Source organism: Lygodium microphyllum, chromosome 26 (genome assembly GCF_053477565.2).
Source record: "Lygodium microphyllum isolate KBCC chromosome 26, Lygodium_microphyllum_v1.1.10, whole genome shotgun sequence".
In the NCBI taxonomy this organism is placed as follows: Eukaryota; Viridiplantae; Streptophyta; class Polypodiopsida; order Schizaeales; family Lygodiaceae; genus Lygodium; species Lygodium microphyllum.
In genome coordinates this window covers 84,866,348-84,938,436 of record NC_141160.1, presented here as the reverse complement: position 1 = coordinate 84,938,436, position 72,089 = coordinate 84,866,348, and the positions used below count along the sequence as shown (strand labels likewise).

At 40.5% G+C, this 72,089-nt stretch overlaps 2 protein-coding genes across 5 annotated transcripts; both read right to left on the bottom strand.

The window, feature by feature from the left end:
- Window positions 1–41,565: 41,565 nt before the first annotated feature.
- LOC148013490 (uncharacterized) lies at window positions 41,566–44,402 on the bottom strand. Its single transcript, XM_087668202.1, has 2 exons — window positions 43,103–44,402; window positions 41,566–43,004 (listed from the first exon to the last, which is right to left on the bottom strand). Exons 1-2 carry the CDS (start codon window positions 43,514–43,516, stop codon window positions 41,928–41,930), a joined length of 1,491 nt encoding a protein of 496 aa, XP_087524328.1. The 5' UTR covers window positions 43,517–44,402; the 3' UTR covers window positions 41,566–41,927.
- Window positions 44,403–52,187: 7,785 nt separating this feature from the next.
- Window positions 52,188–68,235, bottom strand: LOC148013489 (receptor homology region, transmembrane domain- and RING domain-containing protein 2-like). Of its 4 annotated transcripts, XM_087667529.1 has the most exons (6): window positions 68,091–68,235; window positions 67,274–67,976; window positions 61,631–61,852; window positions 59,931–60,027; window positions 59,632–59,819; window positions 52,188–53,094 (listed from the first exon to the last, which is right to left on the bottom strand). In XM_087667529.1, the coding sequence occupies exons 2-6, from the start codon at window positions 67,422–67,424 to the stop codon at window positions 52,640–52,642; spliced, it is 1,113 nt and encodes a 370-aa protein (XP_087523655.1). In that variant the 5' UTR covers window positions 67,425–67,976; window positions 68,091–68,235; the 3' UTR covers window positions 52,188–52,639. The 4 variants fall into 4 exon arrangements, with proteins under 4 accessions (XP_087523655.1, XP_087523651.1, XP_087523652.1 ...); XM_087667525.1 differs by having other exon boundaries at window positions 59,632–60,027; XM_087667526.1 differs by having other exon boundaries at window positions 59,632–60,027; window positions 68,049–68,189.
- Window positions 68,236–72,089: the final 3,854 nt, after the last annotated feature.

The window sequence follows — 72,089 nt, the reverse complement described above, 5'->3', positions numbered from 1 at the left end:
ACTACCAAAGCTCCTGGCCATCATGCAGAGTGGCTCTGATGGTGGGATCCTACTCTTCAGCAATTGCAATGGTGTGACTTTGTGGAACTCATCAGTCGTTCTCAAATGACAAGGAGGATTATAAGCAGGCTGTCATCTGAGAATGACAGATTAATTAATGCTCATCCTCGGGGCAAGGGATATACTTTGTTAGTGACATGTAGGGATTGCCAACGTGTGTATCTAATTTCAAGATAATCGAGATGGCACCAAGTCGATCGACATGGTCTTCTAGGTGTCCATCTTGACTCTTATAGCTTTTGATCTATTGCCTAATAATATTAGACTATTGCCCCAGTCTTCTATTGCTTGTGCGTGTTTCATATCCAGGATCGGCCTAGCAGGATGTTGTAGTCCACTTTCTTCATAACTATGAAGTTCAGTAAGAACTGGACTCGTGCTATCTTCACGGGCCAATCTTTTAGTACTTCAAATGGTCTAACCTTCATTCCATTAGCTAGTGTGACATTAAACCTAGCGATTTCCACAAGTGAATTACCCCAAGCCTGCAGGGCTATATGGCTGAGCACACTGACTCAGGATCGTGTATCTACAATTCCCTTCCTTGTGGCATCTCCTAATGCATTGACAGGTAAGACCGTGTGCATCTCTGTGCCTTTCCAAAAAGCATTTACATGTAAAGACTTAGGTAGTAAGTTCAAGGCTAAGCTTGGTATGTGTGTTACTTCGTCATGGTCAAGCAAGAAGTCGATTACTTCAAGCTTATCATGTCTTTCTACCCACTACTTCAACCCATGCCATAGTGTTGGGTTCTGCCTAAGCAGCTCTCCTAGAGGTAGACTCATAGGGACTGATATCAATGTTATGAGCAGGTTGCCAACCGCTTGCTTTCTATTCGGCTTTATGCCCTTTTACCAATGATCTCGGCCATTCTGTCTACCTATGGTGCCTACACTTTGTCTATGCGGTGTGTAACATGCCCGCCTATCATTTGTCCAAGCACGTTTTAGTGGTTCATCGAGAAATGAATCTAAGCGTCACCACCCGGCACTCCCATGGAATGTTTCGGGGTTTGTCGTTTAAGGTTTTCCGAGTCCGCCTCGCCATGGAACGTTCGTGTCCCGAACCCACTAGGATCAACCTAAAATCTGGGTTCCTAGGGCCAAGGTCTCCTAACAACATTCTAGCATTGGGTTTTGGACATCCTACTTTATGCAGAGATACCCAATCCGAAGCAAATCGATACCACACTTGGTTTAAAGAGAATGGGAAATGACAAGGATGCATGCTCAACCTCTCTGTTCGTAGGGCATAGTTCCATTTTGGTCCCCTAAAACGCCATGAATTGGGTTCTAACTTAACAACACCTAAAGTCAAACGGCGATAAATCCTTGTGAGAATCCTTCCAATTCTCTGGGACTACCTTGCCATAGGAGGGACCCGTTGGGGATTCTGTCCACCCGCTTCCCTTGATAGCTTTAGTTTTCTAATTGAGTCCTACCACATTTATGTGCGACATTTAAAATCAGATTCATTAATTAAGCCTTTTAGAAAACATGGTTCGTTCACGTAATTTACAGCACAGACACAAAAACAAAACAAGCAGTCCTTTTGGCAAACAAGTTTCTTAACTTATCTTCAAGTTAATCTTTGTTTCCTGCCCATACCGAAGAATTATGTATCCCTTCTATCCAACAGAAGTACCTGGTCCAAATCACATGGCACTAAAATTTCCATCCTTTATCTAGAATAAGATCTTCCAACGCCTCCACACGTTAGGCTCACGGCAGTCTACAACTCCGTTCTGGACTCAAAAAGGGGTGTCCAGAGCTCCACTAACCCCAAGTGACCTAGGAGTGATACACACTTTCCATGGTTAGCCTTTTCACCACTCAACCTTCGGCTTGAGAATCCAGCAGTGCCCTCTTGGGGTAATCTCCACAGTGTGATATTGGAGATGATCCACCTGTGCCAAATATCCTTCCTTAATTAATACTATTAAGAATCAAGCATAATCAAGGCAATCAGCCCTAATATCATATTCTAGAATAACATTCCTTTATTCCCATGGCAGCTTGTCATTACATACCCCTGCCATGCATTTGCCAACAACACAAGCCTTGGAATATTTATCCAAATCACAATGCAATAATCAATTTATTGAAAGAAAAACATTTAGGGTGTTGTTCAATCAATCAATAAAACTAAACCAAACAATACAAGAATAAACGCGATAATAATTCAATCGCATATTCTCTCTCCCCCTTGGGATCAAAGAGTGATTCTATGTAAAATTTTCTTAATACTTGTATGCACAATTCTTAATGTCATTCTTTTTATGATTATGCTATTCATAACCCTTGATCGATTGCTCTATCAAAGCCATATGCAACTAAGTGCAATTAACTTCCCTTGATACATGCATTTTGCAAATTTCATCTTTCAAATATGTGAGAAGAGGCCTATCCCTTCCCATGACCTATTCTCGTCCATCATAGTATGGAGCCTAATGTATATCATGCGAGAATAACAACAAGCATCTATCAATTTGAAAATACATTACTTATGACTGGTACCACAATTGGATTGACAGTGATGCATTTGCCCGAAGCTTCGTTGCTAGTTGTAGGATTGCCATCTGCACGCAACATTCTTCACTTGGAGGCCATCATCCGCAAGAAAACTCCAGAGATTAAGAAGGCAGAATAGATTTGAGATGGGAGAGGGTAAGAGAAGATGGCTAAGTCAAGGATCGAGAAGGAGGGAATTGTGCAACCTCTCGGGGTATATCTCTCTCTCTCTCTCTCTCTCTCTCTCTCTCTCTCTCTCTCTCTCTCTCTCTCTCTCTGTGGAGAGATATCCTTCTCTCTACCTCTCTCTCGCAGCCTCTCGAGGTCTCCTTATGCTCCCTTGTGTCTCCCCATGCCTCATATTTATAATGAATTAGAGAGAATGGGATAAGGCTGAGAACAAGAGTGGGGGGGTTCTTGGAAGACTCAGTGATCTGATGCTTAGATCATAAATATGATGGTTGCATTGGCTCCAAAAGGGGGGTAAAACCCCAAGACACTTGATTAGAAAGCTCTCAGTTCACTCCTTCTTCTTTTCTCTGTTCGAACTGTTATTTACTGCTTGTAGACTGCGATCGCCGCGCGCGCGATTTTGCTAGTTACTTTTATTTTTTTTTCTTTTTATTAAATCTCCAAAACTAATTAAAACATCACTTGTCTTTTCTTTTAAATGACTTTCAGTTCTATCTTTTTAGGATAATATCTAAAATATCTAGACTATACTAGTTTTGCCTAAAATCTAATATTTTTGGACCATCCATACTATACACATTAATACTAGTGATTAATATAGCTTATAAGTCTCATTCACGTTGTAACTTTCATGAAGGGTGGCTACGGTCCTTGTCAATCCGAGAAAAATATCGAATTTATGACTCTCGATTTTATATTTATTTATTTATTTATATATATATTTATTTATTTATTTATTTAAATAAAAATTATTAGCTATTAATGTTAGTTAGTTTTTACCTTAGTTAGTCTTTAGTTAGTAATCTTACTAACTTATTAGCTGACTAACTAACTTTCAAACTAACCAACTAACTTTTATTGCATGGAAATATTACACGGTGCACATGGGGTGCGCATGCATCTCTTGATCTTAACCATATAGGCGAGATTGGTGTGCTTATACTACAGAGCTCATCAAACTCATCTTCTATGATAGGTTCAATATCTTTGAGGTACTCTTGGGCTTCTCTCACCTACTCCTTGACCTTATCCACTATTTCCAATTGGTGCCTCGGATCAGGATACTCCCCAATCTTGGTACACCCCTTTTCTACCATCTTAGGAGCATATATTTTCCCTTCTGTGTCAATGACTTGCTTCCCCTCGGGTAATGTGGTGGCACTACCTGTCTTAAGTATTACCTCCATCTCAGCCCTCTTTCTCCCTCACCTATGGATTTTCTTCCCTATTGAGATTGTGTTAAGGTTGCTAGGTCTAGGTAATGAGATATTGGCCTGCTTCATTTGTGTTTGGGTCACGACATTCAACAAAATCAGGGTAGCCACACTATCAAGTGTCTCGAATCTAAATAGCCCCAATGGTATGGATAGCACGATTGATGAACTAATGGAGGTTTCCACCTAGGGCACTCAGTGTGTACAAGTGTTTGATCTCGCAATCTAGACATCTCAGGTCGGTTTTTCTCGATTGGCTTGCTCTCTCCCTTTTAAGGTAGTGAGATGAGATATGCCCTAGGTGACGGCAAGTCCAGCACATGCGATGGATTCTTGGTTCTATCCTCCTAGACCTCTACCTCTTCCCCTGCCTAATGCCATCACCACCACCAATCTAAAATCCATCAAGATGGGGTTATCCTCTTCATCATACAAGATGTAAGATTTGTGTATGCTTCTTTCTCCTTTGGCTCCTCTACATTATGTATCAGAGTGTCACTTAGTGGATGGGTCATGATGGGTCCAAGTGGTCTAGTTATCCATGTAGGATTGATATCCATCCTAGGGACTGTTAGCTTTGTGTCATTGGGTGCTGGGAGAGCCAATGTAGCTCCCCTTCAAATTCTAAGAGCCTATTCCCTAGGTAATAAGGCTAATTGTATGGTTGTAGGTATGAAAATCGTCTTGGCAAGATGCAATGCATTGCATCGTGGCCAAATCTTCCACAATTAGCACATGGTCTTGACCTCGAATCCAAGCACTCACCTGGGAGGTGATTTCCTCTGCAACGCACGCATTGCATGTGAGGTCGTGTGGGCCTTCTCATCATTTCTTGAAGCTTAGCCAACTTTAGCTTCATATCTACCAACTCCTAGCTCTGGTTGTTTGGGACACCCTTTCTCTTGTCTTGTGTGCTCTAGCTACATCTCTCGCTAATGGTCATAGCTCTCACACTGAGGAGCTAGTAGCTATGCCATCTCAAGTCATGGTTTTGGACATTCTCTCCTTTAGTAGGTCATCCACATGTATGGCTTCTTCAAATACGCTAGCTAGCACATCCCTTTGCAGGTTTGAGTTACTCACTAAGGCCTCATCAAGCTCTTTGCTTCAAATTCCATTTATAAATGCATTGGAGATTGCTTTTTTGTTAGGTCATTTTGCCACTGGGATTCTCTTAAAAAAATTCTACATGTGGGTGACATAGTCTCAAATATCCTCCTTATCCTTTTGGGTGACATTCATCAACCTAACGATGAGGTTGTCATTGTATCCTGCTTCAGAGAACCTCTTGATGAATAGACACTTGAGGTTATTAATATTATTATGTTTTGCATTTTCTAGGCTAGTAAACCATATCTGTCCTTTGTCTCTAAGGCAAAGCTTGAAAACTTATGCTTGTTGAGCAAGGTCCATGAGGTCGTTCACCTCGCATAATTGCTCAAAATACTCCACAAAGCTATATAGGTCATTGTCAGGTTGATACTTATCGAGTTGCTCAGTAACCTTTGGTATTTTGGTCTGGCTCTTAGAGTTTGGCATGATTCCTAGTCTTGCTAGCAATGTAGCCACTAGACTACTCCACTCTACTATACAGTTGTGTTGTATAAGAGTGGCTTTGTGAGAAGCTCTCCACCCAAAGTGAGATTAGTCTCTCTAGCGCTCTCTCCCACCTCAACATTTGGTCATGTGCCCTAGTTTTACTGGTGAGAGCCAACAGACATTGGACCTCGTGCATTTCTATGTCTTGTCTCAGTTTTTGAGCTCGCTACTCTTGGTTGTAGGTGGCTATGATTTGCAGTGCTTTCCTTGCCAACTTTCTCTCTTCCCTCAAGATCAACTCTATGATGTCCTCTGCCGGCTGGTCTACCATGATGCACCATCTTGGTTCGTAGGTCGTACTGGTTTATGTTTGTTGAATGTCGACTGGGAATTCTCCCAAGTCGATCTCGTCATCCTACAGGATTGATGTTGGCTCTTGACATATCAACAGTTTTTTAAGCAACTAGTGTCAATTAGATTGATCAGATTTGGTACAGATGCATCCCTAATTTTGTTAATTTTCTCTCCATTCTCTGTCGCTTGACAATTTGCAGTTGTTTGCTTCAAGTTCTGGTTCTCAAGTTTTTGTATATCCAACTTCTCAGGGTTTGCTCCTATTAGTGGGTTCATTGCTTACGTAGACCCTCTTAGTGTATTCCTTGTTATACAAATCAATTTGTAATGTTACTTGAACTAGACACACAAGTGGTGGAGTGGACTTGTGCCAAATCAGGCTTTCTATCTTTCCTTGTACACTTCAAGTAGTTATGTGATGAAGTGTGTGAGTTCAATCATAATCAACATAGATCACACTCCCTTCAATTCATTTCAACTAGTACTAGCTCTCGAGTAGCGGCAGCCACTCTCGTAGTGGTTCACTCTAGGTCCCTACTACATGATTGATGCATGATCTGAAGGATAGCAGGTTCAGGTTGTCAATCTAGACCTCTATTGGGGTATGGTCAGTGACCGTAGTTGCGCTCCTAGACTGCCAAGTCTCAACCCTCAATTCAATCAACTATATTGCCCTATCCACTCTCCTATGGATCTAGTGGGGTGTCCTACAGCTAGAATTTTGCTCCTACAGGGTATGGAGTGGTCAAAATCTACCAGAAACTAATGTTATGTTCTCTTGTCCAATTTGCAGGTTTTGGTCCTATTCCCAGAATTGGACATCTAATTTTGCGATATTTATTTTTGGACCATATGAGTCATGCATCTGATTCTAAACTATTCAGGTTCAATTTTTCTAAATTGGACATTCAAATCTGTCCAATTTTTGACTGGCCAAGTATTGCCCAATCAAATGATCCGATTCTGAGCTATTTGATTATGAGAATTGGATGACTTTTGGCAGTGGCACAATCTAATTTTCAGAATTGATAGTCCAAGGACTGTGATGGTGAAAGCGGGCATAGACTTGATGAAAATCCAGTGCAACACTCCATGATGCTTCCTCTTGGTCTCTAGCTAAAAGATGAGAAGGATCGAAGCTTGCTTGGAAGTGAGCTATGGCACAGAGCAAGAGCAAGAAGAGAGAGAGACACAAATGGGAACTCCAACAGTCACAATGTGTGATCGGGCCTTCCTTTATTTAAACTATCACTAAAAGAATAAAGAACAAAGTGACAGTGACGGACGCCCACCACTAGCAGTGTGCAGTGGTGGATACTGTCAATGTAGTAATACACGGGCAGCTAGGAAGAGGTGCCTTTATCCCAAAAACCTCCCAGTTAAAGGTGAATCTTCCCCCAACGAGGAGTGAAAAGAAAAAGAAAAGACAGTACACTGTACACAACAGGATGAGGAAAAATGTCATCTCTTCCAATGCCCATCAATCTCTTGATGAAGGCAAAGCGCTCAGTAGTGAGGCTTTTCGTGAGCAGATCTGCAAGATTTTCATCAGTGGAGATCTTGACAAGGTCAACAGACTTGTCCTCCATGACCCCACATATGAAGTGATACCTCACCTCAATGTGTTTCATCTTCGCATGGAAGACCGAATTTTTGGCTAGCTGAATAACACTCATAGAATCCGAATGCAGCATAGGTATAGTATCAGTCCCAAGGTCATGAACCAAACGGCCCAACCATATGGCCTCCTTGTAAAACTCAATGGCCACAACATACTCGGTCTCAGTGGTAGAGAGAGCCGTACACTTTTGAACCTTGGACATCCAAGAAACAGCACCTCCAACATAGGTAAAGACATAGCCGAAAGTGGACTTCCTACTATCTGCATGTCCTCCATAATCAAAGTCTGTGTAGCCCACAACTCCTATATCCTAGCTGTCATAGCAAATACACATATTTGTTGTGCCCTTCAGGTATCTCATGATACCCTTTATGGCATCCCAATGCTTTTTTCTAGGTGTAGCCATATAGCGTGCCACAACACCAACTGCAAAGGCAACATCTAGGTGAGTGGCTATCATGGCATATACCAAACTGCCCATGGCTGATGCATAAGGGATCTTGGCCATCTTGGCTCTCTGCTCATCTGTCTATAGTAGATAATCAGCCTGTGAAACCTTCACATAAGAAGATAATGGATAGCCAATAGGCTTTACATCATGCATGCTGAAATGCTCAAGGACTTTATGAATGTATTCCCTCTATGAGAGGTAGAGTAGTCCCTGATGCATGTCGCGCTTAATGCACATATACCAAGAATGTGAGAGTACTGTCCAAAATCCTTCATCTCAAAAGCTCTTCTTCAGCTAAGATTTAAGAGCATCTAGCTCATCATGAGCTTTCCTTGCTATCAATAGATCATCCACATAAAGTACCAAAATAAGCAATGAGCCATCACGGCTTTCTTCATGTAAAGACACGGATCCATACCACTCCTTCTGTAGCCCTGTGACTGCATAAAGGTATCAAACTTATGATACCACTCCCTAGGTGCCTGCTTCAAGCCATAAATACTTTTCTTCAACTTGCACATTAGGTGCTCCTTGCCAGGTTCTGTAAAGCCCTTAGGCTGCTCCATGTATATCTCATCATGCAAATCCCCATGCAAGAATGTAGTCATGATATCCATATGGTACAAGTCCAAGTCAAGCTGCACAACTAAGGCCTAAGCCAAGCGTGGGGTGGTCATCTTGACCACAGGAGAAAAGACTTCATCAAAGTGAACTCCATGCTCCTGTTTAAAACCCTTAGCAACAAGTTTTTCCTTATAAGCCGGCTTGGGGTTTCCAAGGGTACTTTTTAGCTTATACACCCATTTGCATAGCAAATCCTTCTTGCCTTGAGGTAGTGCAACCAAATCCCAAGTCATTTTCTTGTGTATGTAGTCTATCTCAGACTGCATAGCCCTCTCCCAGGAGTGACTGTCACCCATGCACATAGTCTTATCATAGGTGAGAGGCTCTCCTGCATCTGTAACCAAGAAATAATGCATCGAGGACTCAAATCTATTAGGTGGATGTCTATCTCTAGTAGACTTGTCTCACAGCAAGCTCTGCGGCCAGTCCAACATCCTGGCCATGTTTACCAACTACTGTTGCAAGCTATCCAATTGGCTTTGCAGGAGCATGTGGCTCCTCCTGGAATATAACCCTATGTATCTCTACCACCTTCTCAGGCTGCCTATGCATCTTGTGTTCGTGGAAGACTACATCATGGTTATGGATGACTTTTCACACTTGCGGATCCCAGAGGCGGTAATCCATCTCACCTGCATCCCCATAGCCAAGGAAAATGCATTTGACACTCTTAGGATCCAACTTAGTACGCTTGTCTTTGGGAACATGGAAAAATGCCCCACATCCAAAGATACGTAGATGCGCATAAGCCAGAGGTTTCCCAGTCCATACCTCCTCTACAACTTAGAAATCCAAACCACTAGAAGGTAATCTATTATGGCATGCACAGCTATATTGACTGCCTCAGCCCAAAAGCTCTATGGTAAGCCTGCATGGCTAACATACTGCGTACACGCTCCTAGATGGTTCTATTCATCCGCTCAGTCAAATCATTCTTGGGTGGGGTATAGGGGGCGGTGAACTGTGCTTAATACCCCTCTCATCACATAATTTATCAAAAGCATGTGACAAATATTTTCCCTCGTTGTCAGTCCTAAGGCATTTCAGCCTATGCCCAGTCTAGTTTTCAACAAATGCAAGCCATCTCTGAACTATAGCCAAGATATTTGACTTAAGCTTAATGGGGTAAGCCCAGACTTTACGCGAAAAATCATCAATGAACATCACAAAATACTTTGCACCACCCACAAACTGACAGGGCATGGGCCCACAAACATCCAAATGTACCAATTCCAGGGGCTCACTCATGCGTGTCGTACCAGACTTCTTATACGTATTCCTAGTCTGTCTGCCATATAAAGACAATGCTCACATGAATCAAAATATGCATAGTCAAGGGGTGGGGACGGTAAGTACTACAAAAACCAGAAAGCATTTTCATTCTCTTCAAGGATATATGGCCCAAACGGGCATGCCAAAGAGATACATGTGGGATGGATCCCATTAACAAAACATGGACAACAAAGGACCCATGAACTACAATAGGATAGAGGCTGCCAGCTTTGGCGCATTTAGCAAGCACAAGTCTACCACGGGTGATCTTCCTGGTAGAATCCCCAAATGAAACATGAAACCAAGCATTATCAAGTTGCCCCCATAGACATAAGACTGCGTGTAAGCGCAGGTACATGACATACATCCTGTAACAAAAAAATACTACTAGTAGAAAACTGCAGTCGTACATCCCCAATGCCAACAATAGCAAGTGACTTGTCATCACCCAAGCGAACTGAACTAGAGACAGTGCGGTAGGACTAGAACCACTCACAGCATGGTGTAACATGAAATGAAGCACCAAAATCCAAAAGCCAGCACTGCGCATACATAAAGTGAACATCAATTAACAGCATAGTATCACAAGAACTATCTACAAGTATATGCTCCCCATTAGAGCCATTAGTCTGCATGACATTTATCTCCTCGATTTTCACACTGGATTTTGCAGGCATAATACTGCAATCAATGGAATTTTCATGTACTTTGTCTTTGCCCTTTTCTTTACGCTTCTCATTGTGCAATTCATGACACTGTGGGTGTATATGACTTTTCTTGATGTATTGATGACATGTCACATTAGCATTTCTCCCACAAGACTTACTGCGCAACTTACCATGCGACTTAGACCTAGACTTCTGCGAGTCTCTGCCATGGCCATTCCCACGGTCATTCTTACCATTACCATCTATGCCTCTAACATTCAAAGCATGCGACACACGAGAGGCATCCAAGTTCTTACAATTAATCTCTTCCTGCAAAAGAGCACTCTCTACATCAGACAAGTTCAAAATAGTAGCAGGAGCACATAAAACAGTGTGGAATATCCCATGACTCACTTAGAGTCCCAAGCAAAAACAATGGAGCAACCTCATCATTAAAGGTAATACCTTGCGAAGTCAAGTTCTTGAGAATAGCATGGAACTTGCTCAAATGAGCAAACATTGTCATATTCTCCTTCATGCACAAGTCCATAAGCTACTTTAGCCAATATATCTGACTTTAGGATTTCAAAGATTAAAGGGAGTTCAAGAATGATGTAAGAGAGCTTCCAACTGATCAAAACTCACTGGAGAAGGTAGGAATGGTCATTTCTAATGAGTTGGAGCTGAGGAGTGCTATGATTTTTGCCCAGATATGGTAGCGTGAACTGCGCTGTGAATTTTGGCCTGCCTCTTGTAGGCCAAGGCAAGGTGAAAATGACCAAATGACTGGTTAGAATGAAGCTCAAGGTCCCTGGGAAGCTCTAGTAGAAGCCATCTAATTAATGGAGGTGGAAGAGAAAAAATCTAGGGTGGTTTTCCTCCATGGAAGTTTGACAAGAGCTTGAGAATGAAGAGAGAGAAGACTCTTCTTAAAAAGTAACCAAGACTATACCCTCTTCTACTCTATTTACCACTGTTTTTTAGGAAAATACCTTTAAATTTGGCCAAAAATGGACCATGAGCTGCTAAAGTTGTCTTCCAACCTCCAAAATTGGTCCATGCCACCATTAATGCTTATGACCTTCAATCCTTATGGTCCAGAGATCCTTGATAACTCCACTACTGCTCGATGTCATAACAGTACATGTGTACCTGTGGCTCTTGATCTATGTGACTTAAAAAATGATAATTGAATGGGAGTCTTTCCTTTCGAATGCCTCCAACACTCGATCCGGGGTGTCTTGCAACTTGGCAAGATCCCTTATATTCTGGGTTAGGGCATACCCTATTAATCCAACTTGGTCAAACCCTAAAGTTCATTGGATACTTCAGTTCCGATTTTTAACCTTCCTTACTTGGAAGGATATTAAAGTATACATCCTTTTGCAAGATAGCTTGTGTAAGGATCCGCCATCCTTGTTGCGAAAATTTAGCCTTTCTTTTTGTGAATCAATCGCAAGACCATATGACTTTGTACTTGCCGCGCAAGTCCTGCATCGTACTATGCGATAATGGAGTTACGAAACAATCCGTTTAAGCTGACGTTTGTCAGACCTAGGGTTTCCTAGCTTGTATTGTTTTCTTTAAGAAACTCAGGGACAAACCCTAGTTCTTTTACGTTTACGATTTATTGACCCTACAATCAGGAAATGTGGGCAAGTATTTAAGGTATAAACGTTTCTTGGATTTTTAATTCATTCCCAATGAATATTTTGCAACATAGGTACTTTCAAGTTTATATTAATTTTGTTAACTTTTAGAAGGTAATATCAAGATCACCTCCGCAAGATTTGTTATCTATGTGTCAATTGATTTTTCAATCCTAAGCTTTATTGATTTGAGGTTAGGTAAATTCAATTAATCTCCCTTTTTCCTTGCGAACAAAACTCATGCCAAATAAGCAATACTTCCCTTGCTAAGTTATGCAGTTAGCAATGATAACTTCCTAGAGTTTAAGCATCGTAAGAAACCTTTCATGATTCGCACCTTCCATGATGATTCGTTGTAAAAATAATAGGGGTTAATAGTGCAAGATGCAGTTTTATACCTTCTAGGCTTAACCGAAGTACACTATTTTAGTGAGTAAATAATCTTACTCATAATTCATTTCAATGCATAATTGCTATTTGAAGGAAAACTATGTTTATACTTTATTTATTTTGCATGTTCAATTGAACTAAATTTCTTCATCGTAAATAACTAGGAAAAAATATATATTATCCCTAACAATTCATCTTGCACGATTGAATTAAAACTGATACAACATTAAGAAGGAAAAACCTGGGTTTGGGGTGAGATATCCACATGGATACTGGGAGATGACCCTCCCGTAGCTACTCCTTGGACTTTCTTAGGCAACATCGCAGTTGTAGTCCTTCGAACGTGGAAGCAGCTTTATACTCCTTTTCGGAATTCCACCGTCGCTCCCTTGTACGTCAATACTCTTCTTCTCCTTTTCGAGTAGGGGAAAAATCAAGTCCCAAGGGTATTTTGGAAAGGCAAGGAACAGTTAAGGGTCTAGCCACGAGGAGGGATAATAAGACCTTTAAGGTCTTAGTTTCTTTTAGGGAAAAGGTTTACAAAGCCTAAAGAAAAGGCCCTATAGGATATTTACACGGGAAAAAGGGTGTGTGGGTGTGGTTCTAGAAGGCATAAGAAGAGACCTTGGGAAAACTTTGGACACGGGAGTGAAAAAGGCTTTGGGGGTTTTAAAACCCAGGGGGAAAAAGACGAAGGGCAACACAATGGGCGAAGGGAACATAAGGGGGATGAAGAGGGCTTAGGGGGATTTAGAAACCCGGGGGGAAAATATTAAAAGGGAATCCAAGGGGGTGAAAGGGGACTTAGGGGGATTTAGGAACCCCGCGGGGGGGGGGGGGGGGGGGGGGGGATATTAAAATGGAATCCAAGGGGGTGAAAGGGGGCTTAATTAGCCCCCCTTAAGAAGGAAGCTTCTCTGCTTCACGTGGCAGGGGGGGTTCGACACCCGGATGCGACGGTCAACAGCGCTGCGATGACTGTGGGCGGCGGCTCCCCCAGCGAAGTTTCTCTTCGTCTACCTCTTTCTCCTCACCTCGGCTCCTCCTCGTCCAGTTTGCAGCGTCGTCCCTCCTTTTCTTCCTCCCTGCCCCTTGGTTGGAGGGGGTTTTTATAGGGAGAGGGAAGGAATTCCTCCCTCCCCTCATGTCGCCCTACATGGACATTGCGGATACGCAAGCTCCAACGAGGAGCTTGCTGTCCTTACTAAATTCTCACTCCCCTCTAGCACGACCTGCCGCCGAGAAAGAAGAAGAATATTTGATATATTACATTCTCTCCCCCTTAGAGAAATCGAGATGTCCTCATCTCGAGATAAACTGGGGGTATTGATGGTTGAGAGTGCCTTCATCTACCCAAGTGGCATCCTCTTCAGGATAATCTTTCCACTGGACGAGGCATTCTCTCAAGGTTCTGGATCTTAATTGTCTCTTTCTAACATCTAAGATCCTATCAGGCCTTAGCTCAAGGACTCCTTGACTAGGCATTACAACTTGTTGGTCATCAAGTACATGATTAGGATTAGGTACATACTTTTTCAATAAGCTGATATGGAATACATTATGAACTTTTAGGTTCTCAGGGAGTTGCAGTTTATAAGCATTAGGTCCTAGCCATTTGAGGATTTTGTATGGCCCACAATACCTTGGACTTAGCTTCTTGCAATCTCCTAAGGATAGAGAACTCTTTTTAGGGCGTACTCAAATGAAGACCATGTCTCCTTCTTCGAAGACCCTTTCCTAACGCTTCAAATACGCGTATGCCTTCTATCTATCCTTGGCCGCTTGTATGTCCTGTCTTATTGACTTTATTTAATCATCCATGTCTTCCAACATCTGTCTTGAAGCTTCAACCCTTCAGGTTGGATCGAAAAAGTTTAGGAGACTTCGACAGTCATGACTATACAATGCTTGGAAAGGGGTCATCTGGATGCTTTGCTGGTAAGAAGCATTGTATGCAAATTCTACTAAAGGCAAGTATTGAATCCACCTCTTCGGTTCCCGACAGCAGTATGCCCTAGGCATATCCTCAATGACTTGATTTACTCGCTCTATTTGGCCATCCGTTTGGGGATGGTAAGCGGTACTAAAATAGAGTTGAGTCCCAATAGCTTCAAAGATAGCTCTCCAGAAGTGTGATGTGAAGAGAGAATCTCGGTCACTAATGATTCTTCTGGGTAAACCATGTAGCTTGAATATCTCCTTGATAAACAATCTTGCAATGTCGGAGGCTTTATAGTTTGTCTTTACTAGAATAAGGTGTGCAACCTTGGTAAGCATGTCAACCACAACCATGATGGAGTTGTATCCTCCCTGGACTTGGGGTAAGCCTACAACAAAATCCATACTGATGAATTTCCATTTCATTTGGGGGATGTCAAGTGGTTGCAGTTTCCCTGGCATCATGACATGTTCGGCTTTGATACGTTGGCAAAACAAACACTCAGTGACATATTTGAGAATGAGAACATTACCTTTGAGCCTCTCCCAATGGTAGCTCTTCCTAACTGCATTAAGAGTCTTAGCATAGCCAGGATGTCCTGCGAAAGGGGAATCATGAGCTTTCCACATTATCTTCTGCTTAAGTGACTAGCTTGCTGGTATACACAGCCTTGTTCTGTAGTAGACAAGTCCATTATCAATGGAAAATTCCTAATACTTAGCTTGTAACTTTTGATTCTGATCATTGATAGAGATCTCCTTTAGCATTGATTGGTAGGCCAAATCATGGCATGCTTTCTCTCTGGCTAACTCAAGTATAGGGTTGTTTGGCATAGATACTTTTGTAGCTAGAGATCTGGCCGTTGATGGATTCTGCAAGATTAGGGAATTTAAGAATGCCTTGCGACTAAGTGTATCGGCAACTACATTCTCTTTCCCTGGTCGGTACTTGATTTCAAAGTCATATTCCTCCAACACTTCAATCCACCGACGTTGCCTCATGTTAAGCTCGTTCTGGGTAAAGATCCATTTGAGACTCTTATGGTCGGTTACTAGAGTAAACTTGTTACCCAACAGGTAGTGTCTCCAAAGCATGGATGACAGCTAGTAATTCTAGATCATGTGTAGCATAGTTCTTTTCATGACTCTTCAATTTCCTTGAAGAGTATGCTACTGGATGACCTTCCTACATAAGTACACACCCCAAGGCAAGAATGCTAGTATCAGTTACTACCTCGAAATCCTTATTGAGGTTTGGAAGTTTTAGAATAGGTGCTGATACCAAACTTTGCTTCAATATGTCGAAGCTATTTTGTTCGGGAGTTAACCATGCAATGGAAGTTTGCTTCTTCAGTAAGTCCGTCAGAGGTGCTGCAATCAAAGCATAGTTTTTTATGAAGACCCTATACCATCCTGTCAATCCAAGAAAGCTACATATCTCTTTGACAGATACTAGTATTGGCCACTCAAGCACATCTCTGACCTTGGCTGGGTCCGTTGATATTCCTTCTGATACTATGAATCCCAGATATTCAATCTGACGCTTAAAGAATGTATACTTCTTCATTTTAGCATACAACTTATGCGACCTCATTGTCTCAAGGACAATCTGAAGTTGAGATTCATGATCTTCTTCCTGTTTAGAATAGACTAAAGTGTCATCAAAGAAGACAAGCACGAAATCATCAAGATATGGCCTAAAGATATCCTGCATTAACCTATTGAAGGAGGCAGGTGCATTCGTAAGCCCGAATGACATAACCAGGAACTCAAAGTGCCCATATCTTGTATTGAAGGCCGTTTTTGAGATATCTTCTTCCTTGATCCTTATCTGATAGTAACCTGACTTGAGATTAATCTTGGAGAAGATCTTCGCACCCTGAAGACGATCAAGAAGCTCATCTATTCTAGGAATAGGATACTTGTTCTTGACTGTTGATTGATTCAACCCTCAGTAATCAATACATAGTCGAAGTGTCCCATCTTTCTTTTTCTAGAATAGTACTGGAGCTCCCCACGGTGAATTGCTAGGCCGGATGTAGCCCTGATCTAACAGTTGCTTGAGTTGTTTCTTCAGCTCAATTGCTTCTGGTATGGACATTCTATAAGGTCTCTTTGCAATTGGTGCAGCTCCAAGTACTAACCTAATATCATGATCCACTTCTCTTTGAGGCGGAAGTTCAGTCAACCCTTCAGGGAATACGTCCGCGTATTCCTTTAGCCAAGAAGGTCCTTCATGAGACTCTTGCTTTTGATCTAATTTGTTGAGTTTGATCAAGTAAATAGGTAATCCTTTTCTGACTCCTTTTATGATCTGAGATACTTTGGCCAATTGGATTCTCGGCACTCCAGCCTCGCCTTGAGTTGTGACTAATTCCCTTTTAGAGTTTCGAAAGGAAACTTGACCCTTCCCACAGTGAATGTGGGCGTCGTTAGGCTTAAGCCAATCCATTCCGAGTAGACACTCATGGATACCTAAATTCATGACTCTGAATTTAATTGAAGTCTTTTTTCCTCCCAGAAAGAATTCCACCTTAGTAGTTTGCCTGGTACAAGTAACCTCACGACCATTTGCCAATTCCACAAGCAGGGTAGGTGCTTCTACTGTGGCTATTCCTAATCTTTTTGCACATGTTGGTGAGATAAAGGAATGTGTACTGCCACAATCAATCAAGATCTTGAAACCTTTACTTGATAGTCCGATGGTGTCTGAATCACCGAGAACTGGCGATTTGGCTCTTTTTTGTGTAAAGCGGCATGGATTGTCGCTCTTTCAAATTCTGCTTCCGTGGTCGGATCTTCTTCTTCCCCTTCTTTGCACATTTGCCTATTGGCAATGCAGGCGGTTCTTCCTCTTTCTTAGGTAGCGGCTCCTTGACCACGGCCTGTTCCTTGGAAAGGCGCTTGGCAATGTCCTCCGCCGAGCTTGGGACATTACCTCTTGAAGTGACCAGGTTCGTTGCAGTGGAAACAATAGAGGTTTCGGGCATTACTTTGAGTAGGAACAAAGTTGTTGACGTTATTCGTCCTTGCTTTCTTTCTTTGTCCCTGATTATGACCTTGAACTCTCTTCATTTGAGGTCTGAATGCTCCTCTGTTCGGATCATTATAAGACCAAGTTTTGTTACCCCTTGGTCTAGCTTGCACCTCCTAAATTATAGACGCCGCTTGAATGAGTGCATCCTGAAGATTTGATGGACGCATAGATTCGAGACGGGTATTTACTGGTGGATTTAAGCTCGCACAAAATTTGGACACCTGCTGTGTCATGTCCATCTGTGGCGCATACTTTAAAAGTGAGACGAATTTAGAGTAGTATGTGTCAAGAGTGAGTCCTAGCTGTTTTAGCTCATAGAACTCGTTCATTTCCTGTATGCGATATGCAGGTGGTAAGTATCTTCCCTACACAGCTTTCTTCAGCTTCTCCCAGGATCCCTCTACGATCCCTTGATCCCTGCACCATTGCTTCCACCAAAGTCTGGCTTCGCCGGTGAGCTTTAACTTGGCGAGCATAGCCTGATTGGCGGGTGCAATACCGGCTGCTTCGAAGTAATCCTCCATGGATTCAATCCTAATTTCAGCATCAGCTTGGACGAATCTGCCTCTCCCGTCAAACTTGGGCGGCTTAATCTGCTTAAGAAGGAACTTCTTCTCCTGGATTACAGCAGTACTTGATGTAGGAGGCGAATTAGAAACCTGTACCTAGGGTTGTGCCTGAATAAATGTTTTCTTAACGTTATTATATGATAATCGACGTTAGCTTATATCACAATTTTAATTCAGCTCTATCTCGTAAACAATGTAGCTACTTAACTTTTTGTCAACTCTTATGCACAGCCAGACATTGATAAAAAGAAGTTTTTATTTGTATTTATATGGGCATAGACATTTCGAATACAACGTTTCATGCGATGATAAGCCAATTGTTACATTTAGTTTGGGGAGAATAACATTGTATTGCATTTATCTACAGGAACTGTGTAATAGTAGGGTTTTGGGTCATGGATCTTCAGGAATCGATAAGTCATTGGAAGTTCAGGATATCCTTTCCGTTGGAATCCATACTTCTCATGGCGGCCCAACACTTTAATCCTATCGGCGGGGATTACACGGGTTACTTCCTCATATACATATGAGTTCATCTCAACCCTCCGACCTGAAATATATAAAGTCGAATTTACATGAGCTTCCACAAAAACGAGTAGTTTCACGACTTTCAGGTCTTCCAACCACTTGATTCTCTTTAGGTTGGTATGTAGATAAGCAAACCGATGGGCGGCTATATAGTAGATTCCTGAAGCACCCGTCCATCTTCATTCCATGTACAAAGGTTATGGATTATAGATCTGCTCCAGGATGTTCATCATCCCAATTCTTTGTCTATAAAGCGGAGAATGCATTGCAGTCATAAACATGACCCGAAATACCAAAAACTTGTTCCACGCTTCGTAATTCTGCAAGACAGCATTGAAGGTAAGGAAATGTTTGGACAGCAACAATTTCTTTACTTCATTTCATTGAGATTTCAAAAAAACAATTCTATTGTTGGTCAGCTTTGATACCAACTGTAACATGTCCACTAATATCATCCAAGACACGTCTTAGCAATCCATCGGAAAGGATGTCTAGAAAGCTCCGCCCGGCACTCCCATGGAATGTTACGGGATTTGCAATCTAGGGCTTTCCGCGTCTGCCACGTACCGGAAGTATTCTGGCCGTTCCCACTTAGGATCCATCGAAATTAGGGTTTTCCTGATTGGTCATTTCCTAATAGCAACTAGTGTTGGACCCAAGCGAACTACTTTACGCAGAAACGCCAGGTCCGAAGTGAATTCACACTGCACTTGGTTCAAGGAGAATGGAAAATGAGAGGGATGCAAAGCTCAACCACTCTGCCATAAGGCATAGGCCCATTCCGTTCCCCTAAGACAGCGTAAATCGGTTACGACACAACTCTAGGTCAACGCTTTCGTTGTTCGAGTCCTTTGACAATCATCCCGCTGTTCTTCGAGATTTGAGAAAAGTTCCCGGCCAACCGGGACCACCCAACCGTAGGACGGACCCATGGCCCATCCTTCGCACTTTCCTCGGTTTGTTTTAGTTATGTAATTATCTAACACATTAATTGGACATGTAACAATCAGCTTCTTTAATTAATCCATTAAGCACTAGTTTCTTCACGTAATCTTATCATGTGACATAGAAAAACAATATCAGACAAGTTCTTTATTAACATATTATCATATTTATCTTTGAAATACAAGGAGTTCCACCCGTAGGCTTGTCCATAATCCGCCCGAAGGCTATCCAGCAATCCATAGGGATCACTATTCCAAGTTTCCGCCCGTAGACTAGTATGCGGGCCTCGAGATCCAATCCCGAGTCACGTTAGCCTCTTGTGCAGAACCCAGAAGCGAGGGATTTACATTAGACCACTTATCACTTTTTTGCCCATAACTTGAGCTAGGAATCTCCAATTGACCTACTTTTAGTTCAAGTCAAAGCCAAGAATTCCTTCTTTGAATTGATCATAAGCATGCGCTCCCAGGTTTTATGCATAAAATTTTGTAATTAGAAAAGTATTGTTGTACTGTGTAGTCGAGCACCCTATTTACACCTGTAGGAGGCTTGTTTTGACCTTTAAGTATCTTACAGAGTCTAAATAGAGCTCCCAAACTGATCAAGGAGCTTAGTAAGACCTATAGGCACTCTCCAAGACTTGCATCTCAATTCTTGGGAGTATGTATACTTCTGTAAATGCAAGCAAATTGCTTACAACACGCTGTGGGGTCAAGAAAGGGGTTGTAAGGGATAAACTTGTCAATGCATGACTAAAGGGTCATCCCACATGGCATAATACATTGCCCAATCATCCAAATTCACTATTTTTAAGCTTATTCTAGAATTGAGCATGTCATAAGCATCTCTTAGCATAATCCCCCATGCATAAGCATCTCTCATACATTCCAAGCATTGCATTCATTGTCATTGACTGCATGTGCATTCTCATGTTTGCAAATAGATCCTCAATAGTATTTTCCATACATTTGCAGCCAAGAATACATCCATACATGTGAATACATCCATCCCGTACATGTGTACATCAGTAAGTACATCCATATATCAACAAATACATCTCGTACATCAGTGCCAAGTCAATATCTTAGTTCTTCAAGAGGGTACATGCACCTACAAGCAAAATTCGGGCTCCAGATCACCGAAAGGTGGGCGAAATTCCCCTCAGGCCAAATGCACCCTTTTAGAGTCTTTGATGGCAAGGGGGTCACCCCTCTTTTGTCTTGCCACCTTTCCTAGCATCAAGCTTTTCCTCACTCGGAACATACATGGCAAACATTTATTAATTAAACACCCAGTGTGAGATGCATTTGGAAGTAGGAAGTGAACCTTTTCATGAAATGCATGGAATGGAAAATTGGGATCAAGGGTAGGGGCTTATCAAGCAGTGATGACTAAATATTGACTTACCCTTATACAATGGATTTTTTAATGATTTAAGTGGCTCAATCAAGAAACAAAAACTCAATTGGTTAAGGTAAGCAAAATCAATAATCCTCAATGAGTTTCAACATGAATTTACCCATTCCAATGTAATGAGAGTGAAGCTTAATGACTGCGAAGAATTGGACAGCACACAAGCATAAAATCTATCTCCTAATGCCTACTTGAGCTCTTGCATTCTCTCAAGAAATTGGTTGATTATGGCTTAGCAAGAGGATTAATTTGAGAGAATAAGAGTTCAAGAACCAAGTACCTTATGATGCTTGATGAAGATGGCAATCAAACAATGATTTAGCCCTTCTTGAGTGCTCCAAGATGCTCCATTATACTCCAATAAACTCCATGGTTGCAATGCTCAGCTACCAAGAGAGGAATCTTTGAGCTTGAAAAAGAAAAGTTCCTTAATTGGAATGGAAGGATTGAGCTCTCAATAGCTCACAACTTGCATAGATGGGCATAGACGGGAGATCTTCCATAAATGTACCCCATAATGCCTTCCAAGCATCAAAGGCTCTTCCAAACTTGTAAGCAAGCTTCAATGGTTGTGTAGACTCCAATCTTGAAGCCTCAGGACCAAAACTTGAAGGTAACTTGAAGAATCTTGAGGTTCTTGCACTATGGATATGGCTACCCCAAATGCAATGCTTCCATTCTTGCTTCCTTCTTCAAATCCATCCTTCTTGATGCTCCAATCTTCAAATGTACATGTAGCTACAAGCTCCTAGGACCAAAAGAAGAAAAATCCCTCAAGTTTTGAAGAGCTTAGAGAGAAATTTCATGGTTGTCTTGACCTGCATAGAGGTTCTTAATTTTATCCCAAAGCTGCCAAGCACTTTGTGCTTCCTCAACCACATTATAATGCACATGTTCAATGAGAGACAAGATAAGGGTGGACTCTCATAACTCATCAAGCTCATCCCATTCATCATCAATCATAGTTTTAGACTGCTTGTCATGCATCCTTAGTGGCTTTATCTGCGATTTTTGCACCAATACTTACTAAACTTGGCTATTTCAATAGGCATAATTCGTACCATCAAGCTTAGTGATGTTAAAGATAGCACTATCAGTGGAAGAAGAACCCATAATGTAGTCCAAAACAATGCAGACAATTCAAAATTGCTTCTTGTTTTCTGTTGTAAACAACCAAAATGACCACGAGTTGATAACTAATTATGCTACCCACCAAGTACCATCAAAAGTACATAAAATTGGGATGATTTAGCATGAAAATTCCACATCATTCCATACATAATTGCTTGCTGTAATAAATTACTGCTAGATACAATGAGAGCAAACTATAGGCAAATCAATGCACCAAGGCAACCACTGATTGTCAAAGCATAACCAGCATCAACCGGGCATAAATCAATATATGACAGTCATACGAACATCGAGAAAACACCCAAGCATGTCAAACAAATCTGTCAATAAGTCGACACACCCCCTATGTAATAGGGTAAAGTGTACACAACACTGGCAATACCTGACACAAAGAGGTGTATGTTTAGGGAGTGCGAAGCCCAAATTAGCCCAAGTATATATATGCGAACCACGGCATATCAACCATGCAACATCCAAGTGAAGAATATCCCAATCTTAGAAGACTCAAAGCTCAATAGCATAAACCACCTGCTCTATCAAACATCCAACGATGCTCCCACTAGCACAACAGCTGTATGGATCAAGCCAAGAAGCTCAAGGAAGGCATATGAGAGCACCAGTGACGAAAGATCCAAGACCAGAAATCAATAAGACATCATGAGCATATAGACTCTGTAGCCTCCAATTAGAGCATCCATAGACATCAACTATATCCCAAATACAACTTTAGCAACCCAAGAAATATCCCAAGGAAGTTTCAGGAAGCCAGATGCAAGCCAAGACAATGCACTAGTAGCAATCGGCTCCAAACAATGTAAGTAGCATGTAGTAGTAGTATAGGCCAAGCATGTTAAGACCCGGTCAGATATAGGTAACATACATGCCATATGTACATCCAAGACGGAGCATCAAATGTGTTTTAAAGCCAAGCTCAAGATCAAATGAAGATCCAAAACCAAATAAACTCAATGTCGCACCCCGAAGGTCAATACTTTATTCCATATCCCAAAAACATAGCCCGAAACCAATAGGCATAACCAAACTGGAGGTAAAATAACCTGTCAACTAAGGTAGCATAAATCCCAACCAACAAAAAAGTGTCCACATCCAAATCAAGGCTCAATAGCTCTCAAATAGCATATTCAGGCATAAACCATGATGACCAAGCATCAATACATCCAACAAGACACCAGAATGTCAACAAAGAGCATTATGCATAAGCTGCCAATGTACAACAGTAAATCCCTGCATAAATCGAGCTACGGAACCTCAAACCAAGTCCCAAAACATCTCAAAACATTGGATAAAAATCCCCAAAGCACTTAGGCATCAAATACCAAGCCTTGGGAGCATCACATAAGCTAAGAGCATGACATTTTCATGCTGTAAATCAACTTAGATCTATTGCAAAAAATGTTGTGATCAGAATTTGGCAAATTTGACATTGCCATTGCGTCTTGAGCGTGCCAAAACCCCAAGTTAGATTCTTACCTTGTCTAAATTGGATTTCAAATGCCCGAGATATGAGAAAAAAATGGGTTTTTTTAGCTAGATTTTGAAAGAGACGCAAAAAAATGTGAGATGCTACTATGGGGCCTACTGGTTATGCTGAGGATAAGGGGACAAATAGGGGCATACAAGGTGCCCAATGAAGTCAAGGAATGCCTGCAAAGAGCCTATGAGGGCTGGGGAGAGATGGGAGATGAAATTGTACCTCGGGGGAAAGAAGCCATGGCTGGCATTGGAGCTCCAAGCTCTAGGACTTCAATCTGGGCTGAAATAATGCCGGGCCAAGCTCCATGATCAAGCTCTGATACAAGTTGAAAGGTAAGAAGGATCAAAGCTTTCTTGGAAGTGAGCTATGGCGAAGAGCAAGAGCAAGAAGAGAGAGAGACACAAATGGGAACTCCAACAGTCACAATGTGTGACCGGGCACTGAAAGAATAAAGAATAAAGTGACAGTGACGGGCGCCCGCCACCTGCAGTGTGCAGTGGCGGGTACTATCAGTGTAGTAATACACGGGTGGATAGGCAGAGGTGCCTTTGCCTCCAATACTAGCAAGCTCCAAGATCAAACAACAAGGGGTTAGTAATCAAAACAACTCATCTATAGCCCGTAAATCTGCTTGATTATACGAATCAAAGCTCTACTTGCCTCCCTATTGCCCTACAACAAACCGATCTAGCTCTCTCTCTCTGAAACTTTGGGTGTAGAAATGAGCTCCCATTTTCTCTCTTTTCATGTTAAGCCCCTTATCCTTCAATATTCCGTTCCCCGCCTTCTCTCTTTCCTCTCTTAATACCTTGATGCCTCTTTTTTTCCTATTTTACTCTATTTTCTAGCACTAATCCTACTATTTATTTCCTTGTTTTTCCTGAGGTTTTCCCTACTTAAATCCATCCAAATCAAAAGCAAGCACTTAAGCTAATCCAACCCACTTGTCTAAACTTTAAAAACCAAACAACTTACTTGCAAAAGAGATTGAATGACCTCTGCATCCCTCACTTCCTACCTATCTCAAGAATCGTTCAGGGCAAACCCTACTCCAATGCTCGATTCAAAGTGTGCAGCACTCAAAGCTTGAATTTGTTCATCTCGACGACAACGGAGACAAAATATGGGAGCATTTTCTCGACCGCTTATTGTTTCAAGCATTTCAAAAGCGAAGTGCAATGGCTACCTCTCACATAGCCGTGTGTGCTCTCGCACGTATGAGTGTAGTGAGCTTAACTTCATACCCGATCGAGTTGCCTCCTCCCACCACGAGCTCTTCATCAGTAACTCCATTATCCAAGGTACAAGCTCAAGCAATCTCGATCCTCAAGCCGTCCGTGCTCTTGCACATATGAGTATTGTGAGATTAGCTTCATGCCCGATCGAGTTGCCTCCCAAGCTCAAGCAAGCTCGATCCTCAAGCTACAAGCTCCAAGATCCATTGCCGTGTGCAAGACAAGAGAAGAGAAGAGAAGAGAAGAAGAAGAGAGGAGAATATGGAGAGCTTCTCTACCACAATCCCTCACCCTCACACGCTCACTCCCTCAGCAAGAACAAAAAGAAGAAAAAGAAGAGAGCTAGTTCCAGCCACACACAAGAATGAGCTTCTTCATTCACTTTTTGCTTTTTATACATGCCCTACTCCTCTTGGGCACTCATCCCTTTTTTACATGATCCAGCCATTTTAGCCTAGGTCCTCTTTCTCTATTCCCTTCCTATTTACATTGTTCCTCCACCCATGCCCATCTACATTTACAAATTGCACAAGAGGGAGCTTTGCACTCTTTTACAAGGATTTAGGGTGCACTTTTATATTTAAAATGCGCATTTATCCTTTTGCACTTGTGTTGGACTTTTAAGTTTGCTTCTTACGCTTTTGGCCCTTTTCCACATGTTTTTTCTTTGGGCCACATTTTTCCACTTTGTCATGCATCTTTTTTATTTTCTTTTGCTTTCTTTTCACTTTCTTTGCACCACCGTTAATAGCATTGTTTGACTTAGTAATCCACTTTCCTTTATGTTATATCTTATCTATACTTTCTATACATTGTATATTGTGTAAGGAAGAAGAAGAAGACAAAACCAGCAAGAAAACATTTTGGTCTCTATCTCCCTTCTTGTATTCTTAAGTGAGCTTTCTCTTATATGTATATGGTGTGCTGGCATGGCAACTCAAGCAAGTCCCCCCCACCATGTGATTCTTGACAAGTCTAAGACAGTGACCTTAGGTAGTCATCATTCAACTCTCTTTCCTATTTTCTTTGTTCAAAAAGCACCTCACTTATTAGGTCCACTCGATGGTTGAGCATTGAGGTGCTCACACACTTTCCATGTATGCACCGCACTCGAATATTTTAGTTATCTAAATAAGAATACTACACATATTATGTAACAATTATGATCAACTTCATTAATAATACCTTATCATATGGTTTGTTGCAATTCTCCATTAGGTGTGTGTGCACAAAATAAAAAACATTCTCTTTCAAAATAATTGTTGGGAATAAATGGCCACCATGCCTTTTATACATACTCGAGTGTGAACACAACCTTAGCACTTGTACTTTAGTATTTTACATATAGCTATCAAAAAAACCTAAGAAAGGTATAACTCTTTGTACCCATACATCATGCATTTGAGTCTCCCTCACACACACACACGCGCACTCTCTCTCTCTCTCTCTGCGCCATTGCCATTGCTGAATATCGAACCTTCACTGTATGTTAGCTACCACAAAAACCGGTGTTAGAGAGGGTGCTCGTCTCTCACAAGTTTTGTGCAAGCAGGTGATAGAAAGACATGCCATGTAGATTGTAGGCCATGCAAGTACAAGCATAGGTAGCAAGTCAAAGACAAGAGCAAGTCGCAGTCATCTTCACACTAGACTTCAACAGGTGATAGACATGCCACGTCAACATAATGAACAAGCGATGTAGGCAGTTCGAATCTCGATGAGCAAACAGGTGGCAAGACTGACAAGCCACGTCAATAGGAGGCAATAAGTAGGAGGTGCCAATCAAGCCACGTTGCGAGAAGTTCGATGGTAGTTCCTAGGCGCAGGTCACATACTGCCCGACCTACCAATATGCCTTTTTTTAAGAAATTATTTTTTCATTGGTGCTTTACGGGCCGTCACACGTGCATAAGCACAGCTCAATAAACCTTAGATATTCGGGATGCATTTACTCCCAAAATTCGAGGGTTTCAGCATATACATGAAAATTTTACTCGGTTAAGTAAAAATTGCAGTTTTGTATACTCTTATGTCTCAAAAATTGGGGCTTTTCATGTACATGCAAAAATTACAATGAGAGAGGTACAATTCTTGAAACTTCGACACATTGGACCCCTTACAATTTGGGGTTTTTGCAAAATTTGCAAAATTTGGGTCGAATTTGATATTGCTATGTACTTGTAGTGCAAATTCTATACAAGTTGAGCACATTGGACCCCAAAAAAAATTTAGGGCTTTTGCAAAATTTGTAAAATTTTGGAAAATTTGGCTTGTGCAATCCATTTGAGAGTTAAGTACGATGTAATTTGAGAAGTTTGAGCAAAGAAATTGTAGCAACAACTTGGGGCTTTCTCTTGAAATTGATGTATTAAGCCCAAGACACAACTGTAATTGCTTGTGTTGTGTTGTAGCACACATTTCATACCTCTAAAAATTGATTTGCATATTTAAAATTTATACAATTACTTGAATTTTCATTGCTGGTTGCTACTTGCTTCATACTTTGGTCATTTGTGTGACAATTGGACTCACATTTATTGAGTTTTAAGTCACTTTTGAGCTATAAATCATGGCTAGTAGTAGTGGATAGCAGTAATCTTTTGCACATTAAGAAGCTTGAGTATGCACACAACTTTGCTATATGGCAGAAGCAATGCTATAATGTCTTGGTGCAAAAGAAACAAGTGAAACCTATAAATACAAAAGGGGTGAAACTAGCAACCATGGATCTAGATAGTGGGATGAGTTAGATGAACTTGCACACTCTACCATAAAGCTTTCAGTGTGTCAGACACTTTACTCTTCAACATAGAGAAACTAAATTCTACCTATGATTTTTGGCAACAACTTGAGGAGTTATACGCTCAGAAAAGTGCAGCCACAGCAAGGTTTATTGGTTGAAATTTTTGATGGACCTCCGTATGAAGGAATGTACTACCATGTTTGTATATTTGAATGAGTTTAACTCTATTTTTAGTGAATTGATTACTTTGGAGTTTCACATTGATGAGGAGTTCAATGCAACATTCTTGCTATGCACTTGGCCTGAAAGTTGGGACACTTTTAGGATATCAATGAGTAATTCTAATGTTGTGTCATTATATTGAGATATGGAGAGATATTTACTCATGGAATAGCTCACTAGGTAAAATATTTCAACAAACAAGTCTTCCAATGCACTACATACTAGAGGCAAGATTCCAGTAGAAGGGTAACTCTAACAACAAAGCACACAACAAGTCTCATGGAAAAAATGTAGAGTGCCATCATTGTGGCAAGAAAGAGCATTTCCACCATGATTGTGTTGAGTGGAAGAAAGAGAATGGCAATGGAAAAATCACTAATGATAACAAAGATGAGAAAAAGGATAAACAACATGCAAGGAAGAGCAGTATGAAGATAGAGGAAGTCAATGTAGTCAATCACCATGAGAGTAACAGTGGTAGTGATGTACTCTTTACTTCTTCTTTTAGTGCATAATCATCAATTGCAGATTCTGATATTGACATGTACACCTGGATCCTTGATTCAAGTGCTTCATTCCATGTAGCAACACACCATGAGTGGCTATCACACCACCTTTCGGGATAGCAAATGGAAGATATGTAAGGGCTCTAGGATTATTTTGCTAAAGGCTCTAAAAGTGATACTATGTATCCATTACATGTATCTAGTATGCATGATCATGTTGTCGCCATAATCGAGCAGCCAAGTGTGTCTTTGTGGCATAACCAATTGGGGCACATGAGTGAAAATGGAATGAAAATGCTTTCTCGCTTTGGTTATCTGCCGTGTTTGAGATATGATGTTTTTGACCATTGTGATCATTGTATTTTTGGCAAGCATACTCAAACATCACATAAAAAGTCTCTTTCATTAAAATCTTCACCCTTGGAGTTAGTACATTCAAATGTATACGAGATGCCAGGGTTGTCTCTAAAGGGAAAGAAATATTTTGTCACTTTTATTGATGATGCCACACACAAAGTATGGGTTTATCCAATCGATCGTAAAGATGAGGCTTTGGATAAGTTTGAAACATTCTTGGCACTTGCCAAAAATATGACCAACAAGACACTAAAGTGTATTCACTCTAACAATGGTGGGGAATATGTGTCAAAAGCCTTTTAGGACTTTTGTGTGATAGCAAAGGGATAAAAAGGGAGCTCATTGCCCCTTATAATCCACTCTAAAATGGTGTTGCAAGCATATGAATAGGACCATATACGAGAAGGTTTGTACCATGTTGTCTCATGCTACATTACCTCATAAATTTTGGGCAAAGGCTATTATGACAATCATACACTTGATAAATCGGTCACCAAACATGTCTTTGGGAGGAAGAGTCCCTCAAGAAGTGTGCTTGGGCAAGCCACCTTCGTATACACACTTGAGAGTATCTGGCTATGAGGCACTTGTGTACATATGCAAGAAACAATGCAACAAATTGAAGCCAAAGTCTTGTAAATGCATTTTCCTAGGATATGGTGATGAGGGAGAAATGGGGTATAAATTATGGGACCCAAAGAAAATGAAAATTGTATGCATCAATGATGTCATCTTCCAGGAAGGTCGCATACATAAACAACTTGAAAAGATAGAGGAAGTCAAAAGTATTGTGTTCTGAGAAGAAATACCTATAGGACAACAAAGAGTGACTACAGAGGTAGAGTATATGGCTACCACTAAGGCATGCAAGGAGGCTTTATAGCTTCCACGTCTAGTGGGAGAGCTTGGCATTACTGAGACTCGTGTCCTCCATTGTGATAGTCAGAGTGCTATCATGCTAGCATGGAATCTTGTCTTTCATGCAAAGATGAAGTACATTCAAGTGAAGTGTCACTTTATCAGGGATGTACTTGACAACAAAAGCATTGAGCTTGTCAAGGTACATACAAATGATAATCTTGCATATCTTCTCACGAAGCGGCTTCCAGCATAGCGGTTTTCTCATTGCCGATAGATGATGGGAGTTGGATACTGCATGTGTTTCAACTTTGTACATGCTTAGACTTAGCTAATTCTTTTCTCAACCTTAAGACTCGCTACCTTTAGGTGGGAGGTTGTTGAGAATAAAGGGCCACCATGCCTTTTATACATGCTCAGGTGTGAACACACTCTTAGCACTTGTACGTTAGTACTTTCTATATAGCTATCACAAAAAACCCTAAGAGAGGTACAACTCTTTGTACCCACTCTCTCTCTCTCTCTCTCTCTCTCTCTCTCCACCCACCATTGCCATTCTTGAATATCAAACATTCACTGCATGTTGTCTACCACAATAATTGATTTGATATTTCTAGTGTTTACAATCCCAATTTCTATCACAAAGAGCCATAGTCACAAAAAATCCACCCAAAAAGAGTAACCACCCTTCCCATAACTAGTACCAATCTCCCAATATCCACCACATCATACTCATGTGGATTTCTATCCTATCTTAGGACCAACAACATGTATTATATAACCAACCAAAGCCCCAAGATTCTCACTCTCCCAAAAGGGAAAATCTTTTACACATGACTTTGTACGTAGACCTTGGTCAAATGTTTTGTAGATAGGCAAAAACCAGCATAGGTATTGGAGCCCTAACGAGGCCCTTTGGGAGGCATGATGCCGATCAATCTAGTCTAACATTGAGAGCATGGACTTTAATTAGAATGGGTACTAATAAAATATACAACTAGTATTCTATGGTATCCTAGAGGCAACCATTCATTCCAGGAGAGGTTGATAGAATAATGCTACAATTTTTTGAAAAAAGAAACATCTCAACTGAATCTAGAAGTAATTATGTCCTAGTTAAACTACTATTTTACTTTGTTCATGTTTAACAATTAGTTGCAAGCTCAATGGCTTTTATTAGAATAGACTCTTTAATCCATGTTGCTTCTTTTTTAAAAAATTCTCTCAATTGCACTAGGAATTCATCAAGAGTGCAATTTCTAAGGGGCTTCTCCCTAACTTCTAATATTCTCTCAGGTTGCATCTCAAGGACTCCTTGAGTTGGCATTACAATCTCTCCCTCATCAAGGGCATGATCAGGGTTAGGGATATAGGATTTTAGGAGGCTTACATGTAATACATTATGAACTTTGAGATGAGACAAAAGTTCCAATCTATATGGATTTCTTCCGAGGCATTGATAGATTTTATAGGATTCGAATTACCTTTGGACTAAATTTCTTGAATTTTCCATGAGATAGTGAACTCTTATTTGGGTGAACTCATAAGAAGACCATGTCTCCCTCCTTAAAAATTCAAGTGGCCCTCTTTAAGTCTAGATAGGCCTTTTACTAATCTTGGGTTGCCTTAATATTTTGATAGATTGCCTTGGTCTACTTTTTCATATCCTCTAACATCTTCTTTGAATTTTTTACCCTTAGGGTAGGGTCAAAAAATTTTAGAGGAGGTAAACGCCCTTGGATATACACAATGCCTAAAAGGGAGTCATCCTAACACTCTATTACTATAAAGTATTGCAAGAAAACTCAAGTAGAGGTAGATATTCCATCTCTTTTTTGGCTCTCTCTTGCAATAGGCCCTTAGAAAATCTTCAAGAACCATATTGATTGTTTCAATCTACCCATCAATTTGAGGGTAATAGGGTATGTTGAAATAAAGGTGGGTATCAATGGCCTAAAAGAGACAAGTTCAAAACTTAGAGGTGAAAAGTAGATCCATGTTTGATAATTCTCTTGGGTCAACCCATACATCCAAAACACTTCCTTAGCAATATATGAGATGATATATGCTAGTTTGGTCAACATATTTGCAACTATTATGAATCATATCCTCCTTGAATTTTTGGGAAGCCCTGCAACAAAATCCGCACTAATGTATTCCCACTTCATCCAAGGGATGTCAATAAGATGCAGCTTTCCTAGCAGCTTGATCCTTTTTACTTTGATTCACTAGGAACTCAAACATTGAGTGATATATCTAAGTGCATCATCTTTCATTTTAGATGAAAAGTAGCTCTTCCTTTATGCATTCACCATCTTTGCATAACTAGGATGTCTAGTTATAGGAATGTCATGTGCTTACCAGAGGATTCTCTTTTTGAGATCCTAGCTATTTGGAACACACATCCTATGTTGATAATACAAGAGCTCACCTTCAAGATGATAATCTTTGAATTTAGCCTTCTCCCTAGTTATCTTTCCTTCTATTGGACAGCCTTATTTATCTCAAATTGTTCTGGATCATTGGGAGTTTGAGGAGCTACTACTTTCAAAATCTGATTTCTAGGCATGGAAATTAGGGGTTTTTGCAAGAGTAGAGAATTTAAGAAGGTTTGGGGTTCCTCTAGGAGTACATAATTTAGAAAGGTTTTCTAGCTAAGAGCATCAACTACCACATTGTTCTTCCTTGGGCAGTGCCTAATCTCAAAATCAAAATCCTAGAATACTTCAATCCATATTCTTTGTCTCGTACTAAGATCTAGTTGGATAAAATACACTTAAGGCTTTTGTGACCAATCATAATAAGCATGAATCTTCTATCAATAGATAGAGACATCAAAGTTCTAGTGCATAAGTGAAAGCTAAAAGCTCCAAATCGTGAGTCACATAGTTCTCATAAAGTTTGAGCTTGTGGGAACAATACGCTACTGGGCAACCTTCTTGGGTAAAAATGCATCCAAGCACCATTATACTAGCATCCTTGATGACTTCAAAATCTTGACAAAGGTCAAGGAGCTTCAGAATGGGAATTGTAAGGAGGCATCTTGTCTTAGCTTTCCTACTCCCATCTTGTCCAAGTTATCTTCACCTAGTGCTTCAATAGCTCCATGAGAGGTGCAACTATGAAGGAATAATCCTATATTTAACTTCACACTTTTTACACACTTAGGAGAAATAGACATGTGGGTGGCCTCACTATCAATGAGAATATGAAAACAAGTACCTTGAAAAGTTAGAGGGATCTGGAAAACAAAAATATGATGACTTGCACCTTGATAATTTACATTAGCATGGATGGAACCTCTATCCACGTCTTCCTTAAGTGAAGGATCTACTTCGTCATCCATGATAGCACACATGGGAGCTCTAGCCCCATGTCCTATTCTATGCTAGCACCCTCACTTGTTGAAGGCTCCTCCTATTGGAGGGTTGAGAGGGGCATTGGCATTAGTGTTCATTCCTTTGTTGGGGTGTACTAGGCCCAAAACGGGTCAAATCTTATAACAATTGAAACCATAATTTTTGTTGTTTTCATTACTATGGTTCTAGTGAACATTGGCAAGATTAGCATGGCCCTCATTGTAGTACCCATGATGTTGGTTTACATGGACCCTTTTAAGATAGAAAAATCTATCATCATTCTGGTAGGAGTTGAGCATTGTTGTTATGCTTGGGGAGAGTAGCTATTAGAGGTTGTGACCTCATTGAGGCATCTTCTAGATCAATAGGCCTCATTGCCTCAAGTTGGGCCATTGAGAGGATCATTTAGCCCTTGTCAAAAATGTGCTACCTTTTGGGTCATGGACATGTGGGGAGCATATTTGTGTAGCATCATAGAGTGAGAATAGTAACCCTCTAGGGTCAACCCTTGCTATGTCAAACCAAAGAACTCATTTATCTTCAAGGCTTGGTATGTAGATGATACGTATCTACCTTAGACTGCAACCTTGATCTGTCCACAAGTCAAAGTAACCTCTAAGATTGCCTTATCACGGTATTGAGACTTTTTCAAAAACCCGACTTGACCTTGTATACGTGTGAAGTGATTATCCTTTTAGTTCCCTGTGCATATTAGTAGAAAACCACCTATACACTCTTTGTAGTTAGCATGCATTGAGCACCTTATATTTCTTATAGCATATAGTTTGTATTTGATCACTAAACACATCGATAAGGTGTAATCTATCAAACCATGCAATAATTTTTAGATACATGTGTAGCTCCAATGACATAGAAATGATGAGATGCCCCAAGCTTGCTTACTATTGGTGCCTTGCTCCTTATCTTTGATACGTAGTAGCTTCTAGTAGGAATTATTGGAACCCGTAAGTGTATGCATTATCTGACTTTCCTAAGAAAAGCACTAGAATATCAAGTCTATGAGTGGGAAAACAACTCTTGAAGATGCGTAGGTTAGAGGAGTTATGGGAACATGCTTTTGTGTTGTTTAGTGGTACTAGCCTTGAGCCATATGAAAGGAGGCTTATGTGAGAGATAAAGTGAGAAATTTCAAAAGCCTTATAATTCTTATTATTAGTTAAGGAGAGGTGGGGGGCGGGTGCCACGTGGTAGCCCCCCACCTCCCCCCAAAAAAAAAAGAGAACACGGGTGCTAGACCGCCCCCCTCAAAAATCATGTCCGCCCCGGGGCGAGTCTAGGCACGGAGCCTCAGCACTAACTCCCACGGGGTCATTATGACCTCGGGGAGTTGGGATCAACGGCTCACGTTGATCCCCCTCCTCACGACCACGGTGCCATCGTCGATCTCACGAGGATTAAACCCATCCTCCTTTGGTCATCCCGCCCGAGATCATAAACCAGACCCCCTCGAAAAAGTGCGCCGTTGATTGGCAGTCTCCTACGTGTCCGGCATGCGAACTGGAGCACCTTAACTCCTCATTATTGGAAGGGCCCTGCAGAATGTGCCGCCGCCGTTGAACAGGGTGTTATCAACCCCTGGGAACATGCGAAGTCCCAGATTTCAACTTCATCCCTCCCATTTGCTCCGTCTTGAATGATTCGTGAGCTCTCTCTCTCTCTCTCGTACCCTGCGGCTCATCCCTCCCAGCAAGCGCACATCCCTCCCAGCACCCTGCGGCTCATCCCTCCCGCCCAGCGAGCTCATATACCCTGCGGCTCATCCCTCCCGCCCAGCGAGCTCATGTACCGTGCGGCTCAACCTCGTTGCTTGCTCATCCCTCCCAGCGAGCGCACATCCCTCCCAGCGAGCTCACATCCATTAGCACTTTGCGGTCTCGTGAGCTCCCAGCCAGCACTCGTCGACGACTTCATCCCTCAGCTCTCTGCGGTTGGTTGCCTCCCAGCTCGGTGGCTTCATACCAACTCGGCGGTTGGTTCCAGAGTTTCGAGACCCACCCACGGACCCATTCGGACGTGAGCTGGTCTTCATCCACGTCAGCATCTCCCAAGTCCACGATTGTGTCTCCCAGAGTGCGCATCCCATGCCCATTCGGATGCGTGCTGGTCTTTATCCACAATAGCATCTCCCAAGTCGGCGTTTTTTGCTCGGTGAGACAGTTCAGCGTCTCCAGTTTTGTATGCACCTCCGTCTTCATCCCTCCCACAGTCGGTGAGACCGTGACTCAGGAGGCTGCAGTGTTACCGTGACTCAAGAGGTTGCAACATCTCGGGAGGCCCAATCGTCTTCATCAGCGTGACACGTGTGTGGGAGGCACTATCTCCCGTCTCAGGCTCAATCCTTTTGTGGCTAACATATATATGAACCCAATAAATATAATGTGGCTAACATATATATTGTGGCTAACATATATATAATGTATATTGTGGCTAACATATATATGAACCCAATAAATGAATGTGAGAATAACAAAGGGAGTTACAACTCTATTTATGTCACTAAGCTTACAATCATCACTTAGCATTCAACCTCTTTGAACCATGCCACTTTGTGGAGAATGGGTTGCGCTAAAAATTTAAGATAACCAAAAAGGAAAGCTAAATCAAATTCAAGTTTCTAAGATAAACTATGATGCATGTGCAAATTGTGAAAGTGGTTTTGGGCTCAAGCTTTGAGGAGGTCACAACTATATGTTTTCATAATTTAATCATTCAAGCACTGCTTTCCTTTTTGTTTTTCTAAGAAAATTAATGGTCTTAGATTTAAGTAGCTATTGGTACACCACAATAAATTAGCTCTACTTCTCTAAAGTTTGGGCAAGAGAGAATACCCTTGCCAATTACATGTGGTTGTAGAACCTCAATCTTGGTTCCAACCACATTAATGAGACTATCCTTGATGTAGTTGCAAGCCCACCAATAATCACTTTTAGCTTTTTCCATGCCCCAAAATCTACTTAATGGTCAAATTTGGCAATTAATACATGTGCAAAGCACAGATCTACCTATAGATCATCTATATAGGTCAAATTTGGCGAGTATTGGGAATTGTATGAATGTGTTGAGTCTCAATCCTTCGCAAAAATTATTGATTGGAATCCTATAAGAAGCCCAATAACCATGTTACAATGTCAAAATATATATTTGCACTAGGAATAATAAGGCAAGGCACTAGTACTTGGAAGTGTTGTAGTGAGGTGATAGCTTGGTGAAGAATTGTAACATTAGAGGTTTTTGACCTCTAATGTTGATAGCCTACCGATTTTTTGAATAGAGCTTTTTTATTGTTACTAAATTGAACACATCTAATCGTTAGATTGGATGTGGCATCCACCATTGGTCATAAATCATGACATATTCTATATTTGGTCTTTCATCAAGCATGTCCACAAAAGTTTAGTAGGTTATCAACTTCTATATTTTTTCATCGAGCATATTCTATATTTTTTTATGGATCATCCAATGGTTATCAACTTCTCACTTTTTGTTGTTTTGTTACATGGATTATCCAATGGTTATGAGTAGGTGCGCACGCTTTCACCTCTGGCAAATGGCTCTACGCACTCGCAGCCATTCTTCGTCGGATGTCCATTCGCGAAAAAATACCAGAGTAAGATGGCCTTTTTAATATTTATTTAGGGTTTTCTTGACGTTCATTTTTTATTTCTCACATATTGTGTAGTTCCGTTTCTTTTTTTTTAGGTTGCATCATCTCCTCGACGTACTCGTAGAGGGGCTCGGGCGGCAGGCGCATCTTAGACATCCATTGAAATAGAAGTGCCGAGCTACTCCCAGGTAAGTGTTTATCCTACTTTCCGTTGTTAGTAAGCATACTCCTAAGATGTGATACTTATAAATAGAATGTCACTTTACATAGGAAAACCCACCATACATTGAGATCACACTAGCGGATGGGTCTCTTGCCCGTCAATGCCGTGTTGACATTCTTTGTCCGAAAAGACATGTCAACATTAAGAGATGGGCAAGGATGATACAGCATCTGAAGGATGAGCATGGTATCCATTATGATATTCCATGTCGAAAGACCGGTCGTCCCATAGGCGCACAACATGCTCGTCATCCTATTGGTGCTTGGCACCGCCAGGCAGAGTCTCAGTTCTCTAACCTTGAGCGAAAGTTGAGTTTGGCCCGAACTAAGTATGAGAAGACTCAGCATGCGAGAGCGAGCTCATTATGGGACTTACTCGAAGATGCTGAGCGTACCATGGACAGGCAGGAGTATGTGGAGGCATTTGTGAATAGACAAATGAGCAAATATGACTCCAAAAGAGATGAGCGTGTGCGGAGAACGCAGAGTCGAATAGCGGATGGCTACCAAAAACATGTAAGTCTCTAACCTGATATTGTTTATTCTTCTGTAGTGTCATATGCAAATGCAATTTAATTACCTTAGCCTTAAGTTTATCATTTTTTTATATGTAAATATACTCACACGTTGCCTTCTTTAGAAACGACCTCGCACACGAGATGAGGAGGATGTGCCTCATATTGATGATGAGGGTCAAGTCCTAGACCACCATGCGGAGTTGCAAACAGTGGAGCGTAACTCCCAGATGGACCTGGATAGCTTATTGCAGGCTGGTCCTCCATCCACTGGCGATGTTATGGACTCCCAGGTTAGTTTATCACAATTTGTGGCTTTTGGTTATGGTTATGGTTCAGGTTAGTTTATGGGCATTGTGTAGTTAGGATTATGTTCATGGTTATTGTTTATGGGCATTGTATAGTTCATGGGCATTGTGTAGTTAGGTTATGGTTATGGTAATCGTTTATGCTTATGGTTCTGGTCATGGCATTGTTTGTTGTGTAGCTTATTATGGTTATTGTTTAAGGTTATGGTTATGGCATTGTTTATGTGTATGGCTATGGACATTGTGTAGTTAGGATTATGGTTATGGTTATTGTTTATGCTTACCGACTTTGACATTGTTTATGGTTATGGTTATGTTTGTGGCTATAGGCATTGTTTATGGTTATGGTTATGGCATTGCTTATGGTTATGGTTATGTTTATGGGCATGTTTGTTGTGTTTATGGCTATGTTTATGCTTATGGTTATGGCATTGTTTATGGTTATGGTTATGTTTATGGGCATGTTTGTTGTGTTTATGGCTATGTTTATGGTTATGGTTATGTTTATGGCTATGTTTATGGTTATGTTTATGCTTATGGTTATGGCATTGTTTATGGTTATGGTTATGTTTATGGGCATGTTTGTTGTGTTTATGGCTATGTTTAGGGTTATGGTTATGTTTACGGGCATGTTTGTTGTGTTTATGGCTATGTTTATGGTTATTGTTTATGGGCAAGGTCATTGCATTCTTTATGGTTATGGTTATGGTTATGGCTATGGGCATTGTGTAGTTTATGGGCATTGTTTATGGTTATTGTTATGTATATTATGGTTATTGTTATGTATTTTATGGTTATGGTTATTGTTATGTATATTATGGTTATGGTTATTGTTTATGGGCAATGTTATTGTATTGTTTATGGTTATGGTTATGTTTATGGCTATGGGCATTGTTTATGGCTATTATTATGTATATTATGGTTATTGTTATGTATTTTATGGTTATGGTTATTGTTATATATATTATGGTTATTGTTATTATTTATGGGCAAGGTTATTGCATTGTTTATGGTTATGGTTATAGTTATGGCTATGAGCATTGTGTAGTTTATGGGCATTGTTTATGGTTATTGTTATGTATATTATGGTTATTGTTATGTATTTTATGGTTATGGTTATTGTTATGTATTTTATGTTTATTGTTATGGGCATTGTTTATGCTTTAGGGTTATGGTTATTGTTATGTGTATTTTATGGTTATGGTTATTGTTTATGTGTATTATGGTTATGGTTATTGTTATGTATATTATGTTTATGGCATTGTTTATGGTTATTGTTATGGCATTGTAGGGCGAGGGGAGTAAGCACTTCACGTCGCTCCTCCTATCACCTCGACCCACCCCTATCACCATCTCCTCCCCTCTTGAGTATCCAAGTGACGCTTCCCATTGCATATTCACCATTGGATGCAATTCGGTTGACACCAAGGTGAATTGCTCTCCTGCCAAGATGAAGGGGCAAAAAAGTGCCACCTCAAGGTGCGTTTTTTTTAAATGCAATGTTTTCATTGTGTTGTATTTCTTGTACTTGTGATTGGTTGCATTGTGTGTGGTTGTTTTTTGGTATTATTTTAGGTTAGAGACTTCCGCAAATATCGAGTTCGTGTCTCTATGCTCAAAGCTCCGTGTGGATGTCGACCGGGCTTTGTTGGATGCATTGCGGTGCGTGGAGGAGGCATCCACCCGTACCATGAATTTGTTCGCCATGTAAGTTTGTTAAACTAGTTATAGCTCTATTGGTTATTGCCTGATGATTAGGACTAGGGGTTTTGTTATTCTACTGAACTAATTTGTGCTTTTATTCATAGTTGGATGGAGTATTTGATGCCGAGAGAGCATGTCCATGATGTATGCTTTGTGGATAGTCTGTGGTTTCCATACATCAATATGGTTGAGCCACAAGACGATAGTGTTTCGTTGAGGAATTACTTTGATAGTTGTGATCCCACGATGTCCACCTTTATCTTTCTGCCTGTGCTTGTGAGGTTAGTAGTCCCTTTATGCATACTTATTGTAAATGCTTTATCATAGCCCTTTGATGCGCTAGTTTTAATATCATTCTTTGATGTGCAAGTCACATTGGTCTCTTTTTGTGGTCTTCAACCCTTTGCTAAGAAGAGTGGAAAAATTACCTAGTGATCATGGAGCCATCCTATGTCTTGACTCCTTGGAGTACACTGATTTCACGGCATGTCTACCTTATGTGCACAGGTATCCTAACATTCTATATGCACCCATGCTTTACGTTGTGTCACATATGTATTATGTTCATCTCTTTTGTGTCTATGTTTCAGGGCCGTGTTTGCACTATCGAGGCTTTGTACTGACCCAGTATGCGCAAGGTTTTTATCGGACGTGGAGAAAATGAAGCTCATCCACATTAAGGTATGTACTAAGAATGTGGCAGTAATACTGTCACTTAGAGATGTAACATAGAGAAGTTAACATAAAGATGACTATAATCCCTTTTCGCAGGCCCCTCAACAGACAAATGCGGTGGATTGTGGATTTTATGTGATGGCTTTCATAAGACTACTCATCGAGGGTGGTGTGGTTGGGAAACCAACCAAAAACTGGGTAAGCCTATACTGGTATAAGTGCTTTTGCTATGTGACTTTGAATGGTCTTGTGTGCATACGTCAATCCATAATCAACTTTTTGTATTGCAGTTAACTAGAAAATGGTTCAATGCCACCTACGTTACCACTTTGAAGGAGGACCTTTACCAGTGGGCACTTGGAGTGTTGGAGAGGTGATCTTGTGTGGTTTTACTTGATTTGTGACATTTAGCTAGATTGTGGCAGTCATGGACTTATGGTCTCACTTATGGTCATGTACTTGGTTTGCGGCAGACATGTACTAAGATTTGAATTCATGGTTCTTTTTGAACTCATGTATCTTTTTGAACTTATTCTGATTCTTTGTGTGGTTTAGAAATCATTAATTGATCTTATCTCTCCCTCTCTCAAATTGACCTTTGAAACATGAATTGAACTCATAAAATCTCACGATTGAACTTATTCTGAATTGAACTAATCTCACGATGTAATGTTACTAATCTCATGATTTCATTGCACCATAGTATTTCGTTACATTATTCCATAGGATGTGTGGTCTAGAAATCATTAATTTGTTAAAGTGTGTTCCATCGTGATACTTTTCATTTTGGAGTGCATCTTTTTGGCCCATATGACTAGAAAACAAAGTCACTAACATCTTGAAATAACCTTTGGAACATTAATTGAACTCATAAACATTTGCTTCTTTGGTTGTGTAGTCACTAAAGATTTCATTGCACCATAGCACTTCATTACATTATTCCATAGGATGTGTGGTTTAGAAATCATTAATTGATCTTATCTCTCTCTCTCTCAAATTGACCTTTGGAACATGAATTGAACTCATAAACATTTGCTTATTTGGTTGTGTAGTCACTAATGATTCAATGTTACTAATCTCACGATTTAATGTTACTAATCTCACGATTTCATTGCACCATAGTATTGCGGTTACATTATTCCATAGGATGTGTGGTTTAGAAATCATTATTCAATAGAGTTACTACACACACACACACACACACCCCTCTCTCTTAGTTGGTGCTACACACATGAATAACAAAATATAACATAGCTTCAACTTGCTTTATCACATGTGTCAACTATGCTTCCCAACAATGCACCCATCATTACTAACTTAAGCTATCAATATTTGCGCAACTCTTTAAATATGAAAGCATGTCACATTTGGATTACATGAACATGTAGTGATAAGAAATAACCTGTTGGATGTGTTGCCAAATATACACACTAATTTCTAAATAATAAAATCATATAATTATCCAATACGACACTACCATAAAATCCAAAACACCACCATAAAAACTAGCTAATTCCTACAAATAGAGCAAGATAAAATCCAGGAGAACGTTATCCATTAGATGGACAATCATGTATACAGTACAAACATTCTGAACCTAGATGCCAAGACTTCTGTGATCGTGGACCTATCAAGGAACGAGAGAGAAAACTGACGCTCCTCATTCTCACTGTTGTAGATGCAATACAAAATACGACAAGTGCCAATATAAGACTCGCCATACAATCGCGCCTTGCCGATCAAGATAGAATCCGCTGGATGAGGAGCATACCGCAGGGATAGAGGGAGTAGTGCATGGCAAGTATTGCATGAATACACTGCGAGAGGGTCCACCAAAAATGTTTTGGTGTAGCAATGAGGACAATATATCCACGGTTTTGGGCTAAACCGTACACGACCCCTCCCTCGTTGATGCTTGCGCCTTAACATGCCTGTAATAGATGGACGCTTGGGTTGTGATGAGGACTCCCCCCTCTCATTTGGACGATGACGATGATCCTTGCCATGCCCTAGGCGCGTCTATGTCACATTTTCCTGGATCTGATAGATCCCGCCCTTTTTAGGCATGTCAATCTCCTGTGGTGTGAACATGTGAACAAGAGACTCTTTAGCACTTTCCAGTTGGCGCACACAAGCATCCATCTGTGCCGCTGTGTAGGATGGAATCCCATCCTCGACCCTTTGAAGGAGGTCTCTAAAGTCTGCGATGGAGGACACGAGTTCCCCTTCCTGCACGCCACCATCGAAAGCTGGTCTCTCCAATCCTGTGATATCATCGCCACCTGGTCTTTCCTTTATGTCATCAAAGACATGCGCACTATCGATGATGGGGATTACCTCATGAAGGTGAGGAAAATAGCTCTTCAAGATGAGCCTCAAACCATGAAGATGTTTACAGTCAGTCGACCAATCAAGGCAATCACAGTAGTTTGATTGTACACTTACATGATACCATTTTGCATGTTGGGTGGTGCTTGCTATTTTAAACAACATGGTCCCCTCGTTAATGACTTGAAGAGAGGAGGGATCTTGCTCATACCGCTGAAGAATCTTCTCCCCTGCTGCCAATCTAGCCGTATGACTCTTGCTTGATCCATAGACTTTGAAGCGCTCAGAATCAGCTGGCATAAAAAACATGTATAAGACAACAATGCGTTTTAAGGAAAGGTCAAATGTGCAAATAGAAAGGAAGTTGACCACATTACCTATCTCTTGCTTTTGCTTGAAAAACTCCAAAGCCGATCCACCCATTCTAGAACCCGACGATGAGTCACCAACAAGGGCGTGCAGCAGATCCAAAATGGACCTGTTGATCCTAGCATCAAGTAGAGTATACTTGATATATTGCCAAAGTCTCTCGATGAGGTTTGTTGTGTCGACATTGCCATGTGGAAACATGCGACCAAACTTGGGCCATCTTGCACGCCAAATACAATCTTTCCCACACCATCCATTGGTAACGTATCGGACCACGTTTGGATGAGCGGAATAATGATGAAGCAATTGCTCAAACATATCATCAAACTGTGACTCTGTAGGGCAATGCATAAGATTGGACAAAGAGGCATACACATGATCGCGCTCATCTGTAGGGACCTTGATTCACGCAAGAACATGTAAAGTACTCATTGTCAAGCTCATGGAACTCACAAAAAGGTAATGCTTAAAAGTAAAATGGTATTGAAAAGGTGTACCTGTGGCAAGAGATTTTCAACCCATGCTTTCTTTGTGTGGAACCAGCATAGAATAATATGGCATGCTCGTTGACGTTTGTTGCCACCAAGGTAGTCAGTGGTCCAACAATGAGGGTCTTCCAGAACAACCTTCGAGAGCGCCTCCAGCTCTGGCTGGGACTTATCAATCACCAGGGCAGCAGGGCGAATATCTCCCATCCTAGAGAGGACTAGTCTCATGGTGATTTGCAAAGCCATAATCTCTTGGTTTGACCCATTGTCACTAGTGCATAGCATAAACCAAATAGGGATACCCACCCCATGTTGGTTTGGTAAAACCACTGCATAAAGCGAAAGACCAAACACATTGGTCTTGAATGTGCTATCGATTGCCGAAGCATTGTTATTTGAGAACCTCTTACTCATTTGCAACATCCATTCATCCTGGACTATCAGTACGAATGGTTTGTCCTTGTCCTCTATGGCATGAGGATTGTATGGTTGGCAATAGAGTACCTAAAAGACCATGTAGATGATAGTATCAAATAGATGTACTAATTTTCGCAGCTTATAAACATTTATGAGAATATGTCAAATACCTTGTTTTGATCTCGTAGACGGAGAGCCTCCAAATACATTGCCATCCAATCATCCTTCGAAAGTTTGCCTGCAACAGGATGACACATAGAACATTGACGCTCAAAGCAACCTAGTACCATAGACAAAGGCTTAGAAGGTAGCATACCTTCAGTTCGAATTTGATATGATAGTGTCTATACCTCCCTTGGTATCATGAAGAACCTATAAATGACACGATCCAATGGAGAGGCATTTTTCAAATGAAACCGCTCCTTGCTAAGGCTCATCTTCGCGACGTGCCGACATGTCCCAACGTCAAACAGGTCATCCTTGCAACAATCAATCACAGTTGGATGCATCGGCAAGTGATACAAGTCGACACGAGATCCAGGTACATGACCCTCGTGTGGTCCATGGACTCGTATAGTGACATCATGGAGATCGTCTTTGTACTCGATTTGCACCTTGAAAGGGCAACCACATTTCTTCGACGTTCGCAACCTGCGGATTTGGGAGCCCTTTCAAGTTGCTCTACCACTGCGATGACATGCATATTCCACTATTGTCTTTCCTAAACCATGCTTTTTGGTTGAGCGGACCTTGCCCAACCCAACATTGTGTTCAAGCATGATTTCTTGAAGCCTCCGCTCAACAAGAGATCTATCTACAGTAAACTCCAAGATGGGTGCTCTTCTTTCTTGAACCTTCCCATGAACGAACAATGGGCCTTTATAACCATGGGGCCTTGTGAACACCTTGCAAGTACATCCACTGATGAGATCTCTCGCATACGCAAGAGGAATGCCATGCCTTCTCAAGTCAGTACACCACGTGGATTTGATGGAATCAATTGTGACATTGATACCCTCGTGAGCACCTGTAACCTTGTTTATGTGATTTTCAAGGAATATGCTCTCCCACTCCTCTATACATGCAATGCGCAATGATGGCTCCGATTTCAAGGCCAATGTAATGTGTCAATCGCCATTTCTACCAATGCAAAGACCTCTGATTCTTCTCCACTTCTTCAAGTCGAGCAACTCTCTCTTGTGGAGTTGCTTGAGCACCTCCAATGTGATGGCCTTCTGCCCGCTCAAATCACTGACCATCAAGCTGTAAGTCTCTCTATTAAAAGAGAAGTACTTCGATGAGGTATAGGTAGTTGGGCTTGGTGCATTGTTAGTGATTTCTTGTGGTGCCGAATCATTGTCTCCACTTAAGAAATCAAGCATCTCAACCTCGTCGCTTGATGATCCATCTAATGTCTCTTCATCCATGTCGAGATCATTGATCTCAATGTCGCTTTCTATAATCCATGCGTGTTGACTACATACGTATATATCACCAAAACATCATTCCAATGCCACAATGCATCCAATGCAAATATGAGAGGAAGAAAGAGAGAGAGATATGCACCTTGTAGTGGAAGTCATGACCAAGAAATCGTAATATGAACCTCAAACCTTTGTTCCAATGATTTCGTGAGCTTGTATGCGCTTGGAATATGGGCATCCAACCTCCGTTCACAACAGCACACGAATGCGCCCTGCGTGCAGGATTTTCCTGTGGGTAATACCGAGAGCTTTTCGGCTTTCGGTACCAAGTCAACACAGTTTACTTCAATGGCTGGGTTTACTTTAATGGCTGGGTTTACTTGTAGTCCACGATTCAAAAATACGTATTAGAGATAGTGGGCCCCGCAGAATCTACTATCTCTTACTGCCAGCCCATGCCATCAATTTCAACGACTGGCGGTGCATTTATAGTCCTGGATGGGTTTACTTTTGCATGTGGCAGTGAACATCCCCGAATTTCGAGACGCCGTTGCTCCGTCAGATCCAAGTTTCCGGCTGGTTGGGTTTCTATTTGCTGGTTGGGTTTTGTTAAGCTGGTTGGGTTTACTTCTGCATAAAGTAGCGGCTCTGATGCGAGCCTTTTTTCGGGGTGAAGAGGAGCCGTTGATCCCAACTCCCCGAGGTCATAAAGACCCCGTGGGAGATAGTGCTGAGGGGCACGGAGCACCTACTAATTCTTATTTTCAAGAAAACAAGGCAACTATATTCTCGAGCAAAGGAGCCTACTTCGTGTGGAAATGTGATGCTACATCCTCTCGCAATGATGATGTTTGAATCCTGAGGGTCATGGCCCATTTGTGGACTGAGATAGAAGAAGTGTTTAGACGTGTTGAGGTAGAGCTCTAGCATGATGGATGCGTGTATATTAACTATCGCAGCAGCCCTAGGGCTCTGGGTGTGGCTAGAAAGCACGAGCATGAAGGACGTTAAGCATCCACTGTACATAGTGGACTGACAACGGAGAGGAGAGGGAAGAGAGATAGAGTGCAGTAGAGAAGGGCCACAATATTGAAAAACTTGGCCGGCCATCTCTTTTTGTTATCCTTCTTCTCTTCCACAACATAATGATTTCACGAGCTAGTATCCTTTCTCTCTACCAATTGTGATGCAACAATAATGGGCTGCCCTCATTTTCTCTATTCTCTTCCACAATGTAACGAGAGACTGGGCCGTTGTTATTATCCCTTTCCCTTCCCTCCATTTGATGTATTAACGATGGGCATGTGAGCTGCTATCCTCTTGGAATACGCTCTGATCATGTGTTCCCCTTCTATTTGGAAATGCCAACATGAGCATGTGGCCTACTTTCTTCGGGCCCTGCTTTTCTTCTAAAACATGGGTGCTTTCTTGGTCATTTCTATGCGGAGATTTAGACAAAGGACTCAAGTTGCAGGGAAGACCAAACTTATAAAGGACTTTGAAGACCATATATGCCCTGCTTGATAAGAACCTGTCAGTCAACCCTGAACATTAGAAGCCATGAGCTTACCTTTCCTTCTTGGCCATGAGGATCTTTTGCTACTTGTTTCGAAGATTTCGAAGAACATAAGAGTGGAAGGTTGGTTCGTTCCACCTCTCTAAAAGGAAAATGGTTTGGGTTAGTTTGTGTGTTGAGAAGAGATTGTTTTTGGGCAGGGATATATTCTGTGAAGGCTTGTGCGTGCAAGCAATTATGATTGTGTGATGCGATTTCATTCATATAAGCTAAGTATTTATTTACCAAGTTTGGCGGTTGGACGGGACGGCATTTTGGCCTCCTGGAAGGTGGCGGATCTTCTCCGTGCAGGGGGCTGTAATCTCCTTGCTCATATATATACTCAGCCACTCCAGAACTACATTCCGAAAAAGTTCCTTACGGATATCCACACCACATTGCGCTTCATGATAATCATCGATCCCCGCGAATTCCACCAATGAGAGAGAAGGCCGGGATAGGACCTTTGGGCACTTGAAGCATCTTAGCTCCTATAGTAATAACCTGGCCATCTGGTAATCCACAGCTCTTTTCTAAGCTGGAGCTCCTCTCTCACCATTTCCCTCTCTGCAATATGGTGGACACACTGTCTCTTAAGTATCTTCATTGCTTGCAAATGTATAATTTGCCTTCACAAAGCTATCTAAGGATGCTTTGCCATTTGCTTGTCACTTTATGCTTCCATTGATCATGCTTGGCAATCTGAGCATCCATGAGTTCTTCCCTCTCTTTGATGCACACACATGGACTGCTAAATGAGTTCCCTCCGTACCCGCTCGTCCTTTCATTGACAAGCTTACACCTCTACGCATGGGCAAGACTTTTAAATGAGCCCCATGCATGCTTATTCTTTCATTGATAAGCGTACGCCTGCTTCTTGCCCAACTTGCAAGATTCAATGGGCATCACGACATCCCATTTGGAATATCCTTTCAACTTCCATGATACGAACCTCCTCTTTCATCCTTCAATGGTACCTTCTTAACTCCTCCCAATGAAGTGCTCTCTCAAATGAACATGTTGAACGTGCTAATACGACTCTAAAAGGAGATATATGCATAAAGAAGACAATGAAGTGCTCTCTCAAATGAAACCTTAATCAACATGTCGGAACGTGCTAGTAGCAAACATGTGCATAAACAAGATAAATTTATATAATAACGACAAAGATTAAGAATCCACACCCACACTAATACTATGAAAATATTCAAACTAATAATGGGGCTAATCATGGTGTGTACAAATGATTTAAGACATATAATTAAATCTCCAAAACTTTATATAGAAAAGACACAATTCAAGAAGGAGAATTAATATTTCACTTCACACACAACATGCTATAATTTAAGGATTTTTTTAAATCAATAGCTTACTAATATTTCACTTCACAAAGAATCCTATAATTTAAGGATTGTTTTTAATAAATAGCATTTTGCTCTTTCACTGGTACAACTAGCCATCTTACCATCTTAGGTGACATGTTTATCTTGACTTTACATGGTCAATACTTATCCACTCACTTTGTACCTTTAGGTGGCATTCTTATCTTGACTTTACATGTTCAATACTTATCCACTCGCCTTACACCTTTAGGCCAATATTTATCCACTCGCCTTACACTTTTAGGGTGTTGTCTCACACAAACATCGAAGCTTGCATTGTCAAGAATACCCCTAAGCTTTGTCAAGAATAGCTTGACTACACATAAACTTTGAGATCTAACACGTGGACACCACAATTAGCATGAAAATTATAGTATACAACACATGAGTGAATATCACTAACAAAAAGGCTTAAGTGTAGTCATCAAGGACAAATGCCTCTATCAATTCCTTCATCAAGAGAATGCAATCTTCTTTGTCATCTTTTTTACAATTTACCACTAGCGTCAAGATAATATACAACAATTTACACTATTAAAAAATGCTTACATGTGTAATAATCCCTAAGTGTGTGAAGTGACCTTATCTTTATATTTGTAAAAATTATTCATAAAAATACATTATATCCATTTTTTATTGAATCATGTATAGAAGGGTGCCAGGTTCTCCCTTTACTATGATTGTACTCCGTGCAAGAAGAAAGAAGCCCTTCATCCTATATTTTATGAGCAAGTTTATGCATAGTCCAAGAACCAAGTATTGGTACACAATGAAACATATCTTTTTGTTATTCAAGTGGTACTCCATAACTTGGGTTCTTTTCTCCCAAGAGGGACTATTACTACCAAATATGCATGCTTTTTTGGATTCTAGCTAAGTTGATCATTACAACACTCATATATTTACAAATGGTTTTCACTTCATGCTTGGTGACCCATGCGTATGGTTCTTGAGCAAGAAGCGACCCGTTGTGGTTACTTTTAGTTTTGAAGATGAGTATGGGGTAGCATTCATACCTACAATTTAAATGGTTTGGCTTAGACGCCTATTGGATGATTTGGACGTTGGAGCAACTTTGACATAATTATGCTTTCAAAAGAATGACCAATCTATGGTGCAAATTTGAGATAATATGATCAACTAAATCCAAGGTCAAGTGTGAGGCAAACTGGGTGACCAAAGTCTACAACAATGATATTCCAATAGATATAAAACAATTGCTATTTTACAATTGTTGGAAAAATGACACTAATGCCAATGGTAAATGCTCCAAGTTTAATACAAAGTAACTTCTTAGGAACTTTAATAAGAAAATACCAAAATCTTTCAAATTCTTTAGAACTTTTTGTAGAAAGTATATGAATGTAGTGCTCTCTCCTTTTAATCTAAGTCCAAAGCTAAAATCAAAAAACTATTTTCCCAACTTGCATAATATTAAAACACAACTATCTATAATCCATCTAAATTAGGCAAGGGTTGTAAATAGTCTCCTAATTTTTGCCTTGAAACTTAGAATTGAAAGTGATGAAAAGAATCCCATAAAAGAATTGTCTTGTAAATATTCATTGTATAAGCTTTCACATATCAAATACTACAAGAAAGTTGTGACAATCAAGTGTTGAACATTCAAATATTACCAAGATTTATACACTTTTTGAATATCAATTTTATTTGTCTCATTTGAGAAAAGTATCCAAGATTATAGCCTAAACTTTATGTAGATGATTATTAACAAGTTGTTTGAGATGTGTTGAACACATGTTAATGATATAAAAATTATCTAGAATTGTTGACCAATAAGGAAATTATTTGAAGTGACTATTGCCTTCTATACCTAAGGTATCATTTTTCAACTAATGATGGTAAGATTGCAAGATTTTGACAAGTCTTTTGAGGAAATAGCAATGTATTAGAACAATGGGCTTTGCTAGAGCTCACATACAAAAGTTAGTAACACTTTGCAATTAGTTTTAACCCTTTCATGGTAATGCATAAAATTTCAATCCAAATATCCTAAAACACTAAAGTTTAGATACAAGAAAGCTAAAAAACCTCGACAATTTAATTCAAGATACGCATTCATCTTACAAATTAGAAGGGATAACACAAAGCAAACACAAGAGACTCTCAAAGTGTATGCACGTGCCAAAAGAAGGCTTCTTGATTTGAAGAAGCTAACCAAGAGTTTTGGAGCATGCTAAAAAGGTATTCACGTGCAAAAATAAAGGCTTGGTAAGATATTTTCAATTTTTTGTCATAATGCTAAGAGACCACTTCTATAAGCATAAAACTAAAGCTCTCAACATGCAAAATGAGAAATAATTGGAGTATCAAGAAGGCTTGAGTGAAGCCACATAAAATGTACAACATCAATTGAAACACCCTACAAGTCCAATGCATTTATTGTCCTTTGCAACATAAGAATAGATGCACACGTTTAACCTATATTGAGCCAAATCCGGTGCAACCAATTAAAAAACTTGAATCTCTCTATTTTTTGTCTTGGAATGGGCCTTCTACCTCGAATGCTTTGCAAACTATGTAATGGTCACAAAAATAGTTTCATACCATATCAAGTCCTAGATAGAGACCTCTAATCTACATACAAATCAAATGGCCCATATTCACCTCCAAGTCCCAATTGCATAGCTTATGGTGTATTCCATTGCTACACAATTAAAATGGAGTGCTCCTACTAGACAATAGTATGTTCCCTTCTAACAAGGCTATAAGAAAACCATTGCAAGGCACTAGACACTCCTCAACTCCGACCAATGGTATGGGCAAAACTATAATCCAAGTGGTTGAAGAAATGTTTGTACAATTGTGCTCAAAATTTGTAGTCGAACACTCAAGTAAGACTAGTGATCCTATTATTGTTGAGCATCTCACATTTATGGATTTTGCTTCCTAATATTATTAGGCAGCAATTCCATTGTTATCGGATATTGATTACCTGTAAATTGTATTCCATAACTTAACAAAAAGACAACTTTCATAATCTTCTTGATTCTTTTTCCTATTAGATGCTTGTCATTTTTTTTAAGGTGGGAGAGTTTCGAAACCTTGTAGAGTGAGTGCACTTCAATCATATAGAGATACAATAAGGCAAAAAGAGTTTCAAACCTTATAGAGTGAGTGCCCTTTCATCCATGTACCAAGGAGTATCCAAGGGAGTTTATGATCCTATGATCTAGTATAACTATTGTTCATTGGAATTATCATGTCCAGAGCTCTCCTTTTAATAGGGTTGTTGCTTTTCATTGTCATGACATTTGAGCTCTCATCATGCTAACCTTTTGTTTTCATAAAAGGATATAAGAACTCATTTACCCATTCGTGCCGGAAGTATGAGATGGGAAAGAACACAACAGTCCCATCACCCCCCAGTATGTAGATCTTGGAGCTACTCGGTTGTGAATTGGATAATCCATACCTCTCATACTCACTGGACCATGTGATGCTTATGACAAGTAATTCTTGCAAACCAAGCAAGATGCCGAGTTTCCATAGATACAAATAGACATATTAGCCTTCCAACTAATTCTACATATTTGCCATCAGTGTGCATCATGCAGAAAGATCCATTGTTTGCAACTAAAGCAAAAAGGCACTATATATGACCTGCATGTTCGAATTGAATACTCGCCAAAAACAATGCTATGCATTCCAGAGCAGAACCACATCTCTGTTTGCGAATCACAGGTAAGTGGTCAGATAGTGAGCAAACATTACATCTTTGTTTGGGGATAGTGAGATGGATGAATCCATAAAAGGATCCTTGGCATGGCCCTCAATCTATTAAAGTATCGTCACTCGTCAGGAACATGCTGCACTCATGTCAAACGCGAATTGCAAGACAACATACAACCTTGCAGACCAGGGTCATGATCCTGTTGCATAAAGCACACTTCCCCTTCAGAACACTGCTTGCACAACAGACCGCACGTGACTGCAGTAAGACACCATTTTACAGAGTGAGCTGCTTGCTACATTGTCAATTTTGCATAGCATAAGTAAAACTCTGCTGCCACACGATCACAAACTTGGAAACAACCATCTTGACAATATGGCAGATTGAGATGTTAACCCCACCTAGCAAGGAAATGGATCTATACATGAAAACAAGGGCATCTCCTGCTGAACTTATTCTTGAGAATATTTTGCTTGCTGATCTGCCCAAAGATTTGCTGGGCAAACTCAAATTTCACTTGTATAAAACTCACTAGCTAACTCCTTCAGCTTAGTCATGATCACCTTCATGACACCTTTCAAGATGTAATAAGGTTGCTCAAAACTTTCACACAGGACAACTGGTAATGCTCCCAAACATGTATTGTGTACGAATCAGGTTGGCTTGTAAACTTAAAGAACAATGAGCATCAGCCGTATATACCGGCTCTTTTGAAGCTCAAAACCCAGTACAGAAGCCATCATGGCCACATGCACAACTGAACCTGCTCTTTCTACATTCTACATAATGCAAATATGACAACTAAAGTATGTACCCGCACACAATTCATTGGAACTGTTGAAACAGATCTCCATACATACTGCAATTGTCAAGAACAGCTGTTGAGAATCAATACGTGTCCAGATTCAGAAGAGGAGCTACAAGGACCAAAGAAGCCCGAAGATGCTATTGTGATTAAATCGCCTCCCTTCCTTGACCCAACACTATCAAATCAAAGAAGAAAAGAACTTCTGCAGATCTTATAAACAAACATTAGCTGCAAGAGAGCTGCAGCAACACTATTGCAGTTGCCAGTCAACGCTCGCTAGATGTCACCTGAATCACCTCCTCTTCTATACAGGAAGTAACATCATTTGGATTTGAAGGACCCTCACTGGTCTGATTGCTGGAATACAAGTGATCAACATTGATTACTGCTGAGGCTGAGGAATCTTCAACTGTGCCGGATTCTCCACCCTTGGTGCTAGACAGACAGGAGCTATTTTCCCCATAGAATCCTGAGATATGACAGGGGTGGAACTCCCTCTCTGCCAAAGTAGCTGGATTTTGAACCAAAGATCTGATATGACAACATTGTGCAGAAGCAGTGACTGAACAGGCTGTGTACACTTCTGTTCCACATGAAGTCAATAGTGGAGTATATTCATTAGGAGATTTCTGTCTACTTTTTGAGCGCACATCTTGCTTGCAGATGGGACAAAAGGCACATCGAGTTGTTAACCACTGGTCAATGCACATCACATGAAATTCTGCCAAAGAAAAAACAGACAATGCTTAGTCTAGTATCATGAAAAAGGTGATAGGTCATAACCCACCTTCCTGCCCATCCAAACACAGAGCAAAAGAAATCCCGGTCCTACAAAGAGAGATGAGATGAAATTTGAGACTTCCAAGTACATAGTATACATCAAACTTGCTGCATGAGATCCACCCAAAAATATAGACCAGAACTGTCATTGCAGCCCTTATATGAGAATGTAACACACACACAAAGAACTTTCCCCTTTCAGCATAAATTTCCAGGCAATTAAAAATATTCAGTGCTTCTATTCCACCCAGCAAGAGGATTCAAATCAATCCTGGTCGTCCAGAAATACCTGAATTTGCAAAAGCTTCCCTTCCACCCCCTGACAACTTTAATATATAGATTCTGTAAGCACATCAATGAGCATCTTTGTCTTTATAATTTTCTTTGTTTATCTATGATGAGAATACTATGGATCAAATGTGTGTGTGCAGCATTTTGGTCTCATAGGTCATTTTGGCCTCTAGTGGATGTTAATATGACTTTCTTCCTTTCTTTCTACTTTAGTATGTCAAATTCACTAAGCACCACTGACAAATCTTTGTATTCATATCAGTTCCTAATTTTCTTTATTTAACCATGACAAGACATATATTCTCTCTCAATCTACATTGTCAAATAATCAATCTTTCACCTTGCAACAAAAAATCATTTCCTACCTCTGCCTTCCTCTACTCAAGCTATCGGGGCCTCACACAACATTTCTCTGCATAAGAATGGTATTGTCAATACACATCAACACTTGCACGACATTCGAACTTCACAATACACCTCAGTGGAATCCTCAAGGCTTTTCTTTCCATGACTCTTAAGGCAAACCATCCCTTACATCAAGGCTGCAAGCACAATCTAAAGAAAACACAATGGCTCTTCACAGAACTTACCATTTTTAACTCATACCACCCACAGCTTGGAAACGTTGCCTTTTCAATTCCATCCTAATCCAGTAAAAGCAAAAGAGGAGTGTGATGAGACTAGTATTGGGCGATTTTCCATGTATGACCAAAAGTCACAGACTCGGGTAAGAAGAGCTCAAAATAGGGAGAAACAATTCTAGACTTGCAACAAAGAAGAGAAGAATTGATAGTTATGAAACAGGGGTTCAAGACATAGAGCTCAAAACCGAGTTGTGTTTCATAAAAGCATCCAAGATTCATAAATCCGAATCATAACCAGCATATACATAAAAAAAAGTCATCCCACAAAAACTTCCCAAATGCTTGCTTTTATCTTTGAAGGGCATACATACAAGACTTCAAAAGAGTCCACTTATCTTCTCAAAATAAGGCTTTTACGAGCATGTGACAGGTAAGAGAACATATCTAACAGCAGTGCTGCCCAGTGGTAGAACAACACATATGCATTCAAAATTCCCTGTTTAGCTCCTCAAATCCCTGCTTTGATTGTTCTATCAGCATGCATACATGTTGGTATAAAAACAGGGATGTCATGGGTAGTCTCAATGTCCTGCTCATCCTCTTCAGAGGTGGTTAAGTCCCTTCTTTTGAACAGCTTGATCCTTTTTCCAACTATAGAAATTTTCAACTCTGTCCCATCAAATCCACAAAGAGAATAAGTAGCATTGTCATATGCATGATTCATGATGTAAGTGATGTAAGGACCAAACCATCTCTTCGAAACCTGATGGTGCTGTACTGATTATCCAAGCTATTATCATATATGAGTATCCAATCTCCTCCTTCCACAGCTCTTAAACAAAGTCTATGCTTCCCTTGGTTTGTGAAATCTTCATGTGCAAGTACAATATACCTCATCTACCTAGATGCATGGTCACTAAGTCTACAACCCACTTATCATGCATAGAGAGTGAGTAAGTTGGATGTAAATCCTCACAATGTCTTACAGAAGAATACATTTGACAAGTAGTGCAAGTCTCCACAAACTACAAAACATCCCTATGCATGCCTTTCCACCAATCTCTCTCTTTTATATTCTCAATTGTGACCCAAACTCCTCCATGCTATCCTAGCGTTTTTTGACTAGCATGGAGCTATCTCCCAAGGTTGAGATTTGGGCTTGCCTACTCCACTTGGTGAGCATTGGAGCCCTCTCCCAAGATCAAGTACAAGGATGTGTTAATTCTCCTTTGGCTATTCCAGCTAAGGGGTGTTGGGTCATCACATTCATCGTGGTTCTTAGCACCATACGAAGATTGACATCAAGCTCCTCTTTCTCCTTCAGCATCAATATCCATGGGTGAGAGGGGGTTCCTACCTTTCTTGGTATTGTATAGGTTTTGGCATGTGTTGATTCTCCTTTTGGCTATTCTGACTAAGGGATGTCAAGTCTACCTTCATCATCAAATTCATGGTGGTTCTTGGCACCATACGAAGTATGACATCAAGCTCCTCTTTCTTCTTTGGCATCGGCATCCATAGTCAAGAGGGGGTTCCTACATTTCACTTGGGTAAGTAAACAACTTCCCCACGAGAGACACCGTTTAAATGGTACTTGCTACATATGCATTCTCATCGTGTAGTATCACTCTATGTATCCCATTGTTTAGAGCACTACTGAGCAAATTCTAAGTTAAACACCAACAATTCTTCTACCACCTTACCACCACACCTACATACTTCTTCATCCGTTTCTTCATCATTGACACCCATAAGTAGCCAAGATATCTTGTTTCTTTTGTGATGTGTTGGATCTAATCATCCCTTTCATTCTCCCCTTGAGACACAATTACTAAATGGTTGCAAATCATATTTTTCCCACAAAAAAAAAGTAAAACAAAACAAAAAAGTTCAATGTGGTTCCATCCACCTTTGCAAGCCTAGATAAACCACTTGGCAGCCAATAAGCACCTTGCCTTAGCCTCTATGGGGTGATCACTTGGGCTTCCTTGGTAAGATAACCATCACCTCTATAGTCTTGGTAGGCCAATCGATAGTTGATGTACACACTTTATCCAATGCCCTAGCTACTTTGGGGTGGATGCCTTGGGCTAAAAATGGCCTCCAACTTTTCTTCCAAAACCTTCTTGGTTCTAATTTTGGGCCTGAGAAGGAATGTCAAGCTAAAAATGCATTACACTGATTAGCTCTTTAAAATAGCTCAAAACGTGTAAATTACCAAAAGTTTCATTAAACAATATGTGGTCCTAAAGAGTTTTTGTGTCCCGTAAGCAAAACCCTAATTTGGGAGGATCCTTCTATTGAGAAACCCTTCACCCGCAGTTTTGCGTTCTGCATTTTGCATTTAGGGTTGCGTTTTGCGTTTAGGGTTTCACAGTGAACAACCTCAAAAAGAGGTTGGGCGCCCACAATGGGGCACCACCCTAGACAGCCGACGCCCTCCCTCTGGGCGCCACCCTAGACAGTCTCTTGTCTATTTATAGGCTACCTCTATCACTCATTCTTGACAGCTGATTCATTCAGTCCGTCACCTCTTCTCTCCAACCTCTCCACCACCCTCACGCCCCTTCAAGAGGACATTGCGGTTCGTGGTTTATGGCTGTCTTCATCATCTTCCTTATGCTACCGATACCCTTGTTCCCTTCTATCACATTCACTCCATGATTCAAATCTTCATCATTCCATTCATTAGAGTTTCTTCTCTCTTTTCTTCTCTTCTCAGCGTTTGTCGAGTTCACTCTGTGTTCCTCCCCGCAAACTCTACTGTCTCGCTGGTACGTCGTCTTCTGACATGGTATCAGAGCTGAATCTGCTCAAACATTGTTAAAGACCCTCCACTCCAATGAAGGCAAAGACCGGTGACGAGTTTTGCATCCACTTCTCTTCTTCTTCCACTACATCAACATTCTAACTGGCGGCTGCTCCCTCCTGCGTGTAATATTTCCAAGCAATAATAGTTAGTTGGTTAGTTCAAAAGTTAGTTAGTCAACTAATAAGTTAGTAAGGTTACTACCTAAAGTAAAAAAATTAACTAACATTAATAACTAACTAACATTGAAAATAAATAAATAGATAGAACCGAGAGTTGTAAATCAATATTTTTTATGAATTAACAAGGACCATAGCCACCCTTCACGGAAGTTACAACATAAATAAGAGAGATGAGCTATATTAATCGCTAATGTTAATGTGTATAGTAAGGATGGTCTAAAAATATTAGATTTTTAAAAAGGACTAGAATATTTTAGATATTTTAGATATTATCCTTTTTTTTAAAGATATGGAGATTTTTAAAACTGGATGTCATTTAAAAGAAAAGACATATGATGTGTTAGTTAGTTTGAAGATTTTATTTTTAGAAAAATTTAGAAAAGATTGGCGAAATCGTCCGCGCCGCGATCACAATCTATAGACAGAAAACAACACTTCGAACAGAGAAAAGAAGTGAATTGAGAGCTTTCTAACAAAGTGTCTTGAAATATTACCCCTCATTCGGAGCCAATGGAACCATCAGATTTATAATCTGAGCATCAGATCACTGATCTTTCCAAGATCCCCCTCCACAAAGAGCTCCGCTTCTCAGCCACAACCCTTCTTCTCCAATTCACTATAAATAAGAGACATGGGGGACAGTTAGAGAGATATAAGGAGACCTCGAGAGGCTGCGAGAGAGAGGTAGAGAAAGAGAGGTAGAAGAATATCCCTTCAAGAGCTCCACTTCTCAACCACAACCCTTCTTCTCCAATTCACTATAAATAAGAGGCATGGGGGGCAATTAGAGGGATATAAGGAGACCCCGAGAGGCTGCGAGAGAGAGGCAAAGAAAGAGAGGTAGAAGGATACCCCTTCAAGAGGCTACAAGAAGAAGATTGAGAAAGAGAGAGAGAGAGAGAGGAAGAGAGAAAGAGAGTTAGCTCAATTCCCTTGTCTCGATCTTCAACTAAGCCATATTCTCTTACGCTCTCTCATCTCGAATCTATTCCACCTTCCCTATCTCTCGAACCAGTTGTGGATAATGGCCCCAAAGCGATGAAGTGAAAAAACCATGGGGACCAACGCAACTGGACAAGCAACGGGTATTGCCAATGATACGGAAATACCCAAGGTTGCCAGAGTTGCCACTACCAACAAAACATCAGATGTGGCTAATGCAAGCGCAAGCAAATACGAAATTCCTAATGTCGTCATGCTACCAAACTAGGTTACTCATTACTAGATTATTATTTTGCTACATAAAATAATTACATAAGATATTAGCTTCTATATTATTCACTCACACTAATTAATAACTCATCTAAAAAACATATTAGTACAAGCATAAACAATTAATCGTTATGAATTACAACTAGATTAACTGAGATTCTAAGTCATAGAATCAAATTATAATTAATGGCCAAAGGTTATTGTACATATGTCTTTACGTGCATTCAATACAACAATGGTTGAATGCGACAAGGTTAAGAGTTGACTAAAAATGGTTATAGAAACTAATTGTCTATTTAGTCCTATAAGTCGTCTCGTTAAGTTATTGGCACAATATATTTCTTTAAAGAATTTCACTTATGTTGGGTAAGATAGCCCAAACGGGAAATTCATGCTGGGCGGCCTGTAGAAACAGCAAACGCAACTCTGGCTGATGCTGAAACAGGTTGCCAGGCAGCTGATGGTGTCCTGCAGTGAAGGAGAACCACAAACCAGTAGGGCAGCAGGCTGAAGATTGAAAGGGAAGCGATCTGGGGCTGGACATCAGGTCGCCCACAGCTGTGTAGGGGCTGCAATCAGCAACAGCAGCACTCGAACACAACTCCACAAACTGGTGGGATCCTCCAAAAGGGGTGTGGGCAGCGGTGGGTAAAGGCTAGAATGAAGGGAGTGATGCACAAGCACACGACTCCTACTTTAGAGGACTGGGGGTGCATTTGTGCTACTGTCAAAAATAAGCCATTTATTTTTTGCAATTTAGCATTTATTACTTTTTGGGGCTGTTTTAAGGAGACTAAATCAGTGGTTAATGCACTATGTCTGAGTCTCAAACCCTAATATTAGTAGCTCAACACACATAAGTCAGAATAAGTTTGGTTTCACCTAAATGTGTATGTTCGCATGCTTAATAGGTCTATAAGAAAGGTTTCTCTCACTGTACCTCCTCTATTGACCTTTTCTAGCATTGACATAAGCAATTGAATCCTCTAACAAAGTAAGAAGATTTTGCAATAATAATTTTCCTATGACATGATGGCCACCCGATTTTCAGATATTCACATCCCCATGAAAGATCGTTGCTCTTTCTTCCCCTGATTTGAAAATGACAGCCTTTACAATGCTCAACTCCTTAATCTCTCAGTTAATTCTTAACCAGAAATTTTGTACAGCCTTTTACAGTGGTCATTCAACAAAGATTACTAGGTTTATCTAAGAACACACGTTTTGTGAGCAGATTTCCATGATAATACCAAATAACTGAGTCACCTTAAAGGTTGAAAAAATCAGATCTGAACTGTAACAGAGATACAGGATGAAACTTATCATTCGCATCTACTGTTAGAAAGTTTTATGTAAGATAGCTTAAGCCAAACCTGACAATACCAGTCACTGGGATTTACCATGAGCACAAGGCAAGACCCTCAGCTTCTGGCCACTTGTATATTCTTCCAAACATATGGTGCAAGTGTCCATGGTTGACTTAACCTCAGCATCAAAGAGAATGGTTGGAAGAGCCTTGACCTCTTTAGATTTCATTCCTCCAGTTCCACGTTTCAGTAACCCAAAATTTCTCAAGCGGTAACGATGTCTCCGAACAAAAAATAGGGTTGATAGAACAGTAAACAAAGTGAGTAAAGAAAGAAGAGAGATTGCCATGACTGATCTTGCCGTGTTTTCAAATGATGGAAACAAATAACACCTGCTGTTGGCATCTCCAGCACAAACCCGTAAAGCTTCCCCAGCTTTTTTAGACACAAATAAGGCATATATATTAATACCTTTTCCACTTCCAGACACTGCAAACAAAGAACACAACCTCACAATCGCTTACACAACTTAGACTTTGAGCCACACTAAACCTCAAAAAGTGGCTGCAAATAAGTAACAGTAAGAAACTCCAAGCTATTAAGTAAAAACAAGACCTCGATTATCACTACTTAGGTGCCAATGTGCCATGAACTTGACTCATCAATAATGGCCTTCCGGATGCAAGTCAACTATAAGTGTCCTCAGGTATGTCTGCAAACACACGCTCAAACACCGTTTTGTGTTTGAACTGCCATTCCTTACGTAGCAATGTCCATACCAGATGACCCAGCTGTCTAGGCCAAGGTATCTACTTTTCTCTCTTCTCATTACCATTTATATTTGTTCTTGTAGATACTTTATCATTGTACACTTCATTAGCACTTGAACTTATTCGTCAAAACTAGTTAAATGTTATGGTTCTTATACCAGTGTTATACACAAGATTCTTTGGCCTGCTTTCACCTTAAGAATATAGCTACTTGTTAGTATGAACCATTAAAAGAGGGCTATGAACTTCGGTGGTGTTTCAGTTTTGCTATATATAGCTAGTTGTCAGTAAGAACTATATTAAAAGAGGGCTATGATCAAAATCCTTGGTGCTCAAGGTCATATATGCTAGTACTTTATGCTTCTTGTACATGCTTTAAAATGAAGGAACCATCTCACATCTTGATACTCATGAGAGGAACTATGAGACAACCTTGTCGATAGCTCATGTGATTTAAGGATACAACTGCTTGGTCAACTCCTTCCTATCTCTGACATCTTGGTGGTACATCACTTCACCAAAAATTTGGATTAGTGACACAACTTGTTGAGGTGTATCCACAAAAGTGCACACAACTAGAATCTCCATGGTACACCTTGCTTCCTATCTTCCTCATCAAAGTCACCTATGAGCAGAGAGTGTGAATTAAAAGCTATTTTGGCACTTCATACATGTTCAGGTGAGTTGGACTTTGTTCATTCACCAGGTTGATTTGAGTTTTTTCCTGTACACACCAGCCTTAAGCGCCACAGTAATACACTTGTACTTTGGCTCCTCACTGTGGTGAACTTGGGCATGAGAGCTGTCATTTCGCATTGATGGGAGACTGCCATTCTCGCTCCCTCTGCACTGTGTGATGGCTACTCTATCTTGCCATGCTACATACTACTGGATTCGATTTCATCTTGTGTTCTTTGAGTTTATGTTTTCATCACACTTTCCTATGCTGTGATCTTGTTCTTTCAATTCCACATTGTGTCACTCTGACAATGGCATTGTATGTAATGCAGAGTACTACCTTACATTTACTTTCCTTTTTCTTTTATACTGCTATTTCTTTCATCTACTTTACATGTTTTTCCTGTGTGAGAACTTGTAATACATGTCAAGAGTGACTCTCTCTCCCCTTTATTTCATGAAGAAGTTTGAATTAATGTACAGAAATATTTACATCGGGACCTTCTGACCAACCAAGCATGATCAAAGACCAGCAACAAACTCTAACTTTTTTTTCGTAATAACAAACTAAAGCCAACTGATTGTCAAGAAAACAAATTGTGCATCAGCAACTACAGCCAGCAAGGCTTCTTGACAAAACTTACTTGATATCAGATCTGGATCATCCTCATTGTTGTATACTATAGCTGCAGCATAGCCTGCATCTTGGACATTCTTGACCTTTGCTACAAAATCACAGCCTCCACGTTCCACTAACAGAAAAGCAGGAAATCCATTTTTCTGAGTGTTAAGTAGAGATTGGCATGCATTTAATGGCTCTGCCACATACAGGCGCCCTACAACTCCCGCTGTTGGTACACTGGTTGCTGCAAAAAAATAAGCAGAGAAACCAACTTTAGTGAATGAGACATACTCAAGGATTCCAACAGGAAAGCAATTTCACACACATAACATTGATCATGATGAAACTTTTCCTCCCACTACTTGACTTCAATCACTCCACCTTCTATTGAGTCTAGCCACCCATCATGGTTGGCCAAGTTAAGACATAGATATTAAAAGTGCTCAACCACCGAGGTTCTCCATGCAGCCATGCCAAAAAGACCTTCCACTTGCAAAGAGCTCTTTATGAGCTTATGCACGCTACCTATCCTTGGTGCCATCAAATGGATCAAATTCTTCATGGACATCCTTTCTATCCCTCCCCATATGATGCATATCTTTATATTTGTCACTCTTCAAAAGGGGTGTGCTAGTGGTTTTGAATATAGGTTATCTACTTATCAAGGGAAGCCAGATGGGAAAGACGGCAAGGTGACTCAAGTTGTGCGAGGAGGCGGCGAAAGGTCTGGCCCTTTCTACATACTAGCAAGACTAACATCTTCTTTTACTTGGGGGTTCCCCACATAGTATTGCATTCTAGACCATGGTTGTTCTATTAGCCTTGAGTTTGTACTTGACAAGACACTAAGGTAGGGAGCCACAATGATATGATTCATCTACCTGTTTTTCTTCCCATTGTATATAGATTGATTTTCTCCATGGTTGGCCAAGTTATGACATAGATATTAAAAGTGCTCAACCACCGAGGTTCTCCATGCAGCCATGCCAAAAAGACCTTCCACTTGCAAAGAGCTCTTTATGAGCTTATGCACGCTACCTATCCTTGGTGCCATCAAATGGATCAAATTCTTCATGGATATCCTTTCTATCTCTCCCCATATGATGCATATCTTTATATTTGTCACTCTTCAAAAGGGGTGTGCTAGTGGTTTTGAATATTGGTTATCTACTTATCAAGGGAAGCCAGATGGGAAAGACGGCAAGGTGACTCAAGTTGTACGAGGAGGCGGTGAAAGGTCTGGCCCTTTCTACATACTAGCAAGACTAACATCTTCTTTTACTTGGGGGTTCCCCACATAGTATTGCATTCTAGACCATGGTTGTTCTATTAGCCTTGAGTTTGTACTTGACAAGACACTAAGGCAGGGAGCCACAATGATATGATTCCTCTACCTGTTTTTCTTCCCATTGTATATAGATTGATTTTCTCTGTAGTCTTACCTTGGTGGTGATTATCACTGAAGTGTTTCTAATAGAATTTTCTCCACTGGGGGGGGGAGAGGGGGGAAGGGGGGAAGAGGCATTGTACTTGTGGTTGCCCTATTAATTTCAAAAGACCTACAAAGTATTTGAACCAGACAAGAAATATTTTTTGAAATCCCAAAACTTTCAGCAGCTAACTTCAGTTAGAATGTCAACAGTCTAGTTGTGCATATCCAATTGCACAGTTTCCATTGTAATTCATTAGAATTAAAATGTCTTATACATAGGTCATGTAATTGACATTTGAAATACTCGATGCACAAAGCTATTCAAGCCAAACTTCATGATCATTGCAATCAACTTGTCAAGCCAACAAGCAAAACTAAAGGCATCATCTTTCAAAGATCAAAACAAACCTTCCACAAGTAAGAAACCAAATAGCTAGCAATAGCATTTTTAGCATAAGGCAAACGAAACATCTCTAATGAGTGCCAACACACCATGTTATGAGGCAACACACCGGGTTATGAGAGAGAGAGAGAGAGAGAGAGTTACGAAAGAGCGAGAGAGAGAGAGAGAGAGAGAGTGTGTGTGTGTGTGTGTGTGTAAGAATGTGAATGCTCATGCTAGAGGGGATCAGGGTAGTTGAGTGTGAATGGTCTTGAGGGAAAGGGAAAACCCTAACCCTAGCCATCTGGGGCTATATAAACAACCCATGGGTCTACATCAACTAATGAGTGAGAGTGACCCAAGTTGTACTTTCATAAGCAACTTAATAAGCAAGACTTGTTCTTGCACTTTTGAGCTATTCTCTCCCTCTTGTGCACATCTCAATGCTACTTCACTCTAATTTTCCATATGATATCAGAGCCATCTCTGATCTCCTCAACTTCCTTTAGCATCATCTATCACTAAGTGCACATGAGCCTTCATCTTCTTCATCTTATCCCTTGACCTCCATAGCCACAACTTGACCCCCTGACCTTGGAGGAGCTGGTGTGAGCAAAGGAGGACATATCAACTCTTGCTTTCTTCCGAGAGTTGCTCCCCAACTCAAGGTGCTTCAAACGTCACAACCTCCTCCAACAATGGGCAATAAAGAAGGCAGCATTGCTAAAAAAACGCAGAACTAGCGCAATCTGAACAACATGAGATTTTGCGTTGCAGCACACGCAATAGAGGACACAATCCCTTGAGCCACCATAGGGCTTTGTTACTCCCCCCAAGTGGACTATCTCCACCTAAGAGGGTTTGGTATAATTCCTTCCCTGTTGCCCATAGTAAGGCAAACCCTAACTATGTACCATGTGGCAACCATAGCCACAAGCTTGAAAGCTTGACTTTCTTGCTTTTTCCTCTATATTGTCACCATTAAGAGTGATTTTAATCTCTGATGCACTTCATCTAGAACCCATTCAATGTCTCAAAATCCTCGGCTAAGCTTCATTGATGAGCTCAGGTGCATCAAGGTTGACTATTCCGATTATGATCAAGCATTACACTCAGCTTGCAACATGTGTTTGTTAGCACTAATACTAAAGTATTTTGTTATAATTTTAATTGTTGATATTCTTTGGTCTGATTCTCTAAATCAGCAAGCCAAAATCAATAAACCACTTCCTATATAAGGTTCTTTCATTTTTTGTTATATTTGTGTGTCCACTTATAAGCACACAAATACTTGCCCACTTTGTCTAAAACATCTTGTATTAAATTTGCCTGCATTGAGCTATTCCTGGCCTATTGTAAAGGATGAGACACTGCTACTTGCACTTAGCAAGGAATAAGACCTTCCTATGCCTCAACCTATGCTAACATTTGTCCACAAATCCAAAAATTTAATGGAAATGACTTTCATCCATGGCAAGTGCTTATCAAATACAAGATGATGGAAAAGGGTTATTGGCCTCTCATCATGGGGACCAGACCTGTTAATCTTTCCAATCCAAATGATGTGGAAGACGATCAACAAGCTCAGGCTATCATCATGCCTCACCTTGATGAATCTTTAATACACCATGTAGATCAACACTCTACTGCCAAGGACAAATGGAATGAGTTGGAAAAACTCTATGATGCCCGTAAGAAAATTTCACAAACTTTTCTTAAAGTTGAATTTTTCAACCTAGAACATAATGAAGGGGAGGATCTTGGAAATTTTATCTCCCATATGAAGGGGCTTATGGCCCAACTAGCTTCCATACAAGCACAGTAGCAGAACCTGATACTATTGCTATCCTTTTGAAGGCCGCTAAAAAGGTTTTTCCTACTTTTGTAACAACATTTTGAAAGGTACCATCCAATCATGCTTAGATGAAGAGAAGAAAAAACCATAAGGAGGCCACTTCAACATCTACTTCCTATGAGCAAGTGTTAGTTCATACAATTTCCACAAAGTGTTCTTTTTGTCATAAAAAAGGACATATTGTAAGTAATTACTAGAAGAAGTACCTAGAATAAACGAAATGCAATAAATGCAAAAAGACTGAGCATATTACCAATAAGTATCCTAGTGTTCCAAAACCACCTAAGGAATTAGAGACTAACTTTGCCTCCCGATCAACTCAAGATCGACTCTTTTGAGTCTTATGAACTCTCTATCTATAACTATCTTTGTAGCCTGATTTATAAATGCATCTCATTGTGGATTAAGAGGGGGCATCCTATCATGCTTTGTAATCCAATGCCATTTGGTATGGAGAAGGGTGTCGAGAGTGTAAGCATGTGAATCCTCCTTATGCTAGAGGAGATAAGGGTAGCTGAGTGTAGATGGTCTTGAGGGGAAGAGGAAACCCTAACCCTAACCATCTGGGGCTATATAAACAGCCCATGGTTCTACATCAACTGATGAGTGAGAGTGATCCAAGTTGTACTTTCATAAGCAACTTAATAAGCAATACTTGTTTTTATACTTTTGAGCTCTTCTCTCCCTCTTGTGCATATCTCAATGTTGCTTCACTCTGATTTTCCACAAAGAGAGCATTGTTCAGTTAAAGACTACGTTTGAAATTGTTAGCAATCATGTTTGTCATGCTTGGTCATCTTCTACCTGTGAGCCTGAATTTTGAGTCAAACGGGGACATTAGGAGCTTTGGCATGTTTGTTATGTGCTTTGATGGAGAAGGCAGCTCATTCTAGAGCATACATTTCTTCTTCCAATCGAGTTTTGTGTGCATTTCTTGCATTTCCAATCATTTTCCAGCCCTTGCCAATGCCTACCTGCCTCTAGACTGCCCAGGATACCAAGTCACTATTTGCTAGATATTTTTGTGCAGTCAAACTGTATTTATTGCAGCCCCTGGGATTTATTCAGCAAGTCGGCCAAATGTAGAGACCACTATGCTGGTTGGCCAATTTTGGGGATCTTTTGCTATAGCTGCCCCTCACTAGTTGACAAATCATCATCTTCTGTTCCTTGGCAAGTGTCAATCTTTTCCATCTCTAGTGTGGACTGTAGGCTGGATATTCTCCATCACCATCACTATTAGTGCTGCTGTCAGTATTTCAACCTGATCGGGTGCCCTCACTAACATCTCAAGCTGTGTGCAAGGCCTAATCAATGTTAGATATGCTCAAATGCTCCACTCTCATAAGGTACCACCAATGATCCATGGTGCTCAAAGTTGTAAGGCCCCCATTATGAGGTGAAGCCAAATGTGAGCCTGGACATGGGTTGAGTCCTGACTTGTATATCAAATGAAGTCTATGTGACCGAATGACAAAAAGGTGACCATTGTGGGTCTCATCTTTTGGGTTGGACTGAGTAGTTAAACTAGTAGCAACTCGAGACACATTGCATCAAGTTGTGAGGTAAGGGAGTTAAAAGGGGCCCCTGGCTGGGGGCCCTAGGAGGGCTAACGGGCCCCTTGGCGGGGGTTTTATGGTTCTCTTTGTGTGTGTGTTCATGGTTCTCTTCCATTGCATACTCTCACAGAAATGTAACTACTTTGATTTTATTTCCCAGTAAAGTGTATGCGAGTAGTATGGGGATAGAATACTTGGCAACAGGCAGTGCTGAACGCAATAATACCAGCAATCAAAAAATGTTACCTCCTCCATAAATAGGAGTTACCATACATTTAGTATACTACAAGCAGTAAGGCTTCGACACAGACGAACGATAGACAACCAACATAGCTCAAATGCTTTCCTGGTAAACAGACGGCCAAAACTTTGTGCCAATCTGCCTTAACTGTTGTTAACTGTGAAAGCACCTCAAAGACAAAAACAAATCTGGTTACCGAAGCTGGCTTCAACGTCGGGGAAAGGGAAGGAGGAATTAGACGAGGTAATGAGAAGAATGGAAGCGTGACTCGTCCAGACAGGCAAAGCGAAGAGGAACACGAGAAACCTTCCCAAGATAATGCCCATGCTTCCGACCAAGAGCTCCATTAACGACGTTGCAGCATTTCTTGTTGCGCTTCTGGAAAGAGAGACAAAGTATCGTTTCACCAACGCTGTTCTTTCAAATGTATATGGTCCGAAACCCTGCCATGACTTCGCAAACGTCTGCTTCTGTCCTCTTGAACTGTTGAATGCACATACGACCAGGAAGGCATCCAAGCTGAAACGGAGAGATGCTGCTGCGCACACGAACGACGATTCATGGAAAGACGTGGAAGCTGAAGAGGGATCGAGGAAGCTTCGGTTACAAAGATGATTATATGGTGCTCTCCACCGGGGGCTTCAGAAACGTGCAGCAGGAGAGGGATCAGCTTGCTTGTACTGTGCACCGAAAATGGCCTGCTAGGTTGAAAGCCCTCCAGGCTCCCTCGGTACGCAACGCCCGAGATAGGCTAGCCTAGTTGATGGCTCGGGACCATCAATGAGGGCTCTAAGGAACGTTCACATTGCCCTTATCAAAATTAGCTGTTTCATTTACAATGACGTACGGCTACTTGAACCACGCCTAAACACGAAAGCACCAAAAATTTGGAGCCCAGCCTGCAATGCAGAGAGACTGAGTGCTTCAAAAGCTCAAATCAAAAAAGATTGAGTGAAAACTTTAGATCTTACATTAGCTCTATCATTGATTTGGAGCTGAAGTAAGAGATGTACAACGATACTTAGCATTTGCACAACGTCAAAGAGCCCCGACACATGCAGGTTTGTAAAATGTTGTGCATCATGATACTCGTTCCAACCATACAACTTTTCTATTGTGATGGACCCTGCCATTATCCATCTCTCACATTGAAAAGGAGAGAGAAACGAAGCTACTCGCCACTAAAATAGGGGGTGAGTCTTTGGAAATTGGTGGGGGAGAGAGAGAGAGAGAGAGAGAGAGAGAGAGAGAGAGAGAGACATCTTCCACTTGTCAACAGAATACCATCACTTTTTAGGGTACTCTCACTTTTTAGGATACTCCATCGACTTTCCTAAATCTTAACACACAATTTCGCTTGGTTAAGCATACGACCCACATGTCAAGTTCACTTGACTATATGGACTCGCTTAAGCAGAATTTACGTGCATGTGTCATTGCTCTTATGATTCCTTTTAAGTACCCGACTAGTGACTATGAAGGTGAAGTTTTAGTTAATTCTTCAAATATTATTATTACTATTTATGAATAGCTACACACACACAAGGTGTGTTGATGCCCCTATTGTCTAAGTAAGCAATTGTAAGAAAAAAATGTGTGTGAGTGTGTGTGTGTGTGTGTGTGTGTGTGTGTGTGTGTGTGTGTGTGAGAGAGAGAGAGAGAGAGATAGCACAGCAAAAGCAAAATTCTTTTAAATCTAAATGTTAGCTTTTGTACCTTACACGGTTAGATGTCCGACTTTAGCCATGTAATAGGAACACTCATATGCTTCCAAGAAACACCATGCCACATGATTCTAGTACTAAAGGACACCATAGTATACCAACACTAGTGCACATGCTTGTACACTCAAGGGCCACTGTATAGTACAAGCTTTAATATCACCATGCACTAGTTTGGAACACCATGTCTTGTCACAAACAATCCCATAAGATGTACATTTTTATCCTTCTTAGCAAGAAAAGATTTTGAAAAAGCAAAGGATAACTTTTTATGTCATCTCTACATCACCTTTTAGTACATGAATGAGGAGTTGCATGTTGAGGCCTCCTCTTTCCTTTAGCTTAGTTCTTGAAGACAATTTTATGTTTTGGTGAAATCAAATCTAGTTAAGTGTTCTCTTCTTCAAGAGACCTCAATAGAAAATCTGTAATGCCCTTCTTATAAGGACTGAAGCGATTAAAATTTGTCATGTGCTTGTGTTTTTTTCTCCAAGTGGATAAGTGATTTTTTTTCTAATCAATGTTTCAACTTATTCCTTCAAGGGATCTTGTTTTTCTTTAAGAGACTAAGCCCCTCACAATGAAGACTTTCTGCAACTTCTATTCTTTGAAAATAAATAATCTCACATCAATAGATAATTAATCACCTTTAGCATGATTCAAAGTCGTATATATGGGTATTCATTCCTATATTGAATGTAGCTAAGTCCAAGTAAGTCTACTAGAAACCAACACATCGCTCACAACAAATGCATCCTTAATGCACACCACACTAGTCTAGTTATGCACGGCACTAACTCCTTGTGAGGCATCCTAAGAATAGGACATGTCACACATATTATAATATGTATGTTGATGTACCACACTACGTGGTCAAAATAGGATAGAGTTGTTTTCACATTTCAATCTATGCTTGAAAACATCACATGCACATTGGATGGATGGCTGGAAATGGTTATATAGCCATACATGAACTTGGCATCTTTTTTACCATATCATTCCTTATGTGTCATTTTAGTAACACATAAGCCATATGGGGATGGACATCTCCCTCCTTCAAATACTTGCATGGAAAATGGACCATGTATGCAAGTTGTACCTGAGAGAGACAAGACCCCATCCTACACAAGCCTTGAGTACATCATGGCAACAACTTGCTAGCCTTTTTCGCCTAGAAGGAACCACATCTCAGTAGGAATGGGCATCATTAAGGTCTAAGTTTCAAAATTCCATGTCTTGTTATTTTATATTGGGAGTAAGATTTCCAAATAGCATTGAGGGGTGAATGTATCCACATATAGGGGTTCATCATTTTTTGTTGCCCATTTTAACTTTTCCCAATAGACACTTAGAATGTTAGTTTCTTTCATAAGGGTTGGGGGAATGAGAGACATGCATTCAACTATACCATGGTTAGGAGAAGGGAAAGGATTTCAAACACTTGACATGGCTTTAGGTTTCTAAAGGAGAATGGGACTTGTTGATGTGCTACACCTACCATAGCTCTTGCTTCCGCTTGTGTGCTTCCACTCAAGCGCTACCTTTCAAATGGTATTAAAGCCAACGATCCAAGGAGCATCTTCATCCTTTGCTTTAGTGTGGATTCAAAGCTTCAGCTCAAGGTTTCATGGCACCCATTGTTTCTTCCTCTCGAGGTATACATTGAGTCTTCCCTTCTCCCAACAAGTTCCAACGTACTCTCAACTTGCGAAGGAGCTTCCCAACATGGCTTAGCTGAGCTTTATTGAGTGCTTATTTAGCTAAGAAGCAACCATTCTATTCGTTTTGAGTGGATACATAGTATGATGTAGAAATTGTGGACAATTATGAAAGCTTGATAGCATTGTCGTATATTAGCAATAACTTTTACATACGATATTAGGTTCAAGCGTTCTATAGCTAAAAACAAAGAGGGCGATAAGAGCTATAAATCTGAGCACTCATAGAGTTGATTCTATGCAATTTTTTGTTCTTTGTTTCATGCATAACTGAACACTTTTGGTTTGGACAACAAATAGTAAATGCCATATACATGTTTGATGCTTGGGGGATGTTATTTTGGTGCCTGAATGGTATAGTTATGCTTTGGGTTGCTATTTGGATTATTTAGAGATTGATTAGCTCAGTTTTGCAAAGATTTATTAGCATCACAATAGTTTGGATAGCAAGCATATATTAATAATGACCTTCATGCTTAGAATGCCTATTGTGCTTACATGGTATTTCAAGTATGCTACATGTCTATGGTGATGTCTAGCTTTGATGTATAAGCCCGAATATGGTTATGGCATGCTTTGATACTTGAATTTGAGCTACGTTTGATGTACTTGGGTTTTAATCAGTTGCTTTGAGCTTTGAGCTTTTATACATACTCACTTACACTTATTGAAGCTTCATTTGACACTTATGCTCTTGGATGTGTTTGTGATGCGCTTGGGCTTCTCAAATGCTTTGATGTATATGCCTTTGAGCTTTTCTTGCTCACTTTTCATTCTAATTTCGCTTCTAGTGGGAGACACTTATACTTACTTGGCAGACCTTGGTTCTTTGAGACTGTGGGACTCTTGGTTTATGCATATGCTCTCTTGTATGCCATTGGATGTAGTTACCTTTGCTTGTGGCCTGATTTGATTATGCTTTGGACACTGGTACTTACCTCTATCAATATTTTTTCAATAATGTTTATGTTTGTGGGATATATGGCTTACTAACAATTTGAGTTTGTGACAGTCTTTGGTATCAATGGTCTATGCTTAGTCAACACTGCTAGTTTTATTCTTTGTATCATGTTGGCTACTTTAGATATCCTTGGCAGTGAGAGCATTCTTTCTTGGCTATTTTCCCACAATTGGATTGATATATACAATTGTCTTTATTTCAACATTGTTATAATTACAGTTTTCAACATTGTCTTAAAGAGTAGACATTGTACTTTGGTAGACTATTGCTTGTAGTTGGTGGATAGCTTTATACTTTGGAATTCCCTTCTATTTTCCCTTTTTTTGGCTGAGTTTTGGGGGATTGATTTATAATCATTTATAGCATCTTATTCTTTTGGATTTTACATTGGTATATTGTCATTATGGCTAGTATTATACTGCTATTTTTAATGTTAAAAGGCTTGATGGCACAAACTTCACCTATTGGAAGACATAGATATCGCATGTACTGGTTCAAAAAAAGTAGGTTGAGTCTTCAAAACCCAAGAGTGTCAAGCGTGAAGGCATTGATCAAGATACTTGGGATGAGTTGGATGAGCTATGTAAATCCCCTATTATATTGTCACTGTCA

Coding starts and splice junctions, on each gene's coding strand:
- LOC148013490 (XM_087668202.1), bottom strand. CDS start 43,516: ATGTTGCAAATGAGTAAGAGGTTCTCAAATAACAATGCTTCGGCAATC. Junction 43,005..43,102: donor TTGAAAATCTCTTGCCACAG/GTACACCTTTTC, acceptor GCGTGAATCAAG/GTCCCTACAGATGAGCGCGA.
- LOC148013489 (XM_087667525.1), bottom strand. CDS start 67,424: ATGGAGCTCTTGGTCGGAAGCATGGGCATTATCTTGGGAAGGTTTCTC. Junction 61,853..67,273: donor CGACGTTGAAGCCAGCTTCG/GTAACCAGATTT, acceptor ATTTTTTTGCAG/CAACCAGTGTACCAACAGCG. Junction 60,028..61,630: donor TGATCCAGATCTGATATCAA/GTAAGTTTTGTC, acceptor CTTTGTTTGCAG/TGTCTGGAAGTGGAAAAGGT.